The sequence below is a fragment of the Cucurbita pepo genome, chromosome LG07 (genome assembly GCF_002806865.2).
Source record: "Cucurbita pepo subsp. pepo cultivar mu-cu-16 chromosome LG07, ASM280686v2, whole genome shotgun sequence".
Lineage (NCBI taxonomy): Eukaryota > Viridiplantae > Streptophyta > Magnoliopsida > Cucurbitales > Cucurbitaceae > Cucurbita > Cucurbita pepo.
The window spans coordinates 3957375-4027199 of record NC_036644.1 but is presented as its reverse complement, the minus strand read 5'-3'; the positions used below and the strand labels follow the sequence as shown (position 1 = coordinate 4027199).

The window sequence follows — 69825 nt, the reverse complement described above, 5'->3', positions numbered from 1 at the left end:
ATATGGTCCGCTCTCCTCGAACCAGGCGTTAAGCATGCTCTAATTGTAGGAATTGGAATCCAGATTCTTCAGCAGGTACTAACATCTTCCCCTGCTTACTCTTATGGTCCAATTTTTCGAAGTGAGCAAACCTTATGCGTCTGTTTTTCGAACAAATTTTCAGTTTTCCGGGATCAACGGAGTTCTTTACTACACACCTCAAATTCTTGAAGAGGCTGGTGTTGAAGTTCTGCTATCAAACATGGGCATTGGTTCTGAATCTGCATCGTTCCTGATCAGTGCAGTCACAACCTTTCTGATGCTTCCTTGTATAGGTGTGGCCATGAGGCTCATGGATATTTCAGGCAGAAGGTAACTACCATTACCATACATGCTAGCAACATTTTTGATATCAAATTCAAGCTAACATAGCTCTTATGTAGGCGCCTCTTACTGGCTACCATCCCGGTGCTAATAGTATCGCTCGTCGTTCTCGTCGTGTTTGAGCTTGTTACGGTGAGCACCATGGTGAATGCAGCAATCTCAACCATATGTGTCGTTGTTTACTTTTGCATCTTTGTGATGGCATATGGACCAATTCCAAACATCCTTTGCTCGGAAATTTTCCCGACGAGGGTCCGTGGCCTCTGCATTGCGGTTTGCGCAATGGTATTCTGGATCGGAGATATAATTGTAACCTACACTCTACCCCTAATGCTTAGTGCTATTGGTCTTGCTGGTGTCTTTGGCGTCTATGCAGTCGTGTGTATAGTTTCATGGATTTTCGTCTACTTGAAAGTCCCAGAAACCAAAGGCATGCCGCTCGAGGTCATCGCCGAGTTCTTCTCTGTTGGCGCGAGACAGGCTGCTAAAGTTGCTAAGAATTGAGTTGAGGAAGATGCATATGGCTACAAAAACTTCATCTGCTGCATTAAGGGATGAACAGGAGGAGGAGCACATAGCAGCAGCAAGCCCAGATTCTTTTCCTTGCTTGAATTCTGCCTTAAGTTTATGTACTTTGTATGCACCGACGTTTAGATTTTTGGTTTTATTTTAATGTAACATAAGTTGGGGGCAGAAATTTTGGATGAAGAGTGAATCATAGTTGTGACTAATAAAATCTCGTTCGCTCTTATTTACTCGGTCTGTAATATATTTCAATTTTAGGTACAATTTAGTCGGAAAAAAAAGTTAGAATTTAGTCTCTATGACTTACTGTTAAAAATTTATCTATGTCATATGATAAAACTTCATAAATTAATTTAGAAATGTCGATGTCAAAAGAAATTTTAACCTGATGTTACCACATAACTAATTGTTGTGGTCGTTAAATGGTTCCAGTTCACATGTCATGTGTCACAATTGCACTCTTGCAATAGTGAGTTAGCGATTGTGTGGCATTTGTTCTAACCAAGCGAACAAATCAACCATGAGAAACTCGGACATCGTGGACAATGTTGACGTATGTTCAGGCCTCGAGTCACGTTGCGAGAAAAGGTTTAGAAAACGTGCACGAGGAAATACATTTGAAAATTGTGTGAAGAATTGAAAGAAACAATGTTATATTACTATAAGCAAATTGAGAAATACCAAGGCTTAAATAGCATATAACTCAGGGTAAGAAGAAGTGACAACTAGTCATATCCCGCTATAGTATATTTAGGGGCATTTTAGCCCTATCGGGTGTAAACATGGTTTTGGTGAATAGTCATACACCCCTGTGTTGACCCAATGTGAAATGGTAAAAGCCTATCTAGGATGAAAGCACGTAAAAGGGGTTTTGGAACGGGCATGCAACTATGGACAACATGTCTTGGACAAGCAAGACCGGGACATTCGTCATGCGGTCATAGGCTACACGCCATGGACAAGCATGAGCGTGACACCCTGCTGCATGAACCTTGATAAAATGAAGTGATAAAAGAACATTTATTATAAAGAAGCTGCAACATGTATCAGTTTCATCAGAAAATTGTTGAAACAATGCTCTAATAGGAATAAATCAATGGATCTAAAGGAACATACAAATTTAGAAAGGAATTCTGCAGCTGAACCTACAATTTCTGAAGGAGAAAGTTCAACTTCTACTTCTAATTCTCACAGGATGAATCTCACACTCCATCTACCATTGATGTCTGCATTCAATGTCCAATTGTTTTCCCTGATCTGAAGATATGGTATCTGTATAAAAGAGGTGAAAGAAAGTGAAAAAAACCCATATAGAACAGTGCAATTTTAGACCAATAATTGCATTATAATGTAATGTGTTAAGCTGTCATGTCAAGGATGATAATATATGGTTCAGGCCACTTGAACTAGAAAGGTGAAGGAAAAAAAATCTTATCATGTCAGTTGCAAAGTCAATTGAGATTAAAGAACTACGACAATTTGGCATTGATTAAAAATTCTTTTGGAGGGACACTCCAAAGGAAGCTAAAAAAAACAAACTAATAGTAGAATCACATGTACTACTACTCACAATGCCCTAAAAAATTATGAGGGCCTTCCTTAACCAAAGAGTTGTGGCTTTTATACTAAAAAAGTGACCAGGACAAACATGCTCCATGATTTGTTTAAAAAGACATACGCTCCATGAATCCATGGGGACTCGATGCATAGGGAGGCACTATTATTCAAATCCAAACTCTTTCAAAAGCAGACATCAACAACAACAGGTTTTTCTCTCCATCAAGTATTAGTCTCACCCAATGTTAATAAAGTAGGCTGGAAGAATTTAACCTGTAGGAGGTATATTTCCACGTCGCTTTAGTGAGATCAAGAAGGCTGGGATATTTCTTTCCAATTTGAGTGACAAAGGACTTGGGATTTCTTTCACTATGTTCCCACAAATTTAAAAACAAAATAGAAACTTGTTCTGAAACTAGTTCCCGAACAAGTCCAAAGACTCTTAGCGAAGTTCCCCAAGGTTTCCTACCTCCACAATCTAACATCCAGCAACTGGTTGGAAAAGCAGCCTGTTCATCAAGGATCATTTACAGCTTTTCAGAAGTGCAAGAACAAACTGAACAATCAGTTCTGGCAGTCTCCTATATACAGTCACATCAAAGTCTTGGAATGGAATACTTCAACTTCTTCCCCGCCCAAGGATCCCCCCCGAAACAATTAGCTGGTTTCACATGAAATGATACTTCAGGGTGAAAAGATCTTCAGGTCTCACTCAGAGAGACTGATTATGTCTATTGAGCTATGAGAGCATTTTTCTTTCCAACCAATAGAAACTATGCCATTTTTGCTGCCTAACATCTTCAGTTATAAGCATAGTTTCTGAAGGAACTTTCAAAGAAATTTAGGTTAAATTACAAATTTAGTCAATCATGAGGAAAAAGTTATAATTTCAAAGTTAGAACTTTGTCCTTATAGTTTGATAAAACTTCATAAATAGTCTACCGTGGTTGGATAAACTCACATAAATAATTCTTACGGTAGGGTTTTATCACACGAAAAGGACAAAATCTAACTTTTAAAACTGTAGGCAGTGTTTCAAAAGGCTTAAGATGGCCTCAAGATGTTTTCTTATGGAGAAGCGAGGCATAAGCTTTGAGGCGGTATGAGGCTTAAGCCTCATTTTAAACTAAAAAATTAAATTTAAATCATAAAACCTTACGAATTCTTAACTTTTTTTTTATTTTTTTTTTTTGGGGGAGGAGCCCGATAGGGTACCTCACTGACTGTTCCCGAACCTAAATTTAAAAAATTGAAGGGTAATAATGTTTTCGAAACATGGTTAGAATTTTTAATAGTATTTTTTAAACAAATTACCAATAATTTTCATTTAAGCATATTTTTAAGATTAATTTTAAAGATTAAGGACTCCCTCAAGTACATTAAATTAAAAAAAAAAAAAAAAAAAAAAAAAANAAAAACATACTCCAATCCAACAAAATCAAACCAATATCTGAAATACAAATCAGGCTAGCCCACAACCATTGCAAATTCAAAAGAATGAAACTCAGCTTTTTCGTGCATAAATGAAAAAAAAATCAAAACAAAATTAAAGGAGGAGAGAACAAAATTCACTTTGGTGAGTTGCCGTCAAAGATCTAGTCACCTTGCAAACTTTCTTTAGCTAATGCAAAAACTCACAGTAGTTGTTCTAGTTTAAAATAACCACAGCTTGCACTTTTTTTTGTTTTCCTTTAGTAAACCGATTGAACTTTTTAGGCATGCCTTTTTCACTTTTCAGTGCATTTTTCAATTTCTTTGATATGCGCATGAACCATGACCCCGAATTAAGTAAAAAACATGCACTGCATAAATTAAATACACCACATGGACCCATGGCCCACAACCATTACAAATAAACATAAGGCTTACGCCTTATAGCCTCATGAGGAACACACATAGAGGCTTACACTTCTCTCAACAAAGGCATAAACCTCTCTGTATATGTTGAAGGTTGTTGCTTCGTCTCAACCCTTACATCTTGAATGCTTTTTAAAATACTGCCATATGAACGAAATTCTAACTTTCTCCAAATTATAGGGACAAATTTGACCAGAAATCTAAATTATAAGATCATATTTCTTTTTATAATGTATCCAATGCAGAGGTATGCATTAATAAGTAAGATTGTCTTGTTAATGACCAGATGAAACCATTTTCTTTATCCAACACTCTCCAAGAAAGTCTCTGATGTGATGCTCGATTATAGCAGTCAGCGATAAAGTTTGAATAATGGATTTTGTATAAGGACTCATTGGAAAGCCCTGCTTGAGCAAGGATCAAGACAATCTACAATCTTTGATATTTAGAGGCTGGGTTTGTTAAAATTCTTCTCTAGCTCCAAATTTCAGCTTGGTTTACAATGTCTCAGGGGATGTCTAAGTGGTCAACTTCCTGTAGTATTAAGGAGCTTCATGATAACATGCTTGATAAGGATTAAGTTTTAAACAGTCCTCAAGTTTCTCTTTACTGCTATTTGCTCATGCTAAACGAGGCCATTTTATAGGTTTTTATACAAACAAAATGCCTCCCTAAATACTGTATTTCATCAAAAGAAGCCCTGTCTTTGTCCCAACACCCGTAGACAAATCAGCTGCAAAATTGGAAGAAAAGAAAAGGACAGAGTCTGTTGCCTCAAGGCCCCATAGCCAACTCTTCAATCCTAGGTTCACGACTAAAGAAAACTTCCAATCATCTTTTGCAATTGTTATATATTTTTTCTTTTTCTTTCTAAAGAAGGGCTACAAGATAATAAATAATAAGATAACATAGAGACAATCAAATAGCATCTAGTATAGAAAGTAAATATATGATTTGAATGACCACTACAAAAACAGAGAACTCTACCTTTTCGAACACTTCAAATCCTAGTTTGACCCTTACATCTTGCTCCCCTTGGACATTATATACACCCAAGGAAAATTCAGCAGCCCCTTTGAAATTAGTCTGCCAAAAAAACAATGGAACAAAACTGGTTGCAGAAGAAAACCAAAGAAACCATCACTTTTACACCTTTGCTTTTTTCGTTTCCGTATCTCGAGATATAGTTAATCGACACTAACCTGCTTAAAATCCTTGTCATGATGAGACTGCCCTTTAATAGTAAATTGCAACATACCATCGGTTGTCACAGGAAAAGACATTTTCCCTCGAGCAAAATGCTGAAGTTTCCTATATTTGTCATATTGCACCCCTATACCCGCGCTTGCAAACAACTACATTTGATTTACAAAACAATGATATAAAATAAAAAAAAAAATCCGGGCCTGCACAAAGTAAATTGATTCCACAGAAGAAAACCTTACGTCGGGGAAAAATTGTCTCACGGAAGCAGCAAGTAGACTCGGTTCTCCCATTCTTGTATCTAGCTCTCCATGAACCTTAGGAAAATGAATGTCAGTAAGAACTAAGGTCTACAAAATCCACTATTCTTCTAAATCAACACAACACAATCCTCCAAGACACGTTTTGCAATCAATTCGACAGAGGAACACTAAAACCAACAGAAAAGATAGAAAAGATCAAAACGCAAGATAACATTGCTAAATTCTACAAAAATCAGCGCCGACTATAGGAATACCTGCAAGAAAATGTTGGAGTCGAGAGGAATCTTCTCCTTGGCGTGGATTCTTAAGGCTCTGGAGTCTCCGCCACATCTGAGAGAAGTCTCCATCGATGATGCAGAAAGTAGAAGAACTGGAAATGAAAGAGAAGAAGAAGAAGCTGCACTGAACGTGAAAGTGAAACCGTATCTCTAAAATTCACAAACCCCAAGCTGCCATGGCTCTGCTCTGCTCTGCCTGTTAACGAATTTCCTTCAAAACCTCACTCAGCACAAAAGTTTATCCTTACCTAATTCAAATTTTATCGGAAACTTTTAATTTCATCCAAATTGTATTTTATATATATATATATATATATATATATATATATATTTTTTTTTTTTTTTTTTTTTTTTTTTTTTTTTNAAACTTGTGTTGGAATAATTATTATAAAAATATATATTTTTAATATTCTAAATAAATAATGATCATAAATAAATAAATAACGGGAAAAAAAGAGGAGAAACTCGTGTTAGAGAGAACGATTGAAGCGATAGTGAAGGGTACAAGTTGAAGAGGGATTAAGGGGACGTTTTTAATGTGCATTTATGTAAGGTTGAGTAAGAGAACAAAGAACAAACATAGGACCAAAACTCGCGACGAATTTGAGAAAAAAAATTATAAATCCAAGGAGCGTGGAATGAGTTTCGTGTGAGTATGGGATGTTTTAGACTCGGAAGGACGAGGGCATTACATATGTTGGGTTGAATCGAAGAGAATAAGTTGTTCTATCAATATCGGCCTATACTGACTTAAAATTATTAGATATAGGTCCAATTAGGAAACATTAGGACGAAATTGTCATATTAAGAGCAAATTATAGAAGAGAAGTGATTAACGATCCAAGTAGCTTATCGAAACTCCAAAATGAGTTTAAACTGGGAGATAAAAATATTAAATGAATGTAAATAGTTTAGTCGTAAATGCTGCATACATAAGATGTGAGTATGTTAGAAATTCATGATTAATATGTAGACGTATGACTCTAGCTTATGCTTATGAGCTAGTTATGCTATGAAATGTGTATGAGTATTCTTAGTCTACTAATCCTCACGAAACTCCTGATCGTTGTTTTGTGTGCTAAGTTAGGGACAATGAGTATTCGTAACCATCGGACTATGCGGTACTTCGGGCCTCCAAAGAGTTTAGTAGATGACTCCTATTTGACCAAAAGCAAGTCTTACATACGAATCCAAAATTTGTAGTACGCATAACAGAGCCTACGAATAAAGTTTTAAGTTAGCTAAACATCTTAATGTTGATAGAGAGGTCCTAGTAGATAAGAATAGGAGTCAAGATAATAGTCTGACCGAGGGCCCGGTGCAAACCAAAAACCTAAGAAATAACTCGTTGTGAATAAAACTTAAAATATATTGAAAAGAAAATTGATAAAATTTGCTATTGACAAGTTAAGTACTTAACATAGAATAGTGTGATCGAATGAGATATAACACATATCAGGCATTACAATTTGTTCCATTGAATGTTAAATTTTCAAAAGATCTTCTCTGCTATGATTAGAATACAAAATCAACGCTAGTAGAACCACTTGAAAGAAAATTTGAGAGAATTTCTTAGAGAGAATTATGATTTTTCTTTTTTATCTGTCTTTTATATTTTAGGCCCTACTAATCCTTGAACTACTAAAGGTATATGAAGCGCATAAGACTTTAAGGTTTCGATAAACTCTTCAAGAAGATCAACAAGCCACGAGTCGATCCAACAAGCTGGAAGGTCGACCAAAAAAAAAAATCAATAGGTGTATACGAGAACACATTGAGATTATACCACACCCACAAAACCAATACAAATAGAAAAGTTCATACACAAATAGTTCATTTCTTTCCAAAATATGAACACACTCTCCCTCTCCTCTCACAATACATGGCGGGTCATCGGCAACATATCGATGGCAGTAACAATGGTGGCACAACCATGAAAGTATCTCCTTCCTCTCTATTTTACACTATCTTCTTCATTCTCTACCCAGCTGCGACCGAACTTACAACCTTCCCACCATCTCTATTCCTCTCAAGCACCGCTTGATTTATACCATACTCCAAATCGAACTAGTTTCATTTTGAACTGCTAGAAGATGTACTTCGATTTGCTCGACTTAACTATTTCGGGAACGAAGATGTACTTCGATTTGCTCGACTTAACTATTTCAAGAACTGAGGGTTCGGTTTGGTCTTTAGTTTCTAATAATTTCCTTGCAATCAAAATGTAATTAGACAGAGCCTAAGTAAGGGAGCAGAGAGGTCACCACATGGCTAACTGACGCTCAAACCTTCACCTTAGTATTGTCGAGCTATATTATAGCTGAGATGATAAGTCACTAATTATCATTTCAAAGGTCGGTGTTTCTATCTCCAACTAATGTCCTTCCGAATAAGCTCCTAAGATCCTCTCCAAAGCCTTCTAGTTTCTTAATTCTCACATCACCTAAGGATATTAGAATCACTCCTTCAAAACCTTCCTACCAGAGGATAATTTAAATGAAACAAAAAGGAATTCTGTAAACAAAGCATCCTCTCTATTCCAGGTCTATTCTTTCTAATTGGATCAAAATTCAAAACATTGCAAGTCATCAGTTTACAGGTTCATAATTTAGAAGGTTAACCAAATTCTCTAAATAAAGCACAACAAAATTCTGAACCTGAAACAAACATTCGCCAGTCTATCTTAGGCATTACGTGGCTGTGAAGATGAATACGCTAACGCTGCCAGTATTTGCCAATTCATTATATTTCATCGATAAACTCGAGTAGATCGTCAACTTCCTGCCTCAAGGCTGTAATTCTTTGCTGCTGTGAAGCAACCCTGTTCTCAATTTCACGTCCCCCATACTTCTTCTCATAGCAGTCCACCACCGTCGTGTGTTTCACAATCAGCCTCTCCTGCAGATCTCTCTCCTTGACCACCAACTCTTCCACCTGCACGAGCAGCAAGACTTCATACTTAATATAGATCGTTCGTGGCAGCCAGCATCCCCACTTTTCAAAATCAGTTAGTGAACATCAAAATTTAGTTCAAGCCAACAAGAGACATCTCTTTTTACATATCACACTATAATTTGTTTGTCAATGCATACTAATCATGGTTTAATCTATGTGGGAAAATCAGAAGCAATTGAACCTTGGGCAATATATGGGTAGCCTGCTGGGATGACTGCAAGAATGAAATCAAAGGCTTCAACTCTTTTGAAAGCTCTTTCAATGAAGCATCAGCTGCTTTACGAGCTGCTTTACAAGCTTGGATGTCACCAGTCCGAGAAAGATCACGCAATGATGCTTCCAGTTTATCGTGTATGGTTAAGCATCTGTTGATAATATTCTGAACTTGTTGAATCACAGTTTGCACCTGAAATGAGATGGCCAAATGCAACAAGGCAGTGAGAGTCCAGCGACAGAAATGCAAGGCATCTTCTACTGTAGCCCTGCCGAAAGCATCTAAATACTTGGAAGAATACCATAGAGAATACCATCTTCCTTACCTCATCCCATTGTAACTTCGCTAAATAAGAAGCAGAAGACTTTGAAATTGACATGTCAGAATGCATATAAATGATGCCTGAGACAAAAAGGATAAAGAATCCAAAAATCAACATCACAGGCTCCCTGAGCATTGAAATGCAGTTGAACTTGTAGTAGACCTGCAAATAACGTAAGAGAGAGTTAGCATACTTCACAATTCAGATGTGAGAAACCTTTACTTCAACCGTACTGGTACAACTCATAGAATGACTACTACGTCCATGAAGTTGCCAAATCAATAGTGATAAAGAACATCCACATGCAGATCAATTTTGATTTAAAGACAGATGATACCTGGAAGTGCTGATTATGCTCCGGCACAACATTGTCCTTTTCCAGTACAACCACTGGTCTACCCTCAATGTCCAAGTGTGAAAATTTTGTCTGTAATAATAAAATAGAAACTTCAGGGAAACAAAATTAACGTGTCTTTTTGGAAAAAAAAAATCAACAAATAAACAGAAAAGAGACTAATAAAAGAGTTCTGTCACTAGTCTATACTACCTCGAGCCACTGTTTATGAGAAAATGGAACAGACACAGACATATCTCTGGAGCCCTCGGGTAAAACAACCTGAAGTTTACAAAAGAAAAACAGTCATTTATACGAAGAAGAAAAGAAAGATTTCATTCTAGTTCAACACAAACCGAATTCAATCCACTGATGCATCTCTTGAACACAACAGACAACAAAAAAACAGAAATCATAGTAACCATTTGAAAAGAAATAATGACGTATAAGTAAATATAAAAGTTGCAACAATGTCAAATGGTACAAAATTTCATATAGCACATAAAAGATGCGAAGCAATTAACCCATAAATTTGCACATAGCCTTTGCTGAATGTTACCTAAGTTTTAGAACGTCAAATAAAATTTCAGGAAAGTGTTGCCAATATAAAGGATGCCAAATTTTATTTTTTGATCTAATAAATCCCAAAACTTTAGGAGGCTATGTTTCTGGTGGCAAGAGCCTATCAATCACATTTCAGCATATAACCATAGAAGAAGAAAAGAAATTACCCTGACAATGAGCCTATCAATCACAACTTCATTTATAGGAGAACCAAAAGTGATGTTAAGAAAGCGTTTTCCCTGATCCTGAAATAGAAAATCCTGAAGTGGCAAACCATATCCAATAGTAAAAGAAGTTCTCCAACCACCAAACATTGGATATCTAGGTTCAATCTCCAGCTCAGTCTGAAAATTTAGAAAATAATTAAGAAAATAATCAGGTATAAAATTGAGGTCGTCATATTGCTAAAACAAAATTTTCACCTTCTTAGAATCGCCCCATAGATGAGATGTAGAGATGTTTCCAATTTCGTCCCTATAGTATACCGAATGAGTTCTTGGTGGTAGTTTTGCAACAAGATTTCTAAATGCAGAAGCCCCTCTTGCATAAGGTCTGGCCTGATAATCAAGCCTGCGGCAGAAACAAGCAAAAAAGTTACATGTCCTGATAGAACAAGAACTTTCAATAACTAGTGGAAAGAAGAAAGAAAACGAGGAAATACCTGGAAAATTCCCCTCTACTTTGAGCACCACCATGGACAAGATTATAATGCTCTGTTATTTGAATGCTGCCCCAGTGAGAAATCTCTACCTCACGGACAAGCTCTTGAGCAACAGGAAATGGACTATTGTTTTCAAAATGAAAGCGTATGGGTTTCACTGAATATGGGGGAAGATTCTCATAAGGACCATATTTGATCTCAGAACCATGAGTCTTCGTGTTTTCCAATTTTGTATAAGATTCAATTCTTGCTTCAGGCAATTTAACACTCAGTGACTGGACCTTGACAGAATAAGGAGACAAAAAGTATGCAGTGTCAAGAAACACTACAAACTGAACATCAGCCTGGGTGATTTTCTCTGGGAATGGATGCAACACATGGGTGAAAACAGCCAAGACATCAAAAGTCAAGCTTTCACCCTGGTTTAATCCTTTTGGTAGAGATACCGAGTAAAATTTCAATGCTGGAGGCGTTTCCTTGGGATAAACAACATCGACAGGGAAATTTATAGCAGATCCTTTGGCTTTCCCTTTTCTTTCATTCAATGTTACTTGAATATGAGCCAAGTGTTTTGCTTGTTCTTCGGGAAAGGTTAACAATACTTCAGACACCACATCAGTCCCCTCATTTTCTACCTGGAACAGCATGAAGAAGTTACAAAAGCATAGATATTCTCCTTACGCTGACTCATTATACTGCAACTCCTACGCACTATTCTACAATGTGCCCCATCACAAAGAATGTGGCAATAACTGCGCCTTTCCAAGTTCATGTCAAGTTCAAGAACAATAAAAAGAAAATAGCAGCAAGAGATACGTACCCTTATAGTTGAAGATACGCGAACAATCTGAGAAGTCAAGTCAATCTGCAAGCGGGAAGAGAAATACAGTCAACGACACCATGCCGAGGTGAATAAATTACATCAAAAAATGGAATTTCAAAATCCGCAAGTGCAGCAACCATACAGAGTTCAAGAGAAGAAAAGGTGAGAATTAGTGTTGATAATTAACAATTGAGAACTAAACCCTATCATAAAACCCAAATCTCTAAGCATTACTCAAATGAATGAAACAAAAGAAGGAACCTAATCCAATTGAGCAATTGAAATATGTATAAAAGATAATAGCGAAGTCTTCCTGAGAAACTTACCCGGCGATCAACCTTGGAGAAGATCAGATCGGAAAATACAGGCGAAAGGATGAGAGCAACCGTGAAAAGGAACAGATCCAACTTGAATGCCATGTTAGGATTCGTCCTCAGTTGTAGGAAGGATGAACTCAAAGTGGATCAGGAAGAGATGGAAGCATACGGCAGTGGCAATGCGGAGGAGTATAGTCGAAGTCTCTAACGAGTGAGGAACAACGCGACGACGACGACGACTCAGAGGAAAAGGAAATGGTTGAGAAGTCGTAATTTTGGTGAGATAAAGACAAAACACAATATAAGGGTTTAGGTTAAATTAATAAAAATACTTTTTTAATTTTAGAAAATACTTCTTAATTACGTTTTCGATAGAAACATTAATATTTTATTTTTTCAAAAATACTTTACAAAATAATTTTAAAAATATTATTAAATTTTTAAATATTTCATTAATATCTTTAAAAAAAATTAAAAACTTCAACAAAAATATATATATATATATATATCTTTTAATTTATTTAAAAAAAATTAAAATATTTTTTCATATAACATTAAAATATTAAATAATTTATAAAATAAACTTTTTTTTATAAAGGTAGGGAGTGTTAATATTATTTTAAAAAATTTATGAGTATTTTTTAAACATGTTACTTTAAAAAAAAATTAAAAGTTTATTAATTAAAAAAATTAAATTAAAAAGTATTTTTTAAAAATATTTTTAGTTAAGTATAAAGTTTATCACTATTTTTATTAATTTAGCTTTATTTTTATAAGATTTTTTAGGGTATGAAATTAGTGGTAAAATCTTTCAGATTAATCAGAAATTTTTAGTTTATTGAGTGGGTGACTTTGACTCGAATAGAATTTATAACTCAACACTCGATTTTCGGGTTGAGTTGAGTTAGATTATCGAATTGTTATTTTTATCCATTTTTTTTTTTAATAAACTTAATTAGTTAGTTGATCTTGATTTTCAAAATTATTATAATTAATTAGTTTAATATATATTTAATTTATTTTGACAAAAAGTATTAAATAAATGAATTCTTATTTACTAAAGTTATAAAGTAATTAGTTAACACTATCTTAACTATAATTAATTAGTTAATTAGTTTGTAAAAATTTAGTGGTAAATAATTATGATTAAATATTTATTGATTATTTATAATTAATTATTTATTGGGATTAATTTTGATGAGCTCACATATTAATATATCATAGTTTTGAAGTTTAATTAATTCATTTAAATTAAAATATAATTAATAAAAAAATTTAGTTAAGTATTATAAGTAATAATTATTTTATAAATAAATCATTTTTGAATTATTTTCATTGTTTTATTATAAATTAATAGAATACATCATTTAATATAATATATACTACTATATACCACATTTAAATTATTTAAATTTAAAACATTAGTTGTATTAAATATTTACCATTAAAAATTTATATAATTTTATGAAAATTATTTATACGAAAATAATTATCAATTAAAATTAAATTTAACACATGAAAATTAAATTAAAATTATTTAAATAATTTAACTTAATAAAAATAAAATAGTTTGACCATTCACATAATAAAATTGTTGAAAATATTTTATTTATATAAAATTCGGATAACATTTCTCAATTATTTGATTTTGGTCGTAAATATATTGTAATGGCCCAGATCCACCACTAACCGATATTGTTTTCTTTGGGCTTTTTCTTTTGCGCTTTCCCTCAAGACTTTTAAAACGTGTCTGTTAGGGTAAGGTTTTCACACTCTTATAAATAGTGTTTTGTTCTCCTCCCCAACTAGGACATCACAATCCACCCCTTCGGAGCCTAGCGTCCTCGTTGGTACTCTTTCCTTCCTCCAATCGATGTGGGAACGCCATCAAATCCACCCCTTTCAGGGCCTAGCGTCTTTACTGGCACACCGCCTTGTGTCTACTCTCCTCCGAGGAACAGCGAGAAGGCTGACACATCGTCCGATGTCTAGCTCTGATACCATTTGTAATAGCCCAGATCCACCGCTAATAGATATTGTTCTTTTTGGGTTTTCCCTTTCGAGCTTCCCCTCAAGGCTTTAAAATGTGTCTAGGGGAAGGTTTCCACACCCTTATAAATGGTATTTTATTCTCCTCCCCAACCAATGTGAGACATCACATATATGTTCATCATATGCTTTTAATCCAACGACAAACTAAGTACACGTGTGGAAAGGGAATTGATGTGATCGTGCACTAACCAATCTAATAATAAGGACCAATCACAGGCTAAGAAAATATGAAGATCTAAGAGAAGATGAATAAACCCTCTTTTATGCTAGTCCAATTGAGTTGACCCCTTGCCTAATAAGGCTTGATGGCCACACATGAGCAGCCTGGCGTGCCCATCCGTGTTCCCCACATACCACATCCAACATAGTGACACAATCGCACTTTCGAAGGCAGCGGACTAGCGATTATGCGGCACTCACTTTCCAGCGACAAGTGAGTTAAGCCAATTTGTTCTTGCGTCGCCTACGGCCAAGCGACGTACGGTCGAGCCTCTAGCCTCGGTTTTAAAAGAAGGTTTTAGAAAACGAGGAGAGAGAGAGATTTTTGAAAGAGAGATTTTAGAAAGAGACGTTATATAAGCAAGCAAGAGAAAGATAACAACGGCTTAGCATATATAACCTTGGGTAGGGAGAAGTTGACGACTAGTCATATCCCCCTATAGTACATTCTGGGCCATTTTAGTTCTGGCAGGCCTAGACATGATTTTCTTGAGGTGTCATACGCTCTAGAATTACAAAGGGAAAAACACTAGAATGAAAAGACATGACAAGGGTTTGGCTTGTCATGGGCATGCGGCCATGGGCAACAGGCCCTGGACAGGCATGACCGTGACATCCTCCCCCACCTAATTGGTTGACGTCCCCGTCAACCGACTACTTTCATACCTTGCGATGTGGGTGGCGGCGGAGTTCAGATCTTCGGCGCGTTCCCAGCTTGTTTCCTCTGTAGGGAGATTCTTCCATTTGACAAGGAATTCACGAATCGTCCGTACAGGTCTTCCTATCTTCCTAACCCTGTCGGCTAGGATCTCTTCCACTTCCTTTGTCTCTTTTTGTTTCAGATCGATGCTCGGTCTTGTGGTTGTATTTCGATGGTCGTCGTCTGGATCAGGGTGATAGGGCTTCAAGTTGCTCACATGAATGACGGGGTGAATTTTCATCCATGCGGGGAGTGCAACTCGGTAGGAGGTAGCCCCAATCTTTTTAAGGACTTCAACCGGGCCTTCGTATTTACGAACTAATCTCTGGTCCTTTCGGCTACGAAATCTGATCTGTTCTGGTCTCAGCTTGATAAGGACTTGATCTCCTGCACGGAAATGAAGGGGGCGACGCTTCTTGTCCGCCCATTTCTTCATATGCTTGGAAGCCTTCTCTAAATATGCTCGGGCTATATCTGTCGTCTGCTTCCATTCTCTTGTAAAGTTGTGAGCTTGAGGGTTTTTTCCTGCATAAGGATGATCAATAATATGGGGTAAGGCCGGTTGTCGTCCACTTACAATTTCAAAGGGACTCTTCCCCGTAGACGAGCTTGTTTGACAATTGAAGCAAAATTGGGCGACATCTAACAATTGTATCCAGTTCTTTTGGCGAGCGTCGACGAAGTGACGTAAGTATTCTTCGAGCAAGCAGTTGAACCGTTCTGTCTGTCCATCGGTTTGAGGGTGATAACTCGAGGAGATGTTCAGGGTTGTTCCCAAGAAAGCGAATAACTCAGTCCAGAATGTCCCAATGAATCTGCCATCCCTATCACTGATGATACTCGACGGAATGCCCCATAACTTTACAACGTGTTTGAAAAACAGTTGGGCTGTGAGTTCCGCCGAACATAATTTGGGAGTGGGGATGAACGTCGCATATTTTGAGAACCGGTCCACAATAACCAAGATGGCGTCATATTCCCCGACTTTTGGGAGGTGTGTTATGAAGTCCAGAGATACACTTTCCCAGGGTCTTGTTGGCACAGGTAGAGGTTCCAAGAGTCCAGAGACTTTGGCTTTCTCGACCTTATCCTGTTGGCAGATGAGGCACGTCTTGGTGTATTGCATGATGTCGTCTCGCATGTTTGGCCAGAAGTACCCCTTCTTTATTAGGGCGTATGTTCTTTGCCATCCCGGGTGTCCGGCCCATAAGGTGTCGTGACATTCTTGAATGAGCTTCTTCCTCAGTTCTCCCGTTCTTGGGACGTACAATCTGTTTCCTTTGGTTATCAGGAGGTCCCCCTCAACCCAAAACTGCCGTGTCTTCCCAGCCTTAGCTAGTTCGACAACTGCTTTGGCCGATGGGTCTTTGTGTAAATGTTCCTTGATGATGTCGCGCATCGATCCGTCGATCTTACTTGAATGAATATGGGCTAACATGCACAGGGCCGCATGTTCGCCCTTCCGACTCAGCGCGTCGGCTGCTTGATTACTCTTTCCCGCTTTGTGTTCGAACTTGAAGTCGAATTCAGCCAACGACTCCTGCCACCGGGCTTGTTTTGCTGTTAATTTTGGTTGATCAAAGAAGTGGCAAGTGGCGCTGTTATCCGTCTTCACTACGAACTGCGATCCTAAGAGGTACTGTCTCCAGACTCGAAGGCAATGGACTACAGCCAGCATTTCTTTCTCGGAGACAGTGTATCTTCGTTCGGCATCGTTGAGCTTTCGACTTTCGTAAGCGATGGGGTGGCCTTCTTGAATAAGGACCCCACCGAGAGCAAAGTCGGAAGCATCGGTTTCCACTTCAAATGGCTTTGTGACGTCAACCAACCCGAGGACAGGACCCCTCGTCATGGTTGTTTTCAGATTTTCAAAGGCCATTTGACAATCATTCGACCACGACCAAGGGTGGTCTTTCTTCAACAGCTCTGTCAATGGGGCGGCTCGTCGTGAAAACCCTTCGACGAACCGCCTATAGTAGTTGGCTAGTCCTAAGAAGGACCTCAACTCAGATACGGAAGTAGGAACCTTCCATTCTTGGATAGCTTTTATCTTGTCGCTATCCATACTGATTTGTCCACATCTGACGACATGTCCAAGGAAGTGGATGCATGTTTGTGCGAATGCACATTTCTCCTTCTTCACATACAGCTGGTTCTGCCGGAGCTTGTCAAACACTAACTTCAAGTGCACTTTGTGTTCCTCGAGGGTTGTGCTGTAAACAACAATGTCGTCGAGGTATACTATGACGAACTGATCCAGGTATTCGTAGAAAACCTGGTTCATCAACGTGCAGAACGTAGCTGGGGCGTTTGTCAAGCCAAAGGGCATTACTAGGAATTCGAAGGCCCCATATCTTGTTACGCACGTCGTCTTGGGTTCGTCCCCTTCGGCAATACGTACTTGATAATATCCCGATCGTAAGTCCAATTTCGTGAAGTACTTGGCCCCGTGAAGTTGGTCGAACAAGTCAGATATTATCGGCAGAGGATATTTGTTGCGTACTGTCACCTTGTTTAAGGCTCTATAGTCTATGCACAGACGCAACGTCCCATCCTTCTTCTTCTGGAATAGTACGGGGGCTCCATAAGGGGCCTTTGCCGGGCGAATGAATCCCGCCTTCAGCAACTCGTCTAGTTGTTTCCTCAATTCGGCTAGCTCGGGTGGAGCCATCCGGTATGCATTCTTTGCGGGCGGCTTAACCCCGGGGAGGAGTTCGATTTCGTGGTCAATGCCTCGACGAGGTGGTAGTGTTTGTGGTAGACTCTCTGGCATTATGTCGGTATAGCTGTCTAATACATCCTTGATTTCCTCTGGGACAGTCTCTTCGGTGGTTGCCTCTTCTATCAGTGGTATGGCCATGAAGGTAGGTTCCTCTCGTGCGAGTCCCCTTTTCAGCTGTATGGCCGAGATCATCCGAAGATTACCTGGTTGCTTGATGCTTGCAGGTATTACTGTGGGGTTACGGTCGGTGATCACCAAGCATTTTGCCAATGGCATTGGGATGACCTTGTGTTCTAGGAGGAACTCCATCCCAAGTACCACATCGAAGTCGTCCATGCGAACCACGACAAGGTCTAGCTCTCCAGTCCAATCCCCTATTTTGAAGGGGACTCCTTTGGAAACTCCCACAATAGGCAAGGCCTCGGAGTTGACAGCTTTCATTTTCCCCGGGTCTTTTCCTATGGTGAGTCCCAATCTTCTGGCTTCTTGATCAGCAATGAAGTTGTGGGTTGCTCCAGAGTCTATCAGAGTGCTCTTGCTCAGTCGAGAGTTTATGGTGGCATCTACGAACATAAGCCCTTTCTCTATTATCTCCTTCGGTTCGACTTTCCGTTGGAGGGCTGACAAGAATTTGAGTGCGCCCATTCGGGGGTTGTCGTGATCTTCTTTCTTGTCTAGCAAAGTCTCGACCCTTGCCTCATTGCTCTCTTGGATGGACACTTGGAGTGCAGTGAGAGAGGCCCGATGAGGACAGTAGGATACCTTGTGGGGGCCTTTACATAGCATGCATTGCAAAGGCGTCGTCGGGTGGTTCTTTTGGTGGTAAGGCCCTCGAGATGTCCCCGCTTGATTGTTCTGAGGAGGTCTATCCGTCCATCCATTCGATCTGTTGGGGCTTCCATTTCGATGGCCTGGTGGTCGGTATGGTTTGCCCCCATTGTTTGGGGCTGGCGTCGCTCTTCTTTGGGATCCTGCTTCGTTCCCACAGTCCACGAGTCTCTCGGCGCAGGCCATTGCGGCAGCTAGGGTTTGGACCCTGTTCTCATGTATCTTTGTTTTGGCCCACGGTTGTAGACCATTTATAAAGAAGAACACCTTGTCCTTCTCTGCTGTACCCCTGATATCCAGCATCAGGGTTGAGAATTGTCTGACGTAGTCCCGTATGTTTCCAGTGTGTTTCAGGGCTACTATTTTCTCCATTGCTATGTGTCCTGCATTTTCGGGGAGGAATTGTTCCCTCAACTCTCTCTTGAGGTCCTCCCATGAGTCGATGGTGCACAATCCATCCTCGATGTCTTGCACCTTCGTACGCCACCACAGTTTGGCGTCGTCTACGAGATACATCGCAGCTACAGTCACCTTCTTGTCGTCGGTACAAGCCGTTGTGGCTTTGAAGTACTGTTCGACGTCGAAGATGAAGTTCTCCAACTCTTTGGCGTCCCGATTCCCTTTGAAGGCTCTAGGGTCTGGGAACCTTAGTTTGTTGGATCCTGTACTAGTTTGTCCAGCCGTGACACCTTCCACGGCTTTCATGGTAACTTCAATTCGAGTGCTCATGGCGGACATCCTTTCTTGGAGGTCGTCGACTGTTGATCTGAATTCATCAGCCAATCCATTGAACAAACTCATCATTGTGTTTTGTAGTATGTCGAACTCTTCGCCACGTCCCTCTTTGTGTGCGACAGAGCTATCCGGACTATCAGACGGTTTTGGGCTGCTCGTAGGAGCAACTCTTTCTTCGAGCGAGGTCACTCGAAACAACAGTTCTGCGATTGGCAACCCATCTAGGCGGTTGCCCATTGCGTCGACTTGGACGACTTTCTCACTCAGTTCGGTCACCCGTGTTTCCAGGAAACGGAGGGTGTCAGGGACTTCTTTGAGGAACAGCATTTCCTCCTCTATTAGCGTAAGCCGATCGGCTTGTGCTTTGGGTGTCGACTTTGTCGTCGACATGATTTCGGTCTGTATGACGTTACGGAGCTAACAAAGCTCTGATACCCCGTGACACAATCGCACTTTCGAAGGCAGCGGACTAGCGATTGTGCGGCACTCACTTTCCAGCGACAAGTGAGTTAAGCCAATTTGTTCTTGCGTCGCCTACGGCCAAGCGACGTACGGTCGAGCCTCTAGCCTCGGTTTTAAAAGAAGGTTTTAGAAAACGAGGAGAGAGAGAGATTTTTGAAAGAGAGATTTTAGAAAGAGACGTTATATAAGCAAGCAAGAGAAAGATAACAACGGCTTAGCATATATAACCTTGGGTAGGGAGAAGTTGACGACTAGTCATATCCCCCTATAGTACATTCTGGGCCATTTTAGTTCTGGCAGGCCTAGACATGATTTTCTTGAAGTGTCATACGCTCTAGAATTACAAAGGGAAAAACACTAGAATGAAAAGACATACAAGGGTTTGGCTTGTCATGGGCATGCGGCCATGGGCAACATGCCCTGGACAAGCATGACCGTGACACATAGCACGGGCAAGAAGCCTTGCCACCCAACATACTCGCCACACACACACCGCCTATCCTACCATGCACAAGCATACCACTATCGTCTAGCATCGTGCGCGTTCTAGCCAGCGCATACCGACATGCCAAATGACCATGCACAAGGCACTTCTGCTATTCATCGAACCATCAGTACACATATTGTTGTTTTATAGAGTGTAGCTAAGATAATCAATAGTGTCTCGCGTTAAAAGTTTTAGTGTACACAAAACAAACCAATGAGTGATACGTACATTATCGCTATCTACGAGAATTAGTGCTACAAATTTATTTACTTAACAAGTTTCCTATTTTATATTGGTTGGAAGTTTGTTCTCGATCATCACGATAGAGATATTTTGATTGGGGCTAGTCTCTAAGAGCGAGTGACCCGCAAAGGCAAATTTTCAATGACTTGGACTGATGTAAGAGTGACGACTCTATTTTGATCTCGTTGGCGTGATTAGTTTCTTGTAGCTTCTTTGCAGTCATCTAGTTCACCGGTACTACTAAAAAACAATTGAATTTGGACCTTTCAAGGTTTTTGCTCCTCACTACAACTGTTTTGTGCATATGATAGGACCCCTCAAATCGCGTAAGACATAGTAGTTCGATTGAAGCGAAGATGCTAATCCTTAAATTTTCTTCGTTTACGGCGTACAAAATTAACAGATATCATAAACATATAGAAAATGGAGAAAATATATCAAATAATGTAGCAATATAATTATTAGTCATACATAATTAAAACTTTATGTTTTAAAGTTATTTTTATAATTAAAAATATACATAAAATAATTAATTATGTTACTATTTTTGTTCTCAAATTTTAGATATGACTATAATTCTATAATTCTTACAAAAAGAAAATTAATTCTTAAATTCTATATTTTATAATTAATTATTTTAAATATCGTCCTTTTATTTAGGACCTATAATTATTTTAGGGTTTCAGCGTGTACCAAACCAACTCCGGAATCTGGATCCAGCTCAGGCAGCAGAGTAGTTGGGCTGGGCAGAAAGGGCCCACTCAATAAACCCATTAAAACTGGGCCCATGAGCCACCGCCTAGGCCCACATTCCTTTAAATACGCCGCTCTCTTTTTCCTTTCTTTTATTTATCTTTAATATTCATTTTTTAAAAATAAATTTATCCTTTAATTTTATATCTTCGTGATCTGTCTCATTTAGATATGATCTTGTTTATTCACGGGTTGCACCCTGATCCATTAGAGCTAAAGAGTATAGAAGTTGTTAGTCAAGCAATTAATCTTTTTTCTTTAGTTTCTTTAAGGGATCTTTTCCGTTTTTCATTCAAAATGTTGTAATTGTAAATAAACCGCGTTGCCTGAGAACTCTCACTTTATCGAGGAATAAAAGAAAAAGAAGAAATAGAATGACTTAAAACAGAAATTCAATCCTAAACAAATTCAATCCGAAATCTCAAGGAAAAAAGAATGAAATTCTCAAATGAAAATAGTCATTCGATTTAGTGATTTAGTTACACGCCTTCTCCCGAAGTTACAGGCTATTTTGCCGAGTTTCTTAGAGAGAGTTGTCTCGTGCCCCTAGGTATTCTCTACCTACCCACTTGTTGGTTTTAGATATAGGTACCCTTTTGTTGAAGGTCATTCGAGCTTTTCCTAGGAAGTATGACATGAGTTACTTCAGCGCCGTAGTGTCTGGTACTCGAACATTGGCTTGAGGTATTTTCTCTACCCTTCCTACCCTGAACAAAACAGGGGCACCTTGAGTCATTGAACCAATAACCATCTTTGAGGTAGGTATTTTCTCTACCCCTTCCTACCCTGAAAAAAACAGGAGCACATTGAGTCCTTGAACCAATAACCATCTTTCGGCTAACCTAGTCTCTTCCGTCCTTTGGGACCAATAAGGGGTAGTGCCGTAGTGCGTGGTACTCGAACATTGGCTTGAGGTATTTTCTCCACCCCTTCTTGCCCTGAAAAAAAACAGGGCACCTTGAGTCCTTGAACCAATAACCATCTTTCGGCTAACCTAGTCTCCTCCGTCCTTTGGGAACAATAAGGGGTAGTACAGGAATATTCATCTGTTGTCCATCGACTACGCCTTTCAACCTGATCTTAGGCCCTGACTCACCTTCCATGGATGAACCTGGTAGAGGAACCCTTAGATTTTCGAGGCATTGGATTCTCACCCATTTTCAGTTCAGTTAACTCTATATATAATTTTTTAAATTCATATGATTTTAAACTATAGGAGTTAGCAGAAATTCATGAACCAAAACAATATTTCTTTGTTGAATAATTAAAATAGAAAACTTTAAAAGCTTTAAGGAATCAAAATAAACGGAAAATTAAAAAGCAAAACGCTTTTGTTTTTGTATTTATTTTATTTTATTTTTTGTTTTTCCCTTTCCTCTTTGAATTTATTTCTCCACAACAGCCAGTGGGGGCCACGCGCCGGATTAACGATCAAGTCGAATCTGACGGCTACAAATTCAGGACTAGTGTAAGGTGAGAGTAAAGGCGTAGTAGAGGATCATACCCGACAAGAGAGCAATAGAATTTAGAAGAGGAGAGATGAAGTTAATGATGATGGAGGCCCTCGTCTTCCTTGGGCGTTCTTTTTGAAGATCAAATGCTTCGTCGTCGCCTTTACTAATTTTTTCCAGAACTCTCACCAAACCCGAATTTCCTCCATTGTTACGCCTCAATTTTCTTCCACCAGCGTTCTAATGTTTCCTTTCACTTCCTTTTGATTCGATTCGGTTCGGTTCCTGGATTGCTCTTCCCTGTAACGTTTCCCGTAATGTAAGTTACCTCTTTTCTTCTTTCTTGTTTTGTATCTCGCTTGTAGTTATACCGGTCTTATTCTCTACGAAATGGCGGTTTTTGTTGTTTTTTGTTGTTGTTGTTGTTGCTGTGTTTCAATTATGTTGGGGTTTTGGCGGTTGTTGCTCTCCAACGCTATGAATCTTGAATAGTTCTTCGAAAGTGTTAAATCTTCTCTAGCCGCTGAATGTTGTGGATCTGGAGTGTGCTTTTCCCCCTTCTCTCCGGTATTAGAATATCTGAAATGACTGACTGACTGACTGTTGGTAGTTCTGTCGAGATTTTGTTGTATGAATTTTTTAGTCTGTGTAGATCGTGGTTTTCATTTGTGCTTTTGTTCTGCGTTTTAGATTTCCATCGCTTTAATTGTTCCAACTCTGTGTTGTGAGGTTGAGTGAACAGTCACAACGAGGGAATTCGTGATTCTGTTCTTGGATGATTGTGTGTGACTGCAGTTGTGAGTTCTTAAACCAGGAATTCACGGCTATTTGAAAGTTAGGGGGTTAGGTATCGGATTTTTTTCCCCTTTTTTTCTCTTTGCTTATTTTGCAATTGAACCGTGGTACATTGTACAGGTACTTGAAGAAGTGAGTAAGGAATAGTGTTCTACTTTTGGTGTGCGGCTATGTGGTTTTTCGTGTGAGACAGTTCAGTCCTTCGAGTCTTAGATAGAAAAATGAAGTGTGTCTAAGTATGAATTTTGAACTATGGTTCATATGGTCATGGGAAGAGTGACTTTTACTTCAAAGATCTGGAGGGATGTTATCCAATACACAAGCTGAATTGGAATACATTCATCAAGATTTTGAGGCTTTAAGCATGTCAAAACGGCTCATGAGAAGCATGAGCCAGAAATTGAGGAAGAATCACAAAGGTGTTGCTGAGGAAGAGGATATTTCAAGGGGAATATCTTTGAGATGTCTTACATTATATGGTAGAGGTGGAGGTTGCAAAGTCGGTGCTGACACTGGTGAGGAAATTGGTGACACAGGCAGTAGAAGGAGATCCAGTGCTAGTGACGAAGCTAAGGGATACAAATTATTATTCAGTAATGAAGAAAATAGTGTGGATTGCTTCTCATATGGCGTAAAGGAGAGATTTCGTAAGAAACAAAGTCCAAAGTATTCCGAACTTCGAGACTCTACAAGAAACATTGATGTTCATATTTTTCTTCCTGATGACATTCTGGAAATATGTTTGATGAGGCTCCCACTTGTGAGTCTCATGAATGCTCGCCTTGTGTGCAAAAAATGGAGATACTTGACTAGCACTCCTCGGTTTTTACAGATGAGACGGGAATGTTTATATCAGACTCCGTGGATATTTTTATTTGGTGCTGTTAAAGAGGGCTATTGCTCCAGCGAGATACATGCACTGGATGTATCTCTAAAGCAATGGCATAGAATAAATGCTGATGTTCTCAAGGGAAGATTTATGTTCTCTACAGCCAGTATCCAGGATGATATATATATCGTTGGTGGATGTTCTAGCTTGACCAACTTTGGGAAAATGGATAAGAGCTCATTCAGGACACATAAAGGGGTCTTAGTGTTTAGTCCTTTAACTAAATCTTGGCGCAAAATTGCATCTATGAAGCATGCCAGATCAACGCCTATACTGGGAACTTCTGAGATAAACTCAGAATTTTCGTTAGTTCAGAGCCAGCATAATTGGCAAGATAGACGTTATTTGAGATCACGTGCCGGTGGCTCTTTGGATGTTTATGAGGATCCACACAGACTCTCACTAAGACTTCAAGTCAGAAATCCTGTGGAAGACAATACCGTTTCAATGTTGTCTAATAGGAAGTCATATAAGTTCATTCGACAAAAGAGTGATCAGTCTCGTGCAAAAGGACATCGTAGGTTTGTGATTATTGCTATAGGCGGTCGAGGATCTTGGGATGAGCCATTAGATTCTGGAGAGATTTACGATTCCTCATCAAATAAATGGACAGAAATTCAGAGGCTCCCTGTAGATTTCGGTATCATATGTTCTGGGGTTGTTTGCAATGGGATCTTCTATGTTTATTCTGATACAGACAGACTTGCAGGTTACGACATCGAACGAGGCTTCTGGATTGGAATCCATACATCTCCATGCCCACCTCGCGTTCACGAGTACTACCCCAAACTAGTATCCTCTAACGGCCGATTGTTCATGCTTTCTGTCTCCTGGTGTGAAGGGGATGGACAAATAGGGCAGAGAAACAAGGCTATCAGGAAACTCTGGGAGTTAGATCTCGTGTACCTTGCCTGGACAGAGGTATCAGTGCATCCCGATGCGCCAATGGACTGGAATGCTGCATTTGTTGCAGATAGAAACCTGATATTCGGGATCGAAATGTTTAAAATCTTCGGCCAGGTACTGGACTTTTTGACAGTGTGTGACATCTCCAACGCAGTATCAGACTGGAATCACATTTCAAGAACTCGTGTAACTCATGAAATGGATGCTTCTTCCTGCTTGACCAAATCAATGGCAGTCCTCCATCTCTAAGGTCCTTTCTTTCTAACTGCCTTTCCTTAACGCTCGAAGATATCTGAAATAACACTTTCTAATGTTGAAGATATGCGGTGCAATGCAAATATATTTCATATTCTGTATCAAATTTTTTTTGGATGCGATCAATTCATCTTAGTTTCTTCATCAGACATTCAGGGTCATATATTGCAGCACCCTACTGTGTGATTTTCTGTCAAATTATCTTCCTCGTAATTGATTTTATATCTCTCTAATTTGGTGGTGTGTTTTAATATTTGACGAACTGAAGCTTTAGCATAATAAACTGACTGTGCCGATTGTCACCCCCATTGTCCAAATGTACTTTTGGGTCTTTGTGTCCTCTTTCTTTTCTACCAAATGCACCCTACTGTGTGATTTTCTGTCAAAAAAATGTCATGCTTAGACGAAATATGAGTTTGAACATGGTTTAGTGTACAGCAAATGTTGGAGGGCTTGATATTAGTTAACTGCTGAATATGCTTATGATGATAGTTCATTGAGCCATTTAATTGCTATTGTATTGTATTACGAGTGGAATACAAAAATGGCATGAAAGACTTTTTTTTATCGAAAATGGAAATGTCAGCAAGAACAGTAATTTGTTTGCCCCAGCTTAGTGTAAGTTGCAGTATCAATCATATGATTAAATTTACCATTATCTATTTGTCAATAATGAATGATCATTTAATTTGATTGGTGGCTGTATGAACTATGATTAACCATACGCTAGTACTTTCAATCATTATCGTACCACTTCTAAAGAGCTGGACACTTTACACATCCAAAATCTACCTCCATTACTTTGGCTACAATCTCAGTATAAGATGTAATGATGAGCGAAGGTAACCGCAGGCACAAGTAATTGAAGAGCACGTGTAGAACAAATAGGTCAGCAACATGTCAGTGTCACAATCGCACTCTTGTAATAATGGGATAGTGATTGTGCGACACTTGTTCTAATCGAACGAATAAGTCAATCGTGAAATATTTGAACGTCGTAGACAACGTCAACGTATGTGAGGGCCTAGAGACACGCTGCGAAAAAATGTTTAGAAAATGTGCACAAGGAAATACATTTGAAAATGGTTTGAAACATATAAACTTAGGGAAGGAAGAAGTGACAATTAGTTATATCCCCTATAGTACATTTTGGGGCATTTTAGCTCTAGTGGGTGTAGGCATGGTTTTGGTGAACGGTCATACACCCCTGTATTGACCGAACGTGAAACAGTAAAGGCCTATCTAGGATGAAAGCATGTAAAATGAGTTTAGAATAGACATGCAACCATGGACAACATGTCTTGGACAAGCAAGACTGAGACATCTATCAGGCGGTCATAGGCAACACGTTTTGGACAAGCATAACATTGACATCCTCCCCACTCAATTAGTTGACGTCTTTGTCAACCGATTCAGACAAGCAAAATCAGGACATCTGCCATGTAGCTATAGGCAACATTAGACAAGCAAGACTGTGACACTCAACAATTTGCATGGTTACACTTTTATTGATTCTTTGTATATATTTAAATTTTAAAACACTAAACAAGACCAAATGTGTTTAGTGTTGATTCTCAAACACATTATATATTCATCTTGGTTTAAGTCAAAATAGGCTCGGACACTCTTCTCTTCAATTGAGAAATAGAGACACCATCAAATTTAAAGGGCAAGTACATCTTGAACCATGGACGATTTTTAGATCTAATTCTCTAACAATCAATTCAATGGAGTTCGATCAAAAGCTTCCAAACTTTGTTGATGGATCAAGTCTTAAATCAAGTGGAGAAAGAATCCTCTTAAAAAAAAAAAAAAGTAGAGAATGATACGAACCAATTCATCAATCATGCCCGATAATCTTCAGGGAAGATGTGAAGAAAATGTTGTTTAAGAGGCAACATTCATATTTTAATGCTTTTATTTACTTTAACTTACATTTAAGTAGTGATTAATTATGATCATAAACTAGGAATGTTACATCTTAAAATGACTCATGGTCAATGGTTTTCATTTTAGGACGGTATAAAACTATGTATGTTTTATTGTAAAGTAGACTCGTAAAATGCAGTGAAAGAGCATTTGAAGAATAAAAGAAGAAGCACATGACTACTTCATGCAGGCCCCACTTGGCTTGGGGGATGTAACTCAATTGGTAGAGCTCTTCACTTGCAATTGGGTCGTTACGATTACGGGTTGGATGTCTAATTGTCGGGTTGGATGTCTAATTGTCCAGGCGGTAATGATAGTATCTTGTACCTGAACCAGTGACTTCACTTTTTCTAAGTAATGGGAAAGAGGACCAAAACATGCCACTGAAAGACTCTACTGAGACAAAGATGGACTGTCAAGAATGTAAAGGAGGTAGGATCGTACATGGACGGTAGTTGGAGTCGGTAGCTCTCTTCGTGTTCCTTCATTTGGAATCCCTGGGGAAGAGTATCAAGCTGACCCTTGCGAACCGCTTGATGCACTATCTCCCTTCAACCAGTTGAGCGAAACGCAGCAAAAGGAAGGAAAATCCATGGACCAATCCCATCGTCTCTATCGGTAGGAACTATAAGATCACCCAAAGACGCATTCTTTTAGCCAATGATTAAGTTTCTTTGCAATGTTCACGGAATTGATCGTAAAATAATCCTCATAATTTTGAGGGGCTAGTTTTACAATTACGTGCCTCTTTGCGCGCTAATAAACAGAATTTGCAACCTGCAAAGCTTGCAGCTCAGAATCATGGATTCCCTGTTCTCAACCACTACAATCTCTTCCATTCTGGTGAAACGAAATGGAGGAGTTAGCTGCCAGATTCCGATGGCTCATTTCCAGACCAACTCCAGAAGGCGGCCACCAAAAAACCTCCTCTATCCACGGCGGACCAAGCTTCCCCCTGATCCCGGCGTCAATCAATTCTTGAAGAAACGAACCTCTGGCCCTCACCCTGACACATCCTTACCAGATTTGATTCCGAGTGAGAAAATCGGACCGCCGGAAGAAGAACTTGACGAGCTTGAAGAAACCGCTGCGGATAACTATTTCGCCAATGATGATAACGACAGTGATATTGTTTGGGATTCGGAAGAAATTGAAGCTATTACATCACTCTTCCGAGGGAGAATTCCTCAGAAACCTGGTAAATTGAACCGGGAGAGACCTCTTCCTCTCCCACTTCCTCACAAGCTACGACCACCAGGGCTTCCTAACCCTAAAATTCGCCCAAGAACAGCGGTTTCTTCGCGTGCACTGATGTCTAAGCAAGTCTATAAGCGCCCCGATTTTCTTATTGGCCTTGCAAGAGCGATTAGAGATCTGCAACCGGAGGAGAATGTGTCCAAAGTTCTCAATAGGTGGGCTCCGTTTTTGCAGAAGGGGTCGCTGTCGTTAACGATCAAGGAGCTAGGTCATATGGGTCTTGCTGATAGAGCTCTAAAGACGTTCTGTTGGGTACAAGAGCAACCTCGACTCTATCCAGATGATCGTGTTTTGGCCTCTACCGTTGAGGTCCTCGCAAGGAACCATGAACTTAAAATACCTTTCAACCTGGATGAGTTCACTAAACTTGCGAGTCGTGGTGTGCTCGAGGCAATGATGAGAGGGTTTATCAAAGGTGGGAGGTTAAGCCTTGCTTGGAAGCTTCTTGTAGCTGCCAAGAACGGTAAGAGAATGTTGGATCCTAGCGTTTATGTGAAGTTGATATTGGAAATTGGTAAGAACCCTGATAAAAACATGCTGGTACTTGCCTTACTAGATGAACTAGGACAAAGAGAAGCATTGAATTTAAACCAGCAAGATACATCAGCTATCATTAAGGTCAGCACAAGGCTTGGTAAATTTGAAATTGCTGAAAGACTTTATAGCTGGTATGTTGAATCTGGGCATGAACCCAGTGTGGTTATGTACACTGCTTTAGTTCATAATCGATATTCAGAGAGGAAGTATAGGGAGGCATTATCTGTAGTGTGGGAAATGGAGGCTGCTAAGTGTCCTTTTGATCTTCCTGCTTATAGTGTAGTGATAAAGCTTTTTGTTGCTCTTGGGGATCTTTCAAGGGCTGTTAGATACTTTGCAAAGCTTAAGGAAGCTGGTTTTACCCCTACATATTGTATATATAGGAACTTGATTACCATTTATTTAGCTGCTGGCAGGTTAGCCAAGTGTAAGGAAATCTACAAGGAAGCAGAGAATGCTGGATATGTCATGGACAAACAAATTACTTCAATGTTGTTGCAAGCAAAAAGATGATACATTTCTAGTAAGAGATTTATTATTTCCAATCTTGTTTATACTTTGTGTCATTGGTTTGTACCACCGAATAATTACTAGTCTTGTTTCAGAGTATTGCAATTTCATTTTCATTGCACTAGTCTGTTATTTGTCCTGGTGTTTTGAACCTCTCAACTTATTAAGAACGTGTTTGTGGGTGATTTTAAAATGGCTAAAATCACTTTTATCACGTTTAAAACCACTCCAAAACATGTCTTATACCATTCATTTTAATGTTTGATTTTACACTTTTAAACGGGATTCACATACCATCAAAATTGATTTTGAATGAATGCACATGCTTGGAGTGATTTTGGTTGTAACAAAAGGGATTTAAACTATTTCAAAATCACTTTCAAACATGCCCTAAATGAGCTAATCTCTTTGTTCCCTCTCGATCTGCCACATTTAAATTGATGCTTCTGATTGCTTCGATGGTTGCGAGATAATTTGTTAGCTGGGAGCATAAATGTTTCTGTATAGAAAATTTCTTGGCTGCCATTTTCATTTATCCTTCCTTTTGGTTATATATGTAATCGCACCAAACAACTGCTTAGGCCCTATTACACTTGGTTGCTATGGAATCATGTGTAGGATATTGAATTCTAGGGAGGTTTGGTGCCATTTCCTCTTATCTTCTTTTTTCATTTGGCAACATTGCATCATTGTATTTCAATAGTACATCTAAAAGTACAATTGAATTTTTGCTTCAGCATACATATTGTCTACATATCCTCTTCTGAACACTAATAAAATACATTATACAAACTGGCTCATCAATACAAATTTTGACATATACTGATCAGTAAGCCTAATTGATATGAACCAAAAGACATCAATCATACAATATACTTCAATGAAGATGTGAAGAAAAAGTTGTCAAAATTATCAAAAGATGTTTCAATTCATGCCACGTTGAAGAAGAATGAAGTTTGATTGTTATAAATTTTGGGTGAGTTACAATTTAGAGTTAGTGTATTTTAAGACTTCTTATTTACTGTTACAATTACATAATGCTTAATTATGGCCATTAAGTATGAATGTTACAACTCTTGGAATGTCTTTAATAGTTTCATTTTTTAGGCTATATAAAGTCTTGTATGTTGTATTTGTAAGCAGACTTGGAAAATGTAGTAAAAGAAGCATTTGTGCTCTTCTTTAGCCAATGGCTAAGTTTCTTTGCAATTCTATGTAGTTTAGGTTGCATGTAGAATCATTCAAGCTCGACATGATCAATCTTGCTTGTGGAGTGATTCGAATCTCAATCAAGTGTTTTTGTGTTGAGATATTTGATCAACAAGAATCATTCAAGCTAGATATGATCGATCTTGCTTGTGGAGTGATTCGAATCTCAAACAATGTTCTTGTCTTGAGATATTCGATCAACAAGGTAATCCGAATCTTACTCCCCTTGTAGTGATTCCTTATCTTATCACTTATTCTAATTCAGATTCTTTTCTGCTATCTATACCTTCTAATTCCACTGCTCAATGTGGTAAGTCTATGTCTAGATATGTCTCATAATATTTTACCCTTTCTGTTGTAGATATAGTCATCACAGTTGTGCTCCTGGTACCGTAACTTCCCTGTCTGTTGAAAATTAAAACGATGTGAAAAGAACTGTATCAAAATCCCAGCTGTAAATAAATGTTGTGAGATCCTACATGAGTAGGGAAGGAGAACGAAACATCTTTTATAAGGGTGTGGAAACCTTTTCCTAGCAGACGTGTTTTAAAAGCCTTGAGGGGAAACCCAAAGAGGACAATATCTATTAGCGGTGGCCCTATTTGCTTACCATTGGGTGTTAATTGGACAAACGCAGGGCTCAAATTGAACTCCAAGACGAGGGGGCATATATGAGGCAGTTTTCTTTCATCAGCTTTTACGGTGTCCCTCATTAATCTCTGAATCAAGTATTTCTCAGGTATTTCACCTTCATCAAATATAAGTAGCTGTTTGTTAAATTTTAGCCTCAAGCTCTGTGCGTGTAGAAAGTCGAAGCACTCGGCCACTAAACATCTTATCTTTCTTCCTTCTTTCATTTTTCCTTGTCCTTTTTGCTTCTTATATCTGAATATATTGTTATATGGCTTGAATAATGTTTAGAAACCTTATGCCAAGAGAATGAAGCTCTTCATTAGACAGCACATGTAAACCAGGAGGAACCTCCTGAGTCAAAATGTGCTCGTTCTCCTTTTGATCTGTTGGAAATGTAAACCATGGTTTTTGAACAAATGTCGAGTTAAACCCATTATACTGATAGATATGCTTCTGCCTTTGTCTCTGCAAATTCCTTTGGACTCTTTGTGCTCTGTTATTTAATTATTCTGTCAATGAGTGAGGATAATGTAAATGGCTTTAATCCTGCCTTTCCTGTCAACGGGAAGATTTCCATGGCTTTTGGTCTCAGGTAGGACATCAAGTTCCAACACATTAGTAACCAATGCAACCCTACCTTTCCTTGAACATTCTAGCAAATAGTGTCCTCACAAGACCTTGAACATTCTAGCAAATAGTGTCCTCACAAGACCACTAACAGATATGCTAAGGAGAGGTTTTACTCCCTTATAAAAAAAATGTTTTGTTCCCTTCTCCAACCGATGTGTGATCTCACAGTCTACCCCATTTAGGGTCTAGCGTTCTCATTAACACTCATTCCCTTCTTCAATCATTGTGGGATCTCCCAATCCACCCCTCTTTAAGGTCCAACATCCTTGCTGGCATACCACCTCATGTCCACCCCTCTTTCAGGGCTCAACCTCCTTGCTGGCACATCAACCGGTGTCTGACACTAATACCATTTGTAACGACCTAAGTTCACAGCTAACAGATATTGTCCTCTTTGGACTTTCCTTTTCGGGCTTCCCCTCGGAGTTTTAAAATGCATCTGCTAGGGAGAGTTTTCACACCCTTATACATAATGTTTCGTTCCCCACTCCAACCTACATGGGATCTCACCCTCACCCGAACCACATCTTCAACTCAATTCCATGATAAATGTTTCAAAAACAGTTCATTTTTTAAAAGCAAAACCCATCTTACCACAACATGGAAAACAGGTACTAAGGACTGGAAAAGAAATAAATAAACAAAGGATACCAATTGTTGAGTATCAGCTGCGTTGAAGGAATGCTGGGTAGGATATACTATGATTAGCAACACAACCAGTTTAAAAACCAGAGACTTCACATCAGTGGGTGCATTTATATGATTTTGAATCAGGCAATTACGCCACCACATTAGATTTTATCTCTATCTAAGTCTTAAAATTTAGGTTTTGTTCCATCAAAGTTCTTAATTTTTTTGTTCAGGAAAGTCGGCCCTAACAAATCCAGCAGCCTGCTGTCTTTGATGGGATGCTCATAAAGTTATTAAGTTTAAAGTTATTCAATTCCTGGAGTTATTCATTATGTGAGTTAAATACTCGGTGTCTAGAGTCTTGAGTTGTTTAGTTCAAGTAAAAAAGTATCATTCGGAGCGTATAATATTTAGTTTGGATTTAAAAAGTCTGTGTTTGAAGTGTAAATAACCTATAGTGATATACGTGCTTATGTTAACTACTTTTTTTCTACATTTTTATTCTACTATAGAATTAAAGCTACTCGTGGCTTAGTTCGTGATTGTGGTAACTTATGCATAACAAGTATTTAGACACTTGAGTACTCAATTTTTTAATTGATGTTATTTTATTTGAGTTCGATATCAAACTAATTATAAGTAGAATTTTTTTAGTATTATTATATACTAATAATTGCCCAATCATTGTATCATAATGTGGAATGTGATTAACTTTGATGTGTCATGTGTCATTGTTATGCGTGTATTCCGCTTTACTTTTTGTGGACATTCTTGCTTTCCAAGCTTTTTATTTGATTTCCATTTTTCGTTATTCAACCCCTTCTGAAATCATATTTTAAAGTTCATTTTAATTAATTTAATATCGTCAAAATATTTGATATGATTGAAACTGTTGCACTATACGATCTCGATGCCAATGACATATTTTATATGCATAGCCTATCAAATTGACGTTAATTCTTTGCCAATGACATATTTTATATGATTAAAAAACATATTGATCTCTCTTTAGCTCATGAGTTCAAAATATTATTGCAGATGAATTTCCCCGACGTGCTTTTTTGGTCCACACTCTAAGACTCAAATATGATGGGATTTTAATACTCTCAAACCCGAGTAGAAAATAGCAAGTGTAACAAATTATGGAACAGAACAAATATAATTTTTATAACCAATTTAAAAGTAATTCACATGTATTACCGATCAATATGAGAAATATAATATAATAAATTAAGGGACGGGTGGAGAAACGCTATTGGGCGGAGGGAATTTCGATTGATTTTGGCGCCAGCTTTACAATAATTGATTTGTTTAGAAAAGAAATTGAAAGGAGGAGCTTATGATGCAAATTTATATGATAAAGAAATGAAAGGAATTAATGTTGCTTTAGCCTTAGAATATGGAAAAACCTTAGGCTATTAACCGAACCAATGAATGATTGCCAACCATCAAATATTTTTTTTTTTCGGTTGCCATTATAATATATACAATATCATTTAGAATCTCTCTTATCGTGATGTAGGCTGACTCGGGAAGAATAAAAAAAATAGTCAAGTTTTTCGATTTTTTAAATAAGTCGACTTTAAGTGTAAATACAAAAGAAAATAGTATAAAAAAATAAGACCGAAATAAAAGTCATAAAACCGGTGGTGACTCTCAAACCTAGGTTGTCTCTCTATGACCACCAGATTTAGACCGCTTGCATCCTCGACTAGCATCTAGTTGTTATCTAAAAGATAATAAAAATTTGAGTGAGTAGTTAAGTTACCATACTCTGAACTTGACCATAATGCATACACATGAAGCTCTAAGTTTTGGGTTATGAATTCAAAAGTCTTGATCAATATGCCTGCTTGTCCTTGACTCATGCACTTGTGTGGTCGGGTTCTGAGTTCAAAAGTCTTGATCAATATGTTGTATGTCCCTGACTCGTGCACTTGTGTGGTCCCTCACCCTAGGACAGGTTTAAGGAGAGTGGATCTCAATGGGCTATCCACTTCTTTTTCCACACACACAACACAGTGCATAACACTAGTTCTGATCTTAAAACACTCTCCTAAAAAGATGTACTAGATCACATGGTGGATAAAAAATATGAACGTGAAAGAAACCTATGCTCGAGATATAGACTAAGATTCGAAATCTAGATTCGGCATATAACGACCCTGTCATTCCCCTAAATCTTTTGCGGCATAATCAAAATTTGACATCTTGCAAAATAGTGCATCCTACCAGAAATCCAGGTGAGGAAAACATAACATCGTGATAAGTGGGAGGTCTAGACTGTCCTAGGGCAAGGCAAGTCTGGGTAGAATGGTACTTAGCTATATGAGTACCATATTACGCTTAGGATGCTATTAGGCTTAGGACTCCATTATAACTTTATAATGTCATTCTCAAGTCTAACTCCGTAATTTCATAATTAGATGTACTATAAAATTTCAGGTCATTTAGAGGTCACTAAAGCAATAAAACATCATAATAGGCATAGCCGGGCATTTTCATCATTTTCATTTTCATAATTGGTTTATGCTCTAGACATTCTCGTATGACCTTCAAATTTAGCATGCACCACAATTTCATGCACCACTGTGAATCAATTTCATAATTTACTCAATTTTATGCCTTATTAGGTAATTACCAAGTAAAACGTCCGCTCTTAAAGTGTGGTTCTTGTCTAATACTTCAATATTCACTTAAAATTAAGTAAACTCAACTGGCACATTTCCAAATGATTCCTACAAGTATTTTTTTACACCTTAACTACAATTGATCCTCTGATGACCAATTTATAAGAGAGCAAAGCTCGGTTATTCAAGTTCTAAAATCTAACACTTATTTTTTTTATAGGAAAGAGTGAATTTCATCTCGAAATATTATGTTTTCAACTCCCTATTTAATTACTCAAAATGGTAGGCATATCGAATCAGCTACAATAGTCATTCTCACTTATACAAATAGACGGACAAGCCTTCGTGAATAGAAATTCTAACTTATTCCGGATCAAGATAAGACGCATATAATCATAAGTAAATAATCTTCTTAATTAATAAATATTTAAGGAGATTAAATATTTCATGATCTAATTTCATGCAAACTGGTTGTATAAGATACCAACTTTTAAATACGTCAATCTCATATTGTTCCAGCTTTTTCACGAATAACCTTTATTTTTTCATATAATAAATAATATTAAATTTTAAAACAAAATATTCACAACTATTATTAAAAATTAAATCATTGCCAGACTTCAGACATAAATCTCAATATTCTTGTCGTAGCCCAATTGACGTCCTCCCTTTGCCTTTGCTTATGACTTCGAGTATAATCTCTAAGTAACTTTTGGGTATTACTACTCCTCCTGAAATTCAACCACTTCTTATTCTTCTTCTTCATCGAAGTCGACAAACACGGTGGTTCCTAGGGGATTTGTTGAGATCAGCGTTCGTCTAATCCTCACTCTTCTCACTTACATTGACAGCAATGACACTTAAAATTTCAACCTCGACAACACATTGTTGAAACACATCTAAATTCTCGTCAAGGCCCAAACCAATGCCATGAGAATAGACCGGTTATTTCGTTCAATCTCTCACCCGCCGAATTTATCAATTCAAGCCATAGAAGCCCTTCGATTATTCATCTTCATACAACGATCTTCTCCATAAGGATTATAACGAATCTTGTTCAAATTTGAAATTATCTCATTTCACCGTTAACAACTGATTCTTGAAGCTCTTGTCATTGTTGCGATCGTTTGTATGGTCGATATAAGTTGAATCAATTGGGATATATATGCCCCAATGATGAAGTTGGATTGATATCCAAAATGATGATCCCATAATTTGTGGGCATAGGAGTAGGGCTAGGAATATGGAGATGTGTATTAAAAAAAGGGGGAAGTTAGCATGTGAGTTGTATCTTAGTAGGCAATCAAAGCATATATTAATAAGAACTTGATTTCTTGAGAATGCCATAAAGCTAATTGGAATCAACCCAACTTTATGTACAAGATTTGGATCTTTTTTTTCTTTTTTTCTTTTTCCTCGAGTATATATGCGTTAAATTCGAGTATATTCGAGTATAGAAGAAATATATGAATGAACTGATATCATCACGTTCAAACGAGAGAGATACTAAAGATTTCTTGAAAGCATATGAATATAAACAAAATATGTTGAAAAAATTTGTATTGGTCTACGATAATAGTCTTAAATCTCAGGAGTAGTTCAGGATAAATAGATAGTATGGGTCGCAGCGGATGTAGATAAATATTGTGATGTCACCCATTGATGGGGGAGAACAAAAACACTATTTATAAGGGTGTGGAAACTTTTCACTAGCAGACTCATTTTAAAGCCGTGAAGGGAGCCTGAAGGGAAAAGTTGGACAATATCGCTAGCGATGGATCTAGGTCGTTACAAATATTAAATTCATCAAGTGTAACGACTCGTGTCCAGGATTCAGACTCTGAATTTGACACCTAATGATCCATGTATTTCGAACGATATGGTTACTTACTCTTCTTTTTTAAGAGTAAAAACTATCCTCACATACCAACACCCATGTTAGCATGTTTTGTCCTCGTTCACATGTTTCTTAAGAAAATTTACAACAACTATCCTCACAGACCAACAAACATGTCAGCATGTTTTGTCCTCATTCACATGTTTCTTAAGAAAATTTACAACAACTATCCTCACAGACCAACGCACATGTCAGTATGTTTTGTCTAGAAAATTTATAACAACTATCCTCACAGACCAACACACATGTCAGCATGTTTTGTCCAAAAAATTTACAACAACTATCCTCACAGACCAACACATATGTCAGCATGTTTTGTCCAGAAAATTTACAACAACTATCCTCACAGACCAACAAACATGTCAGCATGTTTTGTCCTCATTCACATGTTTCTTAAGAAAATTTACAACAACTATCCTCACAGACCAACGCACATGTCAGTATGTTTTGTCTAGAAAATTTATAACAACTATCCTCACAGACCAACACACATGTCAGCATGTTTTGTCCAAAAAATTTACAACAACTATCCTCACAGACCAACACATATGTCAGCATGTTTTGTCCAGAAAATTTACAACAACTATCCTCACAGACCAACAAACATGTCAGCATGTTTTGTCCTCATTCACATGTTTCTTAAGAAAATTTACAACTATCCTCACAGACCAACACACATGTCAGCATGTTTTGTCCAAAAAATTTACAACAATTATCCTCACAGACCAGCATGTTTTGTCCAGAAAATTTACAACAACTATCCTCACATACCAACACACATGTCAGCATGTTTTGTCCTCATTCACATGTTTCCTAAGAAAATTTACAGTAGATCGCCTAACATAAGATTCCTCCAAACAAAACAACTTAGTTTTGAAATTCTTATGATTGAGCATAAAAAAAATATGCATCGTGTTGGTATAGATAATACTTTTTTAGTCATCATACTCTCATTCAAATATGATCTCGATTCATTTATATATCCATTTGTTATTCAGGTGTCACATCAAATGTCGAATATGAACTTCAAATTCTTATCTCAATCTTTAAATAAATAAGTTTTAAAATATCGTACCACTTATGTAAGCGTGAATTTGACATATAAGTTTAAAAGCATTTTCTTAAAATATTTTAATAAAAATAAACTCAAGTCAATAGGATAATTAATGCATAATTCAAATTTTTAATTAACAAAAAAAAAAAAAATTCTTCCAAGTGTCCAAATATTTATTATTAATTATATATTAATAAACCCTAATTTGGCAACTTACTGAACCTTAGAAGTGAATAAATCATATTTTAGTATAATAATTAAATATGTTAAGTAATTACTTTAAATCGAAAATTATTATTTTAATATTATTAGATAATGGTTGAGAATACGTAGGGCGATTAGTGTGTGGATGGTCGGTTGGTAAACTGGATATGTTAGCGTATGCGCTGGGCTGGGGTCAAAGTAACCCCGCGTCCAAACAAGGGGGCTCCTCCGGCACTCTTCTTTCCCTTTCTAACCCTTGACCTTTACGAGTCAACTTTGTCCATCGCACACGTTATTCTAATTTTACCTTTATTTCTTCCTTAATTTTATTCCCTTTCTCTTTATTTCTCTATAATTAACATATTCAATAATAATAATAATAATAATAATTAATTTTCATACGTTTATTATATTAAAAAAAAAAAAAAAACTATGAGAGTTTATGTTCAAAGTGGACAATATCATACCATTGTGGAGACTAGTGATTCCTGACATGGTATTAGAGTCATGCCCTAAACTTAGCCATGTCAATAGAATTCTCAAATATCGAACAAAGAATTGTGAGCCTCGAATGTGTAGTCAAAAGTGACTAGAGTGTCGAACAAAGGGTGTACTTTGTTCGATGGCTCCAGAGAACGGAGTCCAACCTCGATTAAGGGGAGGCCATTCGAGAGTTCCATAAGCCTGAAGCTTAAAGTGTACTTTGTTCGAAGGGAGAATCCACATTAGTTAGTGGAAGATCATGGGTTTATAAGTGTTAGGAATCACAAGTCTCCACAATGGTACGATATTGTCCACTTTGAGCTCATGACTTTGCTTTGATACGAGGTTATTATTAGACGTTCAAAAAAACTCAATAATCCAACCCAAAAAGCAAGATTCAAATAAATAAACAAAAATCAGATTATACATTTTTTTTATTATTATATAATTCTATTATTTTTTTAATTCCATGATTATTTGAATATAAAATAAAATTTTGAATAAATGATTTAAACAACTCAAGCCAATCGGACCCAAAAAGGATTTTAATGGTTTGATTGAGTTGAGCTGAAGAGTTGTTTTTATTGAAAAATTTAGAACACGAACTATTGAGTTGGGTCTAAAAAATTTCAACACAACCTAATCGAACTCAGTCGGGAAAACCTAATCCTAAATATATATTTAAAAATAATAATAAATTAATTGGAAAATGGTATTTGATTAAACTAAATACAAAAATAATAATATAAAAAAGAATTGCGTGAGATTAGATTAGGTGGTAATAAAATTAAGGAAATATTCCGGAAATTTCTGTGTAATATATTTAAGCATTTACTTTTTTTTTCAAATCCCCAAATTCATTCCTTATTTTTAATTTCCATGTGGATGACTAAATACCCAGCAGGCAAATACGACCGCCTATCACGGCCTTCCACGTGTCCTGACCTCCCTCATATATAACCCCTTCACTCTCCTCCCCCACCCCGCGCCGGCTGTGACGCAGCCTCCATTAAAACAATGCGGCGGAAGCCTCTTTCCACTCTTCTATTCGCCGTCGCGCTCTTTCTCGTCTTCGCCTTTCAACTATCCCGGAAGGCCTTCTTCTACGGCGGCGACCTCCCTTTCCCCTCTTCCTCCGCCCTTCTTACGTCTCACTCAGCTAATTCCGTCGCTCATTACGCTCTCCATGAAGCGGCGTTCCCGGAGAATCTCGCTCACCGGAGTCGCCACGTGTCCTCCATTCTCGATCCTATCCCCACGGTTTCCTCCCTTCTTCTTCCCGATTGGGAGGTTCTTTTGATTTCTTCAATCGACGCGCCGCTCTCTTCGCCGGATTCTCTCCGGGGTCTCCTCTGTGTGTTTCAGAACAATGATACTTCACCGGCTAAATTCTCCGGGAGTTTGGAGTTTAATTCTCCTGCTATGTTTAAATGCCTTATGCCGGAGAGTGTCCGCCGTCTCCGGCCGTATTTTCAACCACTGCTAACCAACTCGCCGGAGAAGGTGTTTTCTTCTCCCATGCCGGAATTGATCAGGTGGACTTTCTTCGCTTATGAAGCTCTCGAAACAGAGGACGACGTCGTTCTGTTCGTCAAAGGCGTCAACCATCGCCAAGGCAGTAACCGCCCCCCGACTGGTTTAAAATGCGTGTTCGGCGATGGCGATAAAGCCGTTAGAACCGCCGTTACCAGTTCCGTACAGGAGGTTTTCCGATGCCGTCATCCCAATTTAACGGTGCAAGAAGATCATCACCAGAAATTCAAAATCACTCTCGAGATTCTAGACGGCAAAGGTCGCAGCGTCCTCGTTCCGTCGGTAGCTTATTACTCGCCGCGACGCCGTATCGCCGGCGGAGAAACCGAGGCGAAATCGACTATTTGTGCTTGTACGATGGTTTACAACGTCGGAAAATTCTTGAAAGAATGGGTGATTTATTACTCGAAAATCGGCGTCGAGAAGTTCATCTTGTACGACAACGGCAGCGACGATGAAATTTCGGCGGTGGTGAAGGAATTGAATAAGGAAGGATACAATATCGAAATCGTGTTCTGGATTTGGCCGAAAACGCAAGAGGCTGGATTCTCTCACAGCGTTGAGTATTCAAAGAGATCGTGTAAATGGATGCTGTTCATGGACGTCGACGAATTCATCTTCTCTCCGTCGTGGTTGAATTCATTGAATCCATCGAAGGAGATGCTGAAATCTCTGCTTCCGGCGGAGAAAAACAGAGTCGGAATGGTAACGATCATGTGCAACGATTACGGACCGTCGGATCGAATCTCGAATCCGGCGGAAGGCGTAACACAGGGCTACAATTGCCGGAGAAGAGTAGAGGAAAGGCATAAATCGATTGTTCTATTGGAGGCGGTGGATGAATCGCTGGTGAATGTGATCCACCATTTTCAATTGAGGACGGAGTTTCGATCGAAGCAGATGAGAACAGAGGAGGCGGTAGTGAATCACTACAAGTACCAAGCGTGGCCGGAATTTCGGTTGAAATTCCGGCGGCGCGTATCGGCTTACGTTTTGGATTGGACGAATTCCGGCAATCCGACGTCTAAAGACAGGGCGCCGGGGCTCGGGAACTCCGCCGTGGAGCCACCGGAGTGGCCGAGGAAGTTTTGTGAGGTCAGGGATGATCGGTTGAGATTACTGACGCAGAGATGGTTCGGGTTGCAGACGGCGGAGGGGTACAGAATGACATGGCAATGATGACGATTGACTGATGTATTATTGTGAATATTCTTAGGGTTTTTTTTTTTTTTGGAAAATAAAAATAAAATTATTTTTTCACAGAAATTTATTTTTCTGATGTAATATTGAAATTTTAAGCACCCTGATTATTTTTAATTATTTATTTAGTTATTTTATTTTAATTTTACTAATATTGCGTTGAATAATTGACGAGGACAACCGAATGAGACTTGAGAAGCTTACGTGTATATTAAGTATTGGTTGAATAAACAAAGTTTGGCATAATACCAAGAATCTATATTTGAAGATTTATATCAAATTCTCAAACGTTTTTTATTTTAATATTTAAATTAATAGATAGTCAAGGTTCGTTCATGACCAACTCATCATGTGCATCGTGTACATGAAGCGATTCTAGTATAATGACCCGAACAATTCGAATAGAGTTCACAATAACCTAACTAAAAAATGTCGACCCACAAACCGAACCAAATTTTCAATTTTTTTAACCCAACTTAACCTTTTATAGTTTGGGATGGATAATTGGAGTTTGTCGAGTTATTGGATCATATAAACACTATTCAGCATCCTTGCTGGCACTCGTTCCTTTCTCCAATCGATGTGGGATCACCACGAAAGGCCCAGCGTCCTTATTGGCACACTGCCTTGTGTCTACCCCCTTCAAGGAATCGGTGTGGGACCACAACGAAGGGCCTAGCGTCCTTACTGGCATACTATCTCGTGTCTACCCTTTCAGGAAATTGATGTGGGACCACTACGAAGGGCCCAGCCTCCTTACTAGCACACTGCCTCGTGTCTACCCTTTTAGGGAATTGATGTGGGACCACTACAAAGGGCCCAGCGTCCTTACAAGCACACTGCCTCGTGTCTACCCCCTTCAGGGAATTGATGTGGGACCACCACGAAGGGCCCAGCGTCCTTACTGGTACACTGCCTCGCGTCTACCCTCTTTAGGGAATCGATGTGGGACCACCACGAAGGGCCCAGCGTCCTTACTGGCACACTACCTCGCGTCTACCATCTTCAAGGAATCGATGTGAGACTACCACAAAGGGCCCAGTGTCCTTATTGGCACACTGCCTCGCGTCTACCCTCTTCAGGGAATCGATGTGAGACCACCACGAAGGGCCCTGCGTCCTTATTGGCACATTGCCTCGCGTCTACCCTCTTCAGGGAATCGATGTGAGACCACAACGAAGGGCCCAGCGTCCTTACTAGGACATTGCCTCATGTCTACCCCCTTCAGGGAATCGATGTGGGACCACCACGAAGGGCCCAGCGTCCTTACTGGCACACTGCCTCGTGTCTACCCTTTTCAGGGAATCGATGTGAGACCACCACGAAGGGCCCAACGTCCTTACTGGGACATTGCCTCATGTCTACCCCCTTCAGGGAATTGATGTTGGACCACCACGAAGGGCCCAACGTCTTTACTGGCACACTGCCTCGTGTCTACCCCCTTCAAGGAATCGATGTGGGACCACCATGAAGGGCCCAGCGTCCTTACTGGCACATCGCCTCGTGTCTACCCCTTCATGGAACAGCCTCCTCGCTAGCACATCGCCCAGTGTGTAGCTCTGATACTATTTGTAACGACCCAAGTCCACCACTAGTAGATACTGTCCTCTTTGAGCTTTTCCTTTCAAGGCTTTAAAACGCGCAGAAAGGTTTCCACACTCTTATAAAAGATGTTTCATTCTCCTCTCCAACCAATGTAGGATATCACATATACACTTATTGGTTCATTTTAACCAATAAAATATCACTCATATTTTGTCAACATCGACCCAATACACGCGAAATTTATAAGCAAATAAATGAAATTTTATATGAAAGAAAAGTCAAGAAGTGACATTGTTGATAGTTAAGCCTAAAGTAGAAACCAATTAAACTTCCATCACGCCATAAATTCTTAATTGGACACCCAATTGCCACTAGAGCTTATCCAAAGAAATAAAACTATATTATATACAAATATAATTATCATGAATTTTATATAATAAGATGACGAAATAATTTTAACACAAAAAGCAACAATGAAGCACTATGATTAAGTTATATAAATATAAATATTTTAGAGTTGGTATGCTTAGTTTGTATTAATGCTTAAAATATATTTAAATCAATAATTATTATGATCATATACTATATTAGCATATAGAATGATTCATGATTGTTATTATTATAATCAACCATTCTTCATGTTTATAATTATAATTAATATTATTTAACTTAATCATTTTGTAAAGTTTCATATTAATAATGATTTTGATCAACTATCTTTTTGTTAAAAGTTTTTTTTTTTAATAAAAATATAGCAATTTTTTGTTAGCTTGCTCGGTGGACCTTCGTTTTTGGCTTTATAGTTTAACGTGCTTTACTCGAAGAAATTATATTTTGGGTGACCTAAGAAACAAAAGTTACTGTCTATACCAACAATAAATGTGTTTTACTTGAAGCAATTCTATGTTGGATAGCCTCATGTGAGTAATGAAAAAACTTGTTAGAAGGACTCGTGTTGATCTGTGGGGATAGTATTCACTTCTAAGGAGGGAGAAGTGGAATATAGGAGAATGTCGAGACCATCAGGTGTCGAATACTGGGTATGAGGCGTTACAATTTTAGTGTTTATATGAGCCATAAACTAAGTCTCTCTCGAGCCAATGACAAAGTGAAACCCTATTGTTCAAGTCCCAAAATTAGCACTTGACGGGAGCTACTTGTGTTTCTTATCTCGTGAAATTACGTTCTCAACTTCCTAATTGGTAGGCTTATTGAATCGTCTGCAAAAGTCACTCTCTACCCATGTAAATCAAAAGACAAGCCCCCACAAACCAGTAGTTCATAACTCACTCAGAATTATGATCGTGTCGCATATGATCAAGTAATCTTCTCGATTAACAAATTTATAAACAAATATTAAATATTTTATAAACCAGTCGTATATAAATTCATTATATCAGACACTCACACTTACATGTCTCTACATAAACAATTTTATTTAAAAATCATCTGTAATAATTACAAAGTGGTTCGATTTATTATTACTTATTGAAAAATACAAAAAAAAAAAAAAAAAAAAAAAAAAAAAAAAAAAAAAAAAAAAAAAAAAAAAAAAAAAAAAAAAAANTAAATGGGAATGTAATAATTGGGTAACGGCACAGCCACCCCCAAGTCATTACCAAATATACAACAATTCAATATTCAATATTCCATATTTAATTCAATTTATTACTAAGTTTGTGATCATACAATAATCATAGAATCTTCGGCTTTTTTGAGGTTGTATGGTTTGTATTTGTGACATTAGAGGCAACCTATGGTTATAAAATAATCATGCCCACCTGTCTCAATACAATGTTTCATTGTTATTAACTACTATATTAAACAATTTCGGCATATACGTATTATATTTGTGATTTTGTGCTGAGTGTTTATATGACTCGATAATTTAATTAATATAGATTATCTAACTTAAACTATAAAGGTTGAGCTNTATATACAAGTTCATCCTTCGGAACCATATCGCATCCAGGATTTGATGAAATAGGATGAATTGAGACGGAATTTTGTAAATACGTAATTATCTTGAATATATTAACTATTTCTTTATTTTCCGATNATAATCATGCCCACCTGTCTCAATACAATGTTTCATTGTTATTAACTACTATATTAAACAATTTCGGCATATACGTATTATATTTGTGATTTTGTGCTGAGTGTTTATATGACTCGATAATTTAATTAATATAGATTATCTAACTTAAACTATAAAGGTTGAGCTGAATTGTGTTAGATTTTTTTTTTGTCGGGTTTTCATGGGTTGGATTGATTTTTTAAGAAATTAAAATTTTGGTTTAGTTTATGGGTTATTGATAGAGTGAATAGATCTGTCATTTCTTGAAATCTCTATTGGATTCAAACTCGTGGTGTAATGTGTATCCCCTCGTGTGTTTTCGGTGGTCATGGAATAGATGAAATAAATAAATAAATAGATTTTTGTTCAAGAATGAAATCTTATTGGAACTGTCCATATCCAGTTCATCCTTCGGAACCATATCACATCCCGGATCTGATGAAATAGGATGAATTGAGACGGTATTTTGTAAATACGTAATTATCTTGAATATATTAACTATTTCTTTATTTTCCGATCGCGTGGAAGGGATAAAAGAAACATCTTGTTCTTTCTTCAACAATTTTTGATCTCTAGTGAAGCTCTCAATAGGATTTGAACCCGTATGAAGTTGTCAGAGAAAAAAGAACGAATGGATCTTGTAGGATTCCCGAGAAATTCTTCGATTTCTTCCGGAAGCGGATGATTATTCATCTGCTTCTCACGTTCCGTGAATAGCCGGGACATTGAGGAATATCCAGAAAAGCATTTAGGGAATCGGTCTGATTCTATCTCTGTTCGTTCCGTTTGAAGAAAGGAAGGATCCCAAAGAATCGATCTTTCTTTTAGTTGTTGAATCTCTCTTTGATTGATCAATGTGTGATATTCCGAATCCTCATTACTAATGGAATCGAAATGATCTCTGGATTGATCAGAAGATCCTTTCAATTGGCTAGAATCCGTTACTTGAACGAAACTAGATCTTGTGGAATCATATTGAATATNGGAAGCAGATGATTATTCATCCGCTTCTTTAGGGAATCGGTCTGATTCTATTTGGGTTTGTTCCTTTTGAAGAAAGAAAGGATCCCAAAATAGGGTTGCAACTCTGCCTACTTTTAAAGAATATTTAATTTTAGTGAGCATTACTAATGCTCGTGATATGTTGTCATTTGTAAATATTTGATTGAAATTTTAGTTATTGAAAACTCGATATGTACGGTAGATAAATAGATTTTTTTAAAATAATTATTAAAAAATTTCAATTAGTATATGTACACTTTTTTTTTCTTCGTGGGATAACTTGTTAGAGGAACAAGACTCTCCAGAATAATCACAATAGTATCCACTTTGAGCATAAACTCTCGTGGTTTTGGGGGCTTTCCAAAAGGCCTCATGCCAATGGACAGAGTATTCTTTTTATTATTATTATAAACTATGATATTGTTCAGCATAAGCTCTCGTGACTTTGCTTTGGGTTTTCCCGAAACGCCTTATGTCAATGGAGAGAATATTCTCTGATTATAAACCCATGATTATTTCCTCAATTAGCCAGAACTTTCATCATCCAACAAACCCTACTATACTTTTAAAAAGTTAAGAATATTTGACGTTAGTAACTAATGCTAGTGATATGCTGTGACTTGTAAATATTTGATATTTGAAGTTCGTAAAATTTTAGTTATTAACGCGATGGTAGATAAATAGAGTTTTTTTTTTTTTAACATAATTATTAAAAAAATTCAATAATTATTTAAACCCAAAACAAAATTGGTAACATATGGCAAAAACTTTCACCCTTCAACTGAACCACGAGGAAAAAAAGGAACCATGGGTCCAATCTCGAACCCAACCCACGAGCTCACTGAACCACCAACAACGTTTTCTGCCCAACCCAGTTTCAGACGCTAGATGAAGCCCATGCCCGATCGGAGACCCACTGCCCAACGCCTTCAACTGCAATCCCAAACGAACGCAGGATGCAGCCCACCAACGATCTTCGGCCCACTCCCACACCACTAGGCTCACGATCCACGCAAGCTTCAAGCGTATAATGTCTTGTACGAGGACGATTAATAGTAAACTCGACTCGATCATCAAAGGTTCAGATAATTATCTTTTGGTGAACATGCACGGTCGTCGGGGATCCACTGTAGTGCTTTTATGAGTTGGTAGTACAAGAATAAAGTCGTGAAAATGCATGAACCTAGTGAAATTTTTATGAGCGCGTTCTGGGTGTGGTTAGGGGATTTCGAACCACCTCTTATTGTGATTTTATTGTATGAAAGGAAAGGACTACCTAGTTTGACAAGTATCGGCTAGATTGAGGGTCAACCTTGTTTATGCTGCTTACATTATGAGGTCTATTAGGGAGATGTCAACTAAACTCTATCAGAGAATTTGATAATAGTGTCCATAACGGTATAATGAAAGTTATGGATTGGATATGTCGGGGTTGCACCTCGAGGGCCTACTAGCCATAGGTCTATGATGATAATGAAGAGACTGGTAGAACATCTAAACAAGAACCCTAAGAACGAACCACGAGAACCTTCAGTCCGATTAAGACTAAGAAAATATAATTTATGACTTCCACACCATGACCTAAGTTAAGCTAAGGTGAACCAATTAGTAACCATAGGATATAGCTCATAAGCAGTCTACGCACAACCTCCTAAGGATGAATTTTAATACTCAACCACTGCTTTTATTCTTTTCATATCAGGCTTAGACAGAGTGGTCAAGACGAGGGTTTGAACGAGCTACAGGGTTGTAGAAGTCAGACTAGATCGATATCTATACTTTTATTTAGTATTTTTTTTTTATTTTGTGAATTGTGCCCTATCATGTCTTAAAGTAGTCACGATATACGATTACAATGTGTTAATTCTCTTTTTTTTTTTTTTAAAGCTTCAATAGCTTGTTTGATTTGATCATCGTGATAACTAGCCAAACCATTCAAACCATGAAGTTTATCGTGAGAAATTGTTTCATTGGTTTGGAATCCATTGAGATATATGGATAAATACAAAATCAAAAAGTTTTCAGAACCGTAACTCAAGTAGCACCATAACTTATCACTCTTCACAAATTAATTTTATATTTAATATATGATCAATTTTAAAATTTGAAAATACGAAGTCACACACAAATTAAAATTTTAGCTTTCTGAAATTTATTAAACACATAATAGAATGATAATTTAAGTTTAAAAAAGTCATTTTGTATTTACTCTGGGCAAGAATGTCGGCTTGATTAATGCAAACACTGGTGAGAATCCAATGCCCCCAAAACCTAAGGGTTCCTCCGCAAGGTTCGTCCGCGGAGGGTGAGTTAGGGCCTAAGATCAGGTCGAAAGGCGTAGTCAATGGACAACAAGTGAATATGCCCCCAAAACCTAAGGGTTCCTCCGCAAGGTTCGTCCACGGAGGGTGAGTTAGGGCCTAAGATCAGGTCGAAAGGCGTAATGGATGGACAACAAGTGAATATTCTTGTACTACCCCGGTTGGTCTCGAGTTTTGTTTTGTTTGCATTTATAAAAAAAAAAAAAAAAAAAATTTAATTTGCATTTTTTCTATTCATTATTTTAAATTCAAGACAAATTACTTTTATTATTTACTATTATTATTATTATTTTTTTTGTGAAATAAAGGGAAGGGTTTTTGTAACCTTAAACGTTTTAAGAAAAGATTCCGATGTCAATTTGGTACTTATTCCAAAATCCGCCTTCTTTTCATTCACTTCCTGGACCGGCGAGAAGGGTAAATCCCCGCCGCGTAGAAACTAGATCATCAAGAAACGCCATTACAATACTGCAATCCGCTGATTTTTTGAGATTGTTGAATCTGAGCTGCAAGGGTCATTGATTGCTTGATGAATCTTTTTCCATCATCGCCGAACTCTTCATTTATGTATGGAGTCTTCACCGCTATTCGATGCCCTACGATGATTAGAAATTCTTCCGCCATTATCAACTCAGGTCAGCTTCTTATCGTTCTTGGATTCAGGCTCAGATTCACATTTACACTCGCGTTTAAGTTCTTCACCTCAACTACTGCTTCTCTTCCTCAAAGCCTTCCTGTAGAACATGATGTACCGGCGCAGCTTTTTTCCATTCTTTCTCGCCCCGATTGGCAAAAGCATCCTTCTCTGAAAATTTTGATCCCTTCTATTGCGCCATCCCATGTATCTTCCCTTTTTGCCCTCAATCTCGATCCCAAAACTGCTCTTGCGTTTTTTAATTGGATCGAACAGAAGCATGGATTCAAACACAATGTTCAATCCTATGTTTCTATTTTAAATATCCTTGTTCCCAATGGGTACCACCGCATTGCTGAAAAACTGCGAATTTTAATGATTAAGTCGACGAATTCCGCAGAGAATGCGCTGTTCGTGTTGGAAATGCTGCGGAGCATGAACCGCCGGGGGGATGATTTAAGATTTAAGCTTACTCTTAAGAGCTATAACATGCTCTTGATGTTGTTGTCGAGGTTTCTCATGATTGATGAAATGAAAAATGTGTATTTGGAGATGTTGGATGACATGGTTTCGCCGAATATGTACACGCTCAATACAATGGTTAATGGATATTGTAAGTTGGGTAATGTAGTTGAAGCAGAGTTGTACGTCAGTAAGATAGTGCAAGCCGGTTTAAGTTTGGATACATTTACTTATACGTCTTTGATATTAGGATATTGTAGGAATAAAAATGTAGATGGTGCAAATAAAATTTTTCTGTCAATGCCAAGTAAAGGTTGCCGCAGAAATGAGGTTTCTTATACTAATTTGATTCATGGGTTTTGTGAAGCCGGGAGGATTGATGAAGCTCTGAAATTGCTCTCACAAATGCATGAGGATAATTGTTGGCCGACTGTTCGTACATATACAGTTATCATATGTGCATTGTGTCAAATGGGCAGGAAATCAGAAGCATTTAATGTGTTCAAGGAGATGACTGAGAAAGGATGTGAGCCAAATGTACATACCTATACAGTCCTTATTCGCAGTTTATGCGAGGACAATAAGTTTGATGATGCCAAGAAATTGCTAGATGGGATGCTTGAGAAAGGATTGGTTCCAAGTGTGGTCACTTACAATGCCTTTATTGATGGTTATTGCAAGAAAGGAATGAGCACGAGTGCCTTGGAAATTTTGAGCCTGATGGAATCGAATAATTGTAGTCCAAATACTCGCACTTATAATGAATTGATATTGGGATTTTGCAGGGCAAAGAATGTCCACAAGGCCATGTTACTTCTTCATAAAATGCTTGAGCTGAAGCTTCAACCAGATGTAGTTACCTACAACCTATTAATCCATGGACAGTGCAAAGAAGGGCATCTGGGTAGTGCTTATAAGCTGCTCAGTTTGATGAATGAAAATGGTTTGGTTCCTGATGAATGGACTTACAGTGTCTTCATAGCTGTACTCTGCAAAAGGGGGCGGGTTGAAGATGCTCGTTTTCTCTTTGACTCCCTAAAGGAGAAAGGCATAAAGGCAAATGAAGTAATCTATAGTGCATTGATTGATGGCTATTGCAAGGTCGGAAAAGTCAGTGACGGTCATTCATTGCTTGATAAAATGCTTAGTGATGGATGCGTTCCAAATTCAATTACTTATAATTCCTTGATAGATGGACATTGCAAAGAGAAAAATTTTCAAGAAGCTCTTTTACTTGTGGAAATAATGATAAAGAGGGACATTAAGCCTACTGCTGATACTTACACCATTCTTATAAAAAATTTATTAAAAGATGGTGAGTTTGACCGTGCCCATCAGATGTTTGATCAAATGCTTTCCGCAGGTTCTCATCCTGATGTAGTTATCTATACTGTATTTATTCATGCATATTGTAGCCTGGGTAGATTACAAGACGCGGAGTTATTTCTTCATAAAATGAATGAAAAAGGAATATTGCCAGACACTCTGCTTTATTCTTTATTGATTGATGCATATGGATGGTCTGGATCAATTGACATTGCTTTTGACATTTTGAAGCGTATGCATGATATCGGTTGTGAGCCGTCTTTCTACACATATTCTTATTTAATTAAACATCTATTAAGTGCAAAGCTGATAGAAGTAAATAGCAGTACAGAGTTGGGTGACTTGTCATCAGGGGTGGTTTCCAATGATTTTGCCAACTTATGGAGGAGAGTAGATTATGAATTTGCTTTGGAGTTGTTTGAGGAAATGGTCAAGCAAGGCTGTGCACCTAATGCTAATACTTATGGCAAGTTTATTTCAGGGCTTTGCAAGGTGGGATGCTTGGAAGTAGGCCGCAGGTTGTTTGATCATATGAAAGAAAAAGGACTATCGCCTAATGAAGACATTTATAACTCTCTTCTTGGTTGTTCGTGTCAATTAGGATTGTATGAAAAAGCAATAAGGTGGTTAGATATCATGGTAGAGCATGGATATTTACCACATTTAGATTCTTGCAAGCTGCTGCTCTGTGGCTTGTTTGACGAAGGAAATAACGAGAAAGCAAAAACAGTGTTTCATAGTTTGCTTCAGTGTGGGTATAATTATGATGAAATTGCTTGGAAATTACTTATTGATGGCTTACTTCAGAAGGGCCTTGTTGATAAATGCTCTGAGCTATTTGGCGTCATGGAGAGACAAGGTTGCCAAATTCATCCCAAGACATATAGTATGTTGATTGAGGGATTTGATGATATTCAGGATATAGATTAATCATTTACAGGTTCAAGGAGGACAACACTATTTTTATCATTCAGTGGTGTAAACTGATGAATTGCAAATTCCTTACCCACTTGCCCTCTGGATACTTTATCACCTTTGCAAGTAACTTCTCTGGTGAGTGATGGTGATGTTGCTCAGTGAAGGGTGCGCGTGTTGATTTCTTGGGTACAATATTATGGGCAATAGCGCCTTAATGAGTAAAACTTCAGCAACAATGGGAAGGCAAGCTCTTTTACTCTTTTCATTTTATATATTCTTTTATACGTTTAAATTCATAAGATTGTTCTTATTTTAAGCTTTCTTCTCTCGGTAACTACCTGACAAATTTTATTAATTGGAGATCCTTTCTTGGCTTAGAGGTGGTTTCCAACCTTCCTTTTGTACATTTCAATTAATAAATGTTTCCAAGGAAATTTATTATACCGAGTTATAATTCTCATTTATTTGTTAATTTAGATAGAGCTCAGCTGTCATCTTTCCCTTAGAAAATCTGCCATGAAGGCAAGCATTTTGGAAAAATATGATATTTGACATAACATTAAGATAATAACTCCTTTCATTCTTCTTTCTCTTGATGTATATATTATTTTTGTCTATGAAGTATATAAATTGGTTAATTTTTCTTTCATATATCAAATTCCTTGACATCTTGACACTTTTCAAGAACTGATTGTCACTTTCACATTTTCTTTGATAAGATTAGTCTTACCTCAAGCTTACTTGACATTTATGGTTTAAAAAGTATTGAAGCTAATGTGGACAGTCGTCATAAATTTGAACTGGAAGTGACTCACATACCTATGATACATGCAAAATTATAGATCTTTGGGCTGTTTTATTTTTCTGAGGAGATCTTTTTGTTTTGATATGCTTTGCTTTGTTAATTTGATGTCTATAAGCGAGCTTAAGATTATTGAAGTTTATTTATTTTGTAAGGATTAGAGAAGTTCATTTTTGGATAAGTTACAAGTCTAGTCGTGAATTTTCAGGTTCGTGTCTATTTCATCTCTATACTTTAAGTATCGAAATGGATCAAGAACTTTCAATCTTGTGTCTAATAGGTTCCTAAACTTTAAAAATGTCTAATACTTGCTTGAACTTTCAATTTTAATTGTGCTTAATAGGTCAAGACATCTTTGAATTTTTTAAAATTTCCTGATCTATTAGATATAAAATTGAATTTTATGTCTAGTGGGACCTAAACTTTCAATTTATGTTGAGTAGGCCCATGAATTTTTGAAGACGTTAAATAGTTCAAAGACCTATTAGATAAAAGTTGAACATTTTGGGACCAATTAGAGAGAAAATTGGAACTTGATGGACCTATTAGACACTTTTTAAAATTCAAGGACTAAATATACACAAATCTGAAAGTTTAGAACTAAATTTATAATTTAACCTTGCCCCTTCTTTTATTTTATTTTATTTTATTTTATTTTATTTATTATTATTATTATTTTTTTTAAGTTTAACTGAGAATTAATTACACTATTTTGACTAAGCTAAATCTTCGTTCTGTGCAGTTTTGAGCAATTATGCATCAATTACACAAATGTAAAGCTGCCATGACTTTTCAACCAGGTATCCTCACTTCTTTCTCTCGTTCAATGTCAACTTTGCATGTCATAATGATATCTAGCAGCTCTTCGAGACAGAGCAGGAAGAATATTAAAAGAGTAAATTGATTGAAGCTAGCATACTATTTGCTGATAATCAAGCTCTCCCGGATCTCTTTAAGAAGGTTCATCTCTCATCCTTAGAACTTCGCTCCTTGAGTTATGAGCTCCCGCTCAGTCTTATGCAGTTGATTTCTCTTCATTTTAAAAGCTTACAGAAAATCTATTCACTTTATTTTTGTCATAAATATTATACATAAATGATGCATCTATCACTATAAGGTTCAGCCTAACCTATTTGTAGGAGATTTCACTTTTCCTAGGAAGTAAAGGAGTTATTGGACATGGTCTCAACCCGTTCAAGAATGCAGAAATTCGGCTATGGACAATTCTCATTATGGCTTTCGTTTGGAATCTATAGGAAGAAAGAAATCAAAGAGTATTCACGGAGAAGACACAAACTTATATTAGGCTATTTGAAAATGTTGTTTACCACACCATTTTTTGGTGTAAATTGTCTAATAGCTTGCTATAGTCATACATTCCTCATCCTAAATTAGGAAGGTCATTTGTAAGTATCATGGATAACACATCCCTCCTGTAAATTTCAAACATCAACGAAATTCTCTTATAAAAAATAAATATTTTTTTTTTCTCATTCAGAGAGGTGAAGTGATAATACCAAAGTAATTGGCTGGATAAAATTGATCTGAAATGTTTTTTTTTCTTAGTGAATGCTATAATATATTAATAAGGGGTTGATCTGAAATGGGATCTCCTATTGAAAGGAAAATTATGATAGGCCCTTGACAATTTTATTGATAGGAAACAGTCCAACATAGCTTTTTCATGCTATGGAAGTAAAGAGCAGGGTAAGCTTCCCTGGTCAAGTAAAGGGTGGTGCACTCTTGGACAATTCTACTTGAAATTGAAGTATGCTAGTGAAAAGCATGCTGGAACTGACGAAAAACCTGTTGTGCAATGCGGAAAATTTTCAATGAATGTGGATGTTGCATTGGAAGTGCCGAGAAGACCCTGTCAATGTTGGATAGAATGGAAACTTTCGTTCAATCCAAAAGTAATTATTGTGGTTTGGCTCCTTTTAGGCGGTTGTTTTTTTAAGTTTTTTCATTGGTTTGTGCTTTCAAGCCCGTATGAACTGTTCTGGTTCCTTCATCTTTTATGAATGAAAGCTTGGATTTCCATTTTTTCAAAAAAGATCAATAGTAACTATTTTGGTGGTGTTGAACAGAGATTGAACTTGAGTTCGATGGGCAGTTATGATAAAAAGATTGTGGTAAACTTGGTGATTTCTGCAAACACCTACTTCTAACTGGACAGGTGGTTGTCTCTCGCATACCAAACGCATTCTGTCCAAAGTGCTTACCACATGGCCACCAGATATATGCTGTCTTCTGATTTCTCATACTACGTGAGTACTTATACCTGCTACCACAGTGAAAACCAAACAAGTTTTTGTTTCAGGAGCATTATAAGATGTACACTGGGCGTAGCTATGGTTGTAGCAGAAGAGAACAAACTTGTAGTAGTAAATGAAGGGACTGATGAAAAGAGAGATTTTAAGATTCCAGTGCTTGATATTAAAAATATGTATCAGATTCATTTAGTTTTCATTGAATTACTGTAAACATTAAACAGGAAGGGCCCCGGGACTAATTCTGTAAATAAAATGGCATGCTATTCATTTCTAAGAATCTCATTTATACTTTTGAACATTTGACATAAAAAAAGTTAATACTTTATTCATGCGGACAGTTTTGTTTCAGGCTGATAGGCAAAGAGCTAATGACAGAAAAAGGACATGCTGAAATGGAGAAATCAAGGATGGGGAAGTTAGAAGGAACTGAAAGGAGAATGCAGCTTCAGGACTATTCTATAAGACAGGTAGCAGCATGTGACTAATCACCGCTTTAGCATTTTTCAATGGAAATGATAAATGTTTGAAAACTTCAAAGCATGTATGAAAAATGCATCTTTTCTGAAAAAATAAAGTTCTGTTTTCAATTCGACAGACCACCAAACATAGATTAGGATACGTATTTGTGTTTCAAATTTCTACAAACGGCATTTTATGATTTACTTGTAGGAGCCTGTTGGAAATTTATAATTATATGTAGTTTCATTCTGCTGAGATAAAGGTGTTCAAAGTTTGGTATCCATTAGGCTGAACCAGTTACTAGTTAACAAAACTTTTGATAGCAAAGAAAGTAGAACAGTGTTAATGGGCATAATGATCATATATGTAGATGTAATGATTCAAACAGATTTGATACTTAAGCATGAAGGTGATGCATTTGCTAGAACTTTTATTCTTTCCATGAACTAAGTCGCACCTGAATTGCTGTTGGAATGAGGCTGCAGGTAGCTGGATAATTCATTTCTGTTGGTATCTTACGGATTTGGAAACCGAGCGATTTTTCTACCACACTTTACCTCTTGAAGTTGGACCTCCGCTTCATAAGGAGTTTTTGTGCGAGTCTTTCTTTCATAATAAGCTGACACTGACTGCCCATAGATACTGTTCTGAAGAGGAGATTACTGATGCCATTCGAGACCGAATTCAATCTTGAGGTAAACTTTTGCATTTGAATCTTTGTTCTTAATGGAGTTCAAAATGAGAAATGAATAGCTCAATATTATTAGCGTAGGACTAATCTTGGAGGGTTCCTGATTCAAATCTTTAATGAAGAATACCTCTTAAAACCTGGGGACCCCTATTTAAAGGGCTACAAACCACCCTATAAGGCACTGGCAATAGTAACTAAGTCAAATGACAGCAGCAAAACTAAAAGTTTTAAAGATCACTCTGCCTTACTTACGGACGAACTGTAAATACTCTGGCTTCTGAAGACAGTGAAAGGCTTAAGACTAAATCCAGAAGATTAAAGCCATGTAAAGCCACAGTAAAAGAGAAAATCAACTAAAAAATACAGTACATTGAAGAATACACTACAGCAATTCACTCTTCCTAAAGATAACTCATTCTCGAGTTAACTCAAAAGCCAACTGAAAACCAACTGGGGGCATGGTAAGCTGTGAGGTATGAAAAATTGGAAGTAGGGGAAATTTTGAAGTGTGGTAGAAGATGAACTTTGAAGGCATTAGGACTATAGCGTTCATTAATAGGAAAAGGCCCTATTTCTCTTTGGATGGAGCTTGCCATGAACGCTCGAAGGCATCCTAGACTTGTGCAAAGGAACAATCATGAGATCCCCATTGGCAAAGGATTGAGGGCGGCAGTGCTTAGTGTCACACTTTTACTATGAACTATGAATAGAGTAGGATGTGACTCTCAGGTTGTGACAAATGGCCACATTAGGACCTAGACAAGTGCCATGATGCGATCGAGGAGAACGATGCATCATTTAACACACCACACATAGTGGACATTGAAGAAAATATGAGACATAAGCAAGATAAGGGCCACGAGTGTCAAAGATGGGCTTGTTGAAGGGCTTTGTAGGGCCCTAGGCCTTAACCTTGAAAGTTGGGGTTTGAAGGAAATTTGGGCATGCAATTTTGGAATCAAATATGTCCATATGAAATATGAATGCTCGCCAAATTTGGTGTCAATTGGATACCGGACGGACGCTCCACAACATCATATGATCGTTTGCCGGATGTCTACTCGAGGAGGATTTAAAATGCCTCAAAATGTACCTTAGGGGAGGCATGATGTCAGCTCTCCACCACCCTTGGGCCCTGTGGCATAAGTGAGCTACCCTGTGACACATATATGTGTCAAAATGAGGGCGAGCATTGCGAGATGAGTGTCTCAAGTGACTTATTTTGAAATGGGTCTTTTAAGAACAATATTGGGTGGCACGAGTGTGCTGCTATTGTGCCCCATTCCATGTGTTAGAGGTTAGATTATGCACCTGCTATCCGTTATGGAGTCTGTAAAGGACATGACATGGACACAGGAGGACCAATGCCTCAATTGAACCTAGATGGATGAATATTCGGGATGTCCCAATTTCATGAACGACATGTGAGCCCTTTCTCGATGACATGACTTGAGTGAGTTGTGATGGCTGACAACACCTTGTGACTTGGGATGACGTCAAGACATATGGTGCATGTTAATTGGGAACTAAGATGACATGATGAGAAGCAACGTTGCACATGAGAGACTTTGGCCCCGAGTAGAGGTAAGATTGAGCCGAGTGACTTGTCCTAGCGTAGAGGCAAGTCGGTTGTGTTGCAGACAATTGAACATGCACGCACAGGCGGCGTGTGTGGCTGAACAAACTTGAATTTCGTAAGTGATGTTCGGTTGGTGAAGACAAATCTCGCTTAAGGTTTGACGAAGCCACAAAGCTGGGCTAAAAATAAATATTGGGCTTGGATTTCCCTTTAGCTGGTCGTGAGCGTGTCAAGATCACGACGTCGCACGGTTGATAAAGTACGACTATGACAGTTAGCAACCATCATAGCTCTCCTTAAATGCCCGGGTGAACTCTCAAAATGTAATTATTATATCAATTGCTCATGTAAGGATGTGTGTGGTATGGATAAGACATTGCTCTTAAACAAATATCCATCAACAATGTGGAAGTCATTAGGGTTTAACATGGTGGCAACATTTACTCCAAATATAGTAAAAATCAACATCAAACTCATCATAGATGCTAACTCTTCAAAAACAATAATCTCCCTCCTTAGTACAGTAGTCAGAGAATGTTTCCTACCAAGGACATCAGCTTCTTTATTAGTATTTCCAGCTTTATGTTTAGTACGAAAGTCAAATTTGTTAATAGAAGTGATCCATCTAGCATACTGATAACGAAAAAGCAATTGTACTAAAATCTTTGATGAACTTTCGATGAATAAAAGCCAAACGCCAAAAAAATAATTGCACATTTCCAGCAGTTTTTAGTAAGGGCCACTTTAATAGCTTTAATGTGGTAGGATCTACTGTTATACTGTTGCTAGCAATAATGAACCCCAAAAATTTAATTTCCGTTTATAAGAAGGAACACTCTTTAAGGCTGATATAAAGCTGGTTCTTTTCCAAGGTGGCTTTTAGTGTTCTAAGGTATCCTAGATGTTCATCCTTGGATTTACTACATAAAAATTAAACCTTGAAGTTAAGAGGTGAGATTATAGCATTCTTATAGTTATAAAGATTTTTAATTTTTTTAAAGAAAAATCTAATTAATAATACAAATTAAAGGGAATTGAGTGATGGATCAAGGTATCAAATTCCTAGCAACAATCCTCTATACAGAGTCCTTAAATCCGCCGAGTCCCAAGAGAGGGAAGGAACTGTAGACCAAGAGCACTTCAATCTGTCCCTTCAGAACCGTATGCATTGTACTTGGTCAGTGTTTAAGGACAGACACACGACGATGGAAACGATTGGTAACGTCGTGGGTTCAATCGGAGTTTTCGCAGTCACACTCCACAAGGGAAAGTTTCCAGGAATAAGTGGTGGTTGGAGAAGACATGTCGACCATTGTCGGAGGAGGTTGGAGGACAAGCAGAAGCGAAACGAAAAATGGAGAGAGAGAACAAATTGGAAATACAGGAAAAATCAGGCAAGGAAGGCCAACGTGGGTTGGTTTGAACCCGGATCCAGAAAGTCCTCAATGTTGAGCCACCGGAGCCGAATCTCTACTCTACCCAAATCCATTCACAGCCCTCTCTGCATGCGTGTTTAAAACACGACGCAGACGGCTCAGCCCATGCATGCTGCAGCTCAACCGTTAACCCGACGACTGCGACCCGCACCCCTCTTATTTCAACTCGGCTTAGTGCATTCCGACGGCTTCTAAATAGCTCATTTGGTTTGGGTTAGACTATTTGGACTCGTTTCCTACCTTCTTTACCCTCCATAAGTGTTTTTGACATTATTGGAAGCATTTGAGGTCAGTAGGACCGGTTTGCTCAATTTAAATTATTTTGAGCTGAAAATAAATTTAAATTATTTTGAGCTGAAAATTGGAATTATTTGATACCTTTAGGTAAGTTAAGCTTGTAATATATTCTAATTTGATGTTGTGGGTCCAATTATTGAATCGGACATTGAGGAACAAATTTGGACCTAGGCTAACAAAGTAAGTGGCTTCACTACTAGTTTGGTTGAATGAGTTGCTTGAAGTATGAACGCTTGCTTTGTGACCCTTGCACATGTTGTACTTTGTGATTGTTTAGTGTCTATTTATTATATTATTGTTGTGTTGTGAATATGTTGTGCTATGAAACTTGATATGTTATGTTAGGTTGTAATTATGAGATATGTCATATTATGGAATATCATGTGGACACGTTATCCATTTAAAATTGTGCTATGTTATACTATGTTATACACTACATTATGAGACGACATAAAATGATTATGTTATGTATGAAATTAATGAAAATATATCTTGCGTCACAAATACATCTCATGATTTTGAACTATAGGGATCTCACACATATTGAATGTTCACGTGTATCAGGATACTTCTCCACTATGATTAGTACGGATGCGTATACTACGATATTATGATATGGTATTATGTACACCTTGATACTATATTAGTTCCTTTCCCTCGTGGTATACCGGCTGCGTGAGTGCACGCTAGTCGAAGGGCCAGGTCCAAGGGTACATATACGAACTTGCTTGGGAATTTATGTGCATGTATTTTGTCCATGTGTAGAGAAGTAATACACATCCACTTCTGCCAAGATTAGAAGTTGAGACTAAGATCATATATATTATTTTGAAACAATAAGTGTCTCAGACATGATTGCATATGATTGCATTTCTTGACTGTTGCTAAGTATTTCTATTTTGAAATACTCAAGTCTTGTACTACTCTTATTTTTTCAGGTAAATGTAAGGTGTCTTTGTACGAATGACGATGTCAGCGGTGACGACCATGAAATTGAAGCTAGGGTAGACTTATTCTTCTTGTTTCTAACCCGGGCATTATTTTATTATATTTAATTACATTATTTATTTTCTTTTCTTTGGATTAGGAAGAATCTTCGACTGCGTTAGGCCTACTTTAAACCAAATTTATGATGACTTCTTTTTGGTGGGAAATTATATATAAAAAAAAAAAAGTTAGGCTAATGGATGGAGTCAAGATCAAGGAAACATCACTACAGGAAGAAAGTGTTTTAATTTCCCTTTAATTATTAATTAATTAAATCCTCAATCCCCTTTTCTTTTAATTTTTTCTTTATATAGTTTAAAAAAATAAAATAAGATAAATTATTTCAAAGTCAATAGAGGAATCGAAATAATTTTGTGACATCTGGGCAGAGGAGAGGTATATGACAGAATCAAGATCATATTCGAACGAGAGTGATTATGATGATAAGTGATTATGATGATAGAATGACTAAAAAAACTTAAAGAAAATGAAAATTACTACATATACAAATAAGATTTATCTTCTTTTTCGATATCTCAATTATAGAAATTTTACAGTTTACTTGGAGTAATTATATATTGGTTTACCTCTTTGTTAAAACATAGCATTTTGGTCTGTAAATAACATAAGAATGTCAAGGCTATCATATTTAAAATCTTAATCTGAATTCTAAGTATAAGAATGTCAAGGCTATCGTATCTAAAATCAAAAATGCGTTTTATATGGGTTTGAAATATCAAAATTATTATGTGGGTCACTTTTATGGATTTATGGAGATATTTAATAAACTAAAATTAAAAAAAAAATTAAAAAAAAAAAAGTGTTACTAAAAGTTAAATAAAACTGTAAGAATAAAAGAATAAAAAAGAAAATTCGGTGACACACAGAGCGTCACTGAATGATGACCGCGCTGACTTTCATAAACGGTTTCCTCCGCCTCCGCCTCCGCCTCCAGAAATGGAAACGCCCTAGTGGCATGTCTGGTAAATAACGGCATTTACAAGGGCAATTATGTAAAAGAACAATAACCGGCGGACAGAATTAGGAATCAGAACGGCGGCTGCCTGGCACAACCTGTCCACCGCCACCCAACACATTCCTTTTCCTTCCATTTTCTTCTTTCCTCTTTTCCCATTAGAACAAAACCAAGATGGCTTTGATTCAGGAGCCACTCCCCTCTAACTGTGGCGCTAAACCGCTAATTTCTCTTTCTATTCTTAGGGTTTTAGCTTTGCTGTTTGTTCATTGTAATCATTCCTCTGTATCTCTACGCGTTCGTTGCCATTTGAGTTTTCTCCTCTTAATCTCTCCGATTCGGAGGGGTAGGAGGAGAAAACGATGCGTCTCTTACAAAAAAATTGTCAGTTTCGCGGCGATTAATGGCTAGGGCTTTTCTGTTTGATTCATAAATGGCTATTTCGGTAGCGATTCTTCATGATTGATGGGTTTTTCATTAGGGTTTGACCGATATGAGTTGCTTTTGTTGTATTAGTTCTCACACTAAAGATGGGAACAGAGTCGAAATTGATAATGGTGTTGAATTTGAATCCCTGCGTTTTGGTGAGGGCTGTTCAAAGGGGAGCGGTGGTGTTCGTAGTTTCAAGTTCCGTGAACTCGCCGCAGCCACAAGAGGGTTCAAGGAAGTGGATTTGCTTGGCGAGGGTGGGTTTGGACGCGTCTACAAAGGGCGTTTGGAAACAGGGCAGGTAAAGTTGCATAGCTATGTCAATTATTGGGGGAAAATTGATTGAGTTGTACCATTTGTTCTTCTTTGCAGATTGTTGCAGTTAAACAGCTTAATCGTGATGGGCGTCAAGGGTTTCAGGAATTCCTTGTGGAAGTTCTTATGTTGAGTTTGCTACACCATCCCAATCTTGTTACCTTGATTGGTTACTGTAGTGATGGAGATGAGAGGCTTTTGGTTTATGAGTTCATGCCTATGGGAAGCTTGGATGATCACCTTTTTGGTAAGTGTTCTTCTTTTTGCAGTCTTCCATATTCGTTTTAAATTTGTTGAATTATAGTTCATATCAACACATTTTAACAATTAAGAGCTATTTTTGTGAGATCTAGAGGAACGAGTGCCAGCGAGGACGCTGGACCCCGAAGGGGGTGGATTGTGAGATCCCACATCGGTTGGAGAGGGGAACGAAACATTCTTTGTAAGGGTGTGGAAATCTCTCCCTAGTAGACGCCTTTTAAAAACCTTGAGGGGAAGCTCGAAAAGGGAAGGCCAAAGAGGACAATATCTGCTAGCAGTGAGCGTAGGCTGTTACAAATAATGTGAACGAGTACCAGTGAGGACACTGGGCCTCGAAGGGGAATAGATTGTGAGATCCCACATCGATTGGAGAGGAGAACGAGTGCCAGCGAGGACGTTGGGCCCCGAAGGGGAGTGGATTGTGAGATCCCACATTGATTAGAGATAAGAAACCGTACTAGTGAGGACGCTGGGCCTCGAAGGGGAGTGGAGTGTGAGACCCCACATTGATTAGAGAGGAGAACGAGTGCCAACGAGGACGCTAGGCCCCGAAGAGGGTTGGATTGTGAGATCCCACCTCGGTTGGTGAGGGGAACGAAGCATTCTTTATAAGGGTGTGGAAACCTCTCCCTAATAGATGTGTTTTAAAAGCCTTGAGGGAAAGTTCGAAAGGAAAAGTCCAAAGAGGACAATATCTGTTAGCGGTGGGCTTGGGCTGTTATAGATCTGATCCTTGATGATGAATCTTCTTTATTTCAGATTTGGGTAGTGACAAAGAGCCACTGAGTTGGAATACAAGGATCAAGATTGCAATTGGTGCTGCTCGAGGCCTCGAATATCTCCACTGTGAAGCAAATCCCCCGGTCATATACCGTGACTTGAAATCAGCTAATATCTTATTGGACAATTACTTTAATCCGAAGCTTTCCGATTTCGGTCTAGCTAAACTAGGACCGGTTGGTGACAATACTCACGTTTCAACTCGAGTCATGGGAACACATGGCTATTGTGCTCCAGAGTACGCCATGAGTGGCAAGTTAACCCTCAAATCCGATATTTACAGCTTAGGCGTGGTTCTGCTCGAGCTTATTACAGGTCGTAAGGCAATCGATACTACAAGGAGAACAGGGGAGCAGAGCCTAGTTTCTTGGGTTAGTAATCTAATAACTTTTTTGCTCAAAGCCAATTCAACTTGCTGATTTCGTATTTGAGCTTGTGTAGGACTTTTAGCCTCGTGGCATTCTCTGTCCGATACAGTCGTATATTCGAGAGTCGAGAGTATAACTGCTGACGTTTTCTTAGGATAATTTGTGTCATTATCTTCTATACAATCTGCAGTCCCATCCTTTCCTGAAGGACCGAAGAAAGTTCGGGCAATTAGTCGATCCCCTATTGGAAGGACGTTTCCCTCTTCGTTGTTTGCAACAAGCAGTTGCAGTTACTGCACTGTGTCTTCAGGAACAACCATCATTTCGCCCTCATATTGGCGAAATTATTGTAGCACTCGAATACTTGGCCTCTCGAACTTATTTACAAGAACTACACATCGGTAGGACTCGACATTCCTCGCTACAACCATCACTTCCACAACAGAATGGATACACCAATGCCGAGCTATCGAATCCGTGAGACGGCTAAACATCTGTTTGGAGATTGCTGTATACAAGTCGCTGAACAAGCCATGTAAGGAGTCTACCATATCGAGTTTCTTTTAAAGCATTTCATCATACTTCTATAAGCACACGACTCTCTTAGGTAACTGATGTGATATTTGATTCAAAGGAGGAGATGCTTACACCTACGTCAGCCGAAAGCAGCTTGTCTAAAGACAGATATCAATTCATTTCAGCTTGTGGACTGCGAAGCTACTTGGGATGTTCCAAGGTACGTATCAGGTGCGTAATACTCGTAAATGGTATTTGTATGCTGTTCGTAAGAGGATCTCTGAATTTTTTTTAAATACAATATTCTTTTATATAGAATGCAAAATACGAGTTACGATATGAATAGTACAAACGTTTCTCTCGTTTCGCAACGTAGGAGTTCGAATAAGAATTAGGAAAGCTCCCAAAAGTTTCGTTACTTAGCTGGCTAGATTACGTGCATTGAATGATGATGTTGGGTCTTAAGTTTGTTTGTTTATAGCTGCAAAAATGGATTTGTCAGCTCTAATAGTCAATACACTGACCTGTAAATCTAAGAAACTTCATAAAATATGGCAACCAACCACCAACTTTTGAACCATTGATATTGCCTATTCTAGCAAAACCACCATCGTTAACCATTCATCATTAGCCGTAAGGCGTATTTTCAAGTGTCTCGTCAATGCCTATTCTAGCAAAACCACCCATCAGAGCCATCGTTAACCATTCATCATTAGCCGTAAGGCGTATTCTCAAGTGTCTCGTCAATGCCTATTCTAGCAAAACCACCCATCAGAGCCATCGTTAACCATTCATCATTAGCCGTAAGACGTATTCTCAAGGGTCTCGTTTAGGACTATCCTCAAAAGGGTCTCGTTTGAAAGGGAAGAAAGTATGAAAGAAAGGACTTTTGGTGGAGGTAGTATGTGAAAATGTAAAGGAGAGAAAGGTAGGGAATGAATAATGTTGGGATGGGTTGACTGTTGACTGTTGACTGGGCAACTCAACCCACTTTTAACGGGTCATTGATGAATAGAACGTGGACTTGTACGTCGCCTCATTAATTACTTAATTAATTAATTAAGTTATCTCTTCATTGAAAGCAACTCTCCTTAAGATTGGATCAGCCCTTTTTGTCTTGGCTTTGTTTTTTTTTCTTCGCGTGCTCTTTAGGATGGTAACCGTTAGATGAACACGACTCTTCACAATTGTATGATGTTTACTTTGAGCATAATCTCGCATGACTCTACTTTGGGCTTTCCCAAAAAACTTATACCAATGAAGATAGTATTCCTTAATTATAAACCCATGATCATTCCCTAAATTAGCCGGGGTGGGACTTTCATTCAACAGTAACAATCCTATTTTTTTTTAACGGTAACAAAGTTGTTATTATATGTGTGACATGATGGTTAAGTGCAAAAGCATTCATTTAAAGTATTTTATAAGTGATGTTATTAATTTAAACGTTTGTAGTAGAATCTTAAAAACAAAATCAATAAAGCGGAAAAAAAATAAATGATGTGACATTTGAAACGAACCAGAGAAATAAAAGAATGCCTTGATCTAACCTAAGAGCTACTAAATAGACATAAATGTAACTACTCTAACACGGGTTCCGTGGCCTTCTTCGTGACGTCTTCAATTATATGAGGGTGCCTTTTCTTTACCTTAACAATAAGAGTTTTAAGAAATATGCAGTAACTAACCCTAATGTTGAAATTGAAAAATGCAAACACATGTAATATGGTGGGACTTATCATTTTTAAAACATCATTGCGTTGCTTTGGACAACTTTTCAATCATGGTAGGGTTAGATGTGTAGTATATTTCTACACATGGCTCACACATGCGCACATGGACCCACCATGTGAGCTCACATACCTCTTGGTCCTGGCTTGTCGAGCTAGCAATTGTTAACGGATTGTCAGACACCACAAAGGGAAAGGACCTGCATAACATCATGGCAAGTATAAACGTCGTAAGTCGTAGGGTACATCTCTGTATTATTATAACGGAGAAATATTCCGATGCATAAAATACACAAATGCATGAGATCCCATAGCTTAAAACCATAGCATATGAAGCAAGTCAAATCTCTACTCATCTATATTAGAGTGAATCTATGAGTTATGCATATATAATTCCTCTCAAGTCTTTCATACATAACATAGCTTACATGACATGGACTATGGAGGTTTACGCATCGTAAATTGTCGTCATCATACCATATTACTATAGCAGGCAACATAGTCCAACATGACATAGCATGATCTAACATGGTACAACATAACCTAACATGATATGACATAACACAACATATCATCATGACATAACACGACATAACATAGTACAACATGACATGATATAATATAGTATAACATAGCATAGCATGTAACATAGCATAACATCATACTTATGACACGTCCAGGGGCCATAGGACACACGTCATCATACATAATACAATTCATCTAATCAAACTAATAGTAGAGACGATTGCTTGGTTAACCTGAGTCGGAGTCACCAAATAGTCCTAAAGTTGGTTCGAAAATGCTCCTCAAGTCCAAACCCACCTATGTAAACTCACGTTCTCGAGTTAGGGCATGATTTATAATTTAATTCATCCAACAATGCTAACTAATTCAATTTTCTTAACGAAAAAGTAATTTAAACTGAACCAAAATAAATGAGGTCATACTGACCATGATTGCTCCAAAAAACGTTAGAAATAGCTCTAGAATGGTACAAAATGTAAGGAATAAGCCCCAAAACTTGGAATAACTCAAATCCAAGCTAAATACATCGCCTAAGTCGATTTGGAGCCGCTAGAGCGGGCCAAGCTGAAGATTGTGGGGACAGGTCAGAAACATGATTGACTTGGGTTTACGGGTCGACTACGGGGCAGGAGCGCGCATGAGTTTTTGAGCCGGTCAGGTTGCAGGTTAATTCAGGTGGTGCACAAGTCGTTGGGTGTCTATGAGCTTGAACCGCATGCGGACTAAGGTCAACAAAGTGGGTTGACTGTTACTAGGTCACGTTATGGATCATGGTTTCTTTGGCTACTTATTACCAACCAACATCAATGAGTCCACTCGAATCGTATCTAGATTCGACTTAACCCACAAACTGCTTCTTCTTGATCTGTCTTTGCCATCAGTGAGTCTACTCCAAATTTGTGCATTGGGGTGGTTTTGTAGGGGCGTGAGGGGTTATCTCATCCCGTGATATTATTTTTATTTTTATTTTTCGAAAACTAAGTATTGTCACAAGTTTAATCTCTTGTCCCTTCATATAAGGCAGATTTGTTGTTTTTGTATGTTCTTCCTCCCTTTAGACCTGTCTTTTTCAATGACCCTTTTCTCCCTTACACCATGTTCTAAGTGGACTTCCCTTTTTCCTTTTCATGCTTTACTCCACAGTATGCAATCATTTTTCTGTGGGCAATGTTGTATATATATATATATATATACTCGAAAATATAAATATAAATATCTGATATGTTAGATAGGATTTGTAGATGAAAATGTCGTAAGATTATGTGTTATACCAATAGTACTCGTAATTTACATATTATTTTAATATAATTTAAATTTGAGTATCTTGAAATCAGGTATCTCACGTTCACGAGAACAAACAAAATAATAAAACAAGTGACACCGGATGTGTTGGGTTGAGCTGAATTATATTGATTTTTTAATTTTACTCGTCAGAAATTTTTTATTAGTTGGGTTGGTAACCCGAGCAATTGAAATAGAGTTTACAGTTCAACTCAACCCTCTATTTTCAGGTTAGATTCGGTTGTTGAGGTGTTCTGTTTTTTTTCTTTTTTTTAACATTATTTAAAAGATACTAATTTTTACAATACATATTACATTAATAACTAAAATATCATAAAATGTTTTAATATTGGTCAGAAACTTTACATATTCTTAATTTTTTTAAAAGTGAAATAAGGTTGAGTTGGATTGTAACCCTATTTTTGGATAGTCAGGTTGAGTTGACAAAAAAAAATGTCAACCTACATATAAGGTTTAGGTTCTGAACCAGGGAGATATCAACTAAGCCCTAGAATCTAAGAATAGTGTTCGAGATGCGAACTATGAGTTGGAAACCATCGCTAGAGTCACGCCTCAAGGACCTACTAGCTATAGGTCTATGATGATAATGACGACAATGACGAAAGGGACTAGCAAAACATCTAAACAAAAACCCTAAGAACAAACCATAAAAATTGACAGCTCAGATAAGACTAGTTGAGCTTAGGCGAAATAAGTAAACTTAGCCGGAGAAAAGTCTAGAAGGGTAAATAAATAAAATTAATTATCGAACACTATAAATATTTTAATCGTTAATCATGCACGAAAAGTTAATATATAAATATTGATATTTGAAATTGACCATTTGCCCATCTATATATATATATATATATATATAATTAATGTAAAGTTGACTTAACCTTTTCATAATTAATGTCGAGCTATTGGATTTGTATCAGATTTTATTCACTTTATTTTTTTTTAATTCAAATGACTCTATGTTTATACATAGCATCATATAATTGTTAAATTAATTAATGTAAATCAATTATTATACACAAATATGAAATTTTAAATATTTATTAAAATATTAAAAACTTCATCATCAAACCGTCAAACTGTTGCTATCGGAGAACAAAGCTATTTTTTGAATTTTTTTACGAAAGCTATGACTTAAAATAATCAAATTTGAACATTTTTTTCATAATGATGTCAAAAAATATTGACGTAACTTCGTAAAGTAGTTAGTGGTATACTGATGAAAAATGACCCAAAAATAGGTCGAGATTAACTAGTTTTTGGGGGTTTTTTTTTATGAGAGATATGACTCAAAAGTAGTAATTAGATCGTATGTTTTGATTTGATTACTGAAGATATGACTCAGAATCATCATATGTTCTGAAGACGAAACTCGAGCACTCCTATCACTTCATTAAAACTCGTCTATACACGTACGGTATATAATTAAAATAACTTGTCTATACACGTACGGTATATAATTAAAATTACGCAACTACAACTTAATAGTATAGATAGTAGTAATCTTCAATCTTTTCAAGCATTTCGTATACCTCTACTCTTAGATATCATAACCGAAGATGATTGTTTCAAGTATCAGTTTCAAACCCATTAAAATTTTAAATTTGAATATGTGATACGTCAGTAAATGAAGAGTATATAAATGAACCGACACCATGTCAAAATTGAATGACTTCCGAGAAATTTATCATAAAATTGATTAGAATGTGAAAAACACTGCACTTGACTAAGTAAAAGGCTTTGGTGGG

At 37.6% G+C, this 69825-nt stretch overlaps 9 protein-coding genes, 1 long non-coding RNA gene and 1 pseudogene across 24 annotated transcripts in view; 7 read left to right on the top strand and 4 right to left on the bottom strand.

Annotated features, from left to right (window-relative positions):
• LOC111798639 (monosaccharide-sensing protein 2-like) overlaps positions 1 to 1118 on the top strand; it is a 4107-nt gene extending 2989 nt beyond the window's left edge. For both annotated transcript variants that reach the window (XM_023681912.1, XM_023681911.1), the window contains 3 exons: positions 1 to 75; positions 164 to 351; positions 423 to 1118. The exon at positions 1 to 75 is cut by the window's left edge and continues 848 nt beyond it. In XM_023681912.1, the coding sequence (XP_023537680.1) occupies positions 1 to 75; positions 164 to 351; positions 423 to 867 (708 nt within the window). In that variant the 3' untranslated portion in view covers positions 868 to 1118. The remainder of the gene's footprint in view (positions 76 to 163; positions 352 to 422) is intronic.
• A 771-nt stretch (positions 1119 to 1889) lies between these two features.
• Positions 1890 to 6305, bottom strand: LOC111798123 (outer envelope pore protein 21, chloroplastic-like). 2 transcript variants are annotated; one of them, XM_023681100.1, is made up of 5 exons: positions 6023 to 6305; positions 5748 to 5822; positions 5505 to 5657; positions 5290 to 5388; positions 1890 to 2160 (listed from the first exon to the last, which is right to left on the bottom strand). In XM_023681100.1, the coding sequence occupies exons 1-5, from the start codon at positions 6113 to 6115 to the stop codon at positions 2077 to 2079; spliced, it is 504 nt and encodes a 167-aa protein (XP_023536868.1). In that variant the 5' UTR covers positions 6116 to 6305; the 3' UTR covers positions 1890 to 2076. The 2 variants fall into 2 exon arrangements, with proteins under 2 accessions (XP_023536868.1, XP_023536869.1); XM_023681101.1 differs by lacking the exon at positions 1890 to 2160 and having other exon boundaries at positions 5290 to 5413.
• A 2253-nt stretch (positions 6306 to 8558) lies between these two features.
• LOC111798651 (dolichyl-diphosphooligosaccharide--protein glycosyltransferase subunit 1A-like) lies at positions 8559 to 12518 on the bottom strand. Its single transcript, XM_023681930.1, has 10 exons — positions 12246 to 12518; positions 11917 to 11961; positions 11097 to 11731; positions 10858 to 11005; positions 10603 to 10779; positions 10085 to 10153; positions 9875 to 9964; positions 9541 to 9699; positions 9183 to 9407; positions 8559 to 8980 (listed from the first exon to the last, which is right to left on the bottom strand). The coding sequence occupies exons 1-10, from the start codon at positions 12336 to 12338 to the stop codon at positions 8789 to 8791; spliced, it is 1833 nt and encodes a 610-aa protein (XP_023537698.1). The 5' UTR covers positions 12339 to 12518; the 3' UTR covers positions 8559 to 8788.
• A 2615-nt stretch (positions 12519 to 15133) lies between these two features.
• On the bottom strand, positions 15134 to 19913 carry LOC111798805. Its single transcript, XM_023682139.1, has 2 exons — positions 15958 to 19913; positions 15134 to 15231 (listed from the first exon to the last, which is right to left on the bottom strand). Exons 1-2 carry the CDS (start codon positions 19880 to 19882, stop codon positions 15134 to 15136), a joined length of 4023 nt encoding a protein of 1340 aa, XP_023537907.1. The 5' UTR covers positions 19883 to 19913.
• Positions 19914 to 22986: 3073 nt separating this feature from the next.
• On the top strand, positions 22987 to 26039 carry LOC111798943 (F-box/kelch-repeat protein At5g42350-like). Its single transcript, XM_023682298.1, has 2 exons — positions 22987 to 23207; positions 23804 to 26039. Exon 2 carries the CDS (start codon positions 23988 to 23990, stop codon positions 25725 to 25727), a length of 1740 nt encoding a protein of 579 aa, XP_023538066.1. The 5' UTR covers positions 22987 to 23207; positions 23804 to 23987; the 3' UTR covers positions 25728 to 26039.
• Positions 26040 to 28387: 2348 nt separating this feature from the next.
• LOC111798569 (pentatricopeptide repeat-containing protein At2g01860) lies at positions 28388 to 33619 on the top strand. 5 transcript variants are annotated; one of them, XR_002815721.1, is made up of 4 exons: positions 28388 to 29382; positions 29476 to 29979; positions 31191 to 31914; positions 33302 to 33619. XR_002815721.1 is itself a non-coding variant. In XM_023681806.1 (2 exons), the coding sequence occupies exon 1, from the start codon at positions 28464 to 28466 to the stop codon at positions 29967 to 29969; it is 1506 nt and encodes a 501-aa protein (XP_023537574.1). In that variant the 5' UTR covers positions 28390 to 28463; the 3' UTR covers positions 29970 to 29979; positions 31191 to 32256. The 5 variants fall into 5 exon arrangements, 2 of the variants coding, with proteins under 2 accessions (XP_023537574.1, XP_023537576.1); XR_002815720.1 differs by having other exon boundaries at positions 28390 to 29979; positions 31813 to 31914; XR_002815719.1 differs by having other exon boundaries at positions 28390 to 29979.
• LOC111798804 lies at positions 31457 to 37635 on the bottom strand (annotated as a pseudogene).
• A 2718-nt stretch (positions 37636 to 40353) lies between these two features.
• On the top strand, positions 40354 to 42048 carry LOC111798803 (glycosyltransferase family 92 protein At1g27200-like). Its single transcript, XM_023682137.1, has one exon. It carries the CDS (start codon positions 40354 to 40356, stop codon positions 42046 to 42048), a length of 1695 nt encoding a protein of 564 aa, XP_023537905.1.
• A 7320-nt stretch (positions 42049 to 49368) lies between these two features.
• On the top strand, positions 49369 to 52597 carry LOC111797996 (pentatricopeptide repeat-containing protein At5g65560-like). 2 transcript variants are annotated; one of them, XM_023680930.1, is made up of 2 exons: positions 49369 to 49649; positions 50049 to 52597. In XM_023680930.1, the coding sequence occupies exons 1-2, from the start codon at positions 49544 to 49546 to the stop codon at positions 52364 to 52366; spliced, it is 2424 nt and encodes an 807-aa protein (XP_023536698.1). In that variant the 5' UTR covers positions 49369 to 49543; the 3' UTR covers positions 52367 to 52597. The 2 variants fall into 2 exon arrangements, with proteins under 2 accessions (XP_023536698.1, XP_023536697.1); XM_023680929.1 differs by having other exon boundaries at positions 49369 to 52597.
• A 1296-nt stretch (positions 52598 to 53893) lies between these two features.
• Positions 53894 to 61051, top strand: LOC111797999. Of its 8 annotated transcripts, none has more exons than XR_002815630.1 (7): positions 53894 to 53956; positions 54018 to 54116; positions 54817 to 55069; positions 55244 to 55423; positions 55779 to 55896; positions 56374 to 56583; positions 60830 to 61051. It is a non-coding gene; the product is annotated as an uncharacterized LOC111797999 (long non-coding RNA). The 8 variants fall into 8 exon arrangements; XR_002815636.1 differs by having other exon boundaries at positions 56367 to 56583; XR_002815631.1 differs by having other exon boundaries at positions 55768 to 55896.
• Positions 61052 to 61837: 786 nt separating this feature from the next.
• LOC111797998 (probable serine/threonine-protein kinase PBL21) lies at positions 61838 to 64884 on the top strand. Its single transcript, XM_023680931.1, has 5 exons — positions 61838 to 62584; positions 62656 to 62845; positions 63619 to 64010; positions 64198 to 64542; positions 64642 to 64884. The coding sequence occupies exons 1-4, from the start codon at positions 62348 to 62350 to the stop codon at positions 64486 to 64488; spliced, it is 1110 nt and encodes a 369-aa protein (XP_023536699.1). The 5' UTR covers positions 61838 to 62347; the 3' UTR covers positions 64489 to 64542; positions 64642 to 64884.
• The last annotated feature ends 4941 nt before the right edge of the window (positions 64885 to 69825 follow it).

Coding starts and splice junctions, on each gene's coding strand:
- LOC111797998 (XM_023680931.1), top strand. CDS start 62,348: ATGAGTTGCTTTTGTTGTATTAGTTCTCACACTAAAGATGGGAACAGA. Junction 62,585..62,655: donor GGCGTTTGGAAACAGGGCAG/GTAAAGTTGCAT, acceptor TCTTCTTTGCAG/ATTGTTGCAGTTAAACAGCT. Junction 64,011..64,197: donor AGCAGAGCCTAGTTTCTTGG/GTTAGTAATCTA, acceptor TACAATCTGCAG/TCCCATCCTTTCCTGAAGGA.
- LOC111798651 (XM_023681930.1), bottom strand. CDS start 12,338: ATGGCATTCAAGTTGGATCTGTTCCTTTTCACGGTTGCTCTCATCCTT. Junction 9,965..10,084: donor CTCATAAACAGTGGCTCGAG/GTAGTATAGACT, acceptor TTATTATTACAG/ACAAAATTTTCACACTTGGA. Junction 9,700..9,874: donor AGCATAATCAGCACTTCCAG/GTATCATCTGTC, acceptor CGTTATTTGCAG/GTCTACTACAAGTTCAACTG.
- LOC111798569 (XM_023681806.1), top strand. CDS start 28,464: ATGGATTCCCTGTTCTCAACCACTACAATCTCTTCCATTCTGGTGAAA.
- LOC111798805 (XM_023682139.1), bottom strand. CDS start 19,882: ATGTCGACGACAAAGTCGACACCCAAAGCACAAGCCGATCGGCTTACG. Junction 15,232..15,957: donor AACCCTGAACATCTCCTCGA/GTTATCACCCTC, acceptor ATCTCCCTACAG/AGGAAACAAGCTGGGAACGC.
- LOC111798943 (XM_023682298.1), top strand. CDS start 23,988: ATGTTATCCAATACACAAGCTGAATTGGAATACATTCATCAAGATTTT.
- LOC111798123 (XM_023681100.1), bottom strand. CDS start 6,115: ATGGAGACTTCTCTCAGATGTGGCGGAGACTCCAGAGCCTTAAGAATC. Junction 5,389..5,504: donor ATGACAAGGATTTTAAGCAG/GTTAGTGTCGAT, acceptor TTTTTTTGGCAG/ACTAATTTCAAAGGGGCTGC. Junction 2,161..5,289: donor GATTTGAAGTGTTCGAAAAG/GTAGAGTTCTCT, acceptor TCTTTTATACAG/ATACCATATCTTCAGATCAG.
- LOC111797996 (XM_023680929.1), top strand. CDS start 49,544: ATGAATCTTTTTCCATCATCGCCGAACTCTTCATTTATGTATGGAGTC.
- LOC111798803 (XM_023682137.1), top strand. CDS start 40,354: ATGCGGCGGAAGCCTCTTTCCACTCTTCTATTCGCCGTCGCGCTCTTT.